The sequence below is a fragment of the Podarcis vaucheri genome, assembly GCF_965113315.1.
Source record: "Podarcis vaucheri genome assembly, chromosome: 2".
Classification (NCBI taxonomy): domain Eukaryota; kingdom Metazoa; phylum Chordata; class Lepidosauria; order Squamata; family Lacertidae; genus Podarcis; species Podarcis vaucheri.
This window is the reverse complement of record NC_138760.1, coordinates 36,217,763-36,289,851: the sequence shown is the minus strand read 5'-3', so window position 1 is coordinate 36,289,851 and position 72,089 is coordinate 36,217,763. Positions and strand designations below refer to the sequence as shown.

Here is a 72,089-nt window from a genome sequence, read left to right as displayed (position 1 = left end):
TTGCCTAAGGTCATCTGCAGCCAACCCTGCCTCGCCTTTACTTCTTGTTGCAACTGCACCGACTAAACGACCAATGGCTACTTTTAGAATATAATATTCCTCTTGGCGAGAGCTGCCCATGGAGAGAGAGAGAGAGCACGTGCACAATAAAAGGCCGGAAACAAGCGCATTACTGCCTTGTGAGACGTTTTCACAAGCTTCTCCACCCCCCACCCCTTTATTCCCCCAATTCTCCTTGCCTGCAATCTGAATATAAAACCTACACCTGCTGGAATATACACACAGTTTTTAAAAACAACAACAAATGCACGCCCTTTAGATCGCATATTAACATTTACAAGCAGCACTGTCCCTATGTATTTTTAAAAAGGCGTTATTTTCAACGTTGGTTAAAAACACACAAACGCATATGCAGGCTGTACTCTTGACACCTCTCTCTGGGTTGATCATAGCCATCAGATTGTAGCACTTGGCAAAGAAGTCGCATGTACTGATTCAGTCAAGTGGCTTCCCCTCAGTCCTCATTCACACAAGCGCATATTTACAAACCAACACACAAATACAGGGTAACCTTACCAACTGAAAATGGAGGAAAAGCAGGCTCCAGAAGTGTGCTTCTGCTCCCCAGCCTGTTGCCTAGAAACAAAAGACGGAACAAATGGGGGTGGGATGTAGCATTCACTTCAGGTTGACTCAGTTGTGAGTTGTTCCTGAGGGCGTGCTTGACATCCTGCCTCTCACTATACATTGGACCCGTAAATCACATGAAACAGCTCAGGCCTATTGCTTTCTCTTAACTCAAGTGCTCTCCCCATGTAGGTAGGAACAAAAGAAGTTGTGGCTTGAGTATGCAAAGTAGTTTGTTCACCCTCCTCTTTCTTGCCTTTGCAGTACTATATCAGGAAGTAAAAATATAATGCCCTGCTGCTGTTTTGCATCATTTGGGCCATTTTAATAAAATAAAGCAAATTCTTAATTACTATTCCTATCATAGCAGTATCACCCGTAACTTTAACCTACAGTGGCAATAAGATCCATAGCTAGATAACATGACTTCTTTAAAAGACAAGAATGAAGAGCACAGAGAAGACAACAAAGGAAGTGCTGTAATCCTTTTTCAAAAGAACTTATTGAAAATCTTTCCATATTTCACTTAGACTTGTCAACAGGTTTCACTTATATCCTAGGTGATTATCCATTTTTTGTTCAAGTTTTTGTTCATGCTTATTCTGTGGCAGAATCCCAACGGCCAATTTAATATCACAGACTGACCCTCTCTGTTCTTTGTTGATAAGAAGTTAAAGCCAATATTATACCATTAGCTTATAATATAAATATAATAATCTACACAAATCAATCACATTTGAAGTACAATTCTGGTCACCTCACTTGAAAAAGGATATTGTGGAGCTGGAAGATGTTCAGAAAAGGGCAAACAAAAAAATCATCACGGAGTTGGAGCAACTCCTCTATGAAGCTGTTTAGAGAAAACTATATATGAGGAGATATGATATCAGTGTGTAAATTATGCATGGTGTTCTGGTGTGCCATCTGGAGTGGGGCGAGGGTCCCCCCCCCATGAATTTTCAAGGAGGAGGCGTGCTTCCATCACATGGCCCCAGCTCCCTCAATTGCAGGGGCAAGGTGGCATGTCTGATGGTGCTGAAAACGTGGATAAGGAAAAGTTCTCATGGACCTCTCATAACTCTTAAACAGCAGTCAGCAAACTTTTCCAGCAGGGGGCCAGTCCACTGTCCCTCAGACCTTGTGGGGGGCCAGACTATATTTTGAAAAGGAAAAGGGGGGGGGAATGAACAAATTCCTATGCCCCACAAATAACCCAGAGATGCATTTTAAATAAAAGTACACATTCTACTCACGTAAAAAGACCAGGCAAGCCCCATAAATAACCCAGAGATGCATTTTAAATAAAAGGACACATTCTATTCATGTAAAAACACGCTGATTCCTAGACCGTCCGCAGGCCAGATTTAGAAGGCGATTGGGCCGGATCCGGCCCCGGGCCTTAGTTTGCCTACCCATGCCTCTTGAACACGTGGGTAGCCAATGGTGCTGAATATTGGAAGTTTCAAGATAGACCAAAAAGAAAGCCCTTCTTCACACAATGCACAGTTAAACTATGGAATTTGCTCACACAAGAGGCAGTGATGGTCGCCAACTTGGAAGGCTTTAACGATTAGACCAATTCAAAAAGCAGACAAACGAACCATGACGACTATGTTCCAGCTCCACAATCAGAGGCAGCATGCCTCCATATGCCAGTGGATGGGAAACTGCAGGTGGGGGTGGGGGTGGGGAGGGAGTGCTGTTCTGATCAGGTTCTGCTTGCAAGCTTTTCATGGGCATCTGCCTGAGCTGGCCACTGTGAGAACAGGATGCTGGGTTAGATAAGCCATTGGCCTGATCCAGCAGGCTCATTTTATGTCCTTAAGTATAGAGCTACTCAATAATAAAAACAGAAGAAACAACATTAAGGGAGAAGGCAAATATTAACTTATTTAGGGGCCACATCACTGAGGCTAGTGTAGACTTATTCCGATTGTTTTCTTTTTATAAGATCAGATATAATCTTCGACAAATGAGCATCGTGGGGATGGGCTTCCTAATCTGCTCCCCACTAGCCTTTTTGTTGTTAAAAAATCCTCTCAAATTGTTTTATGCCCTGCAGGGGGAATGATACAGGAGGCAAGTTTGGAAAGGTTCTAAGCAACAACAAAAAACCACAACCCTACTCAAATGGAAAAGGGTTATCAAGTACGGGTACTTGCCTCTACAACAACTTAAGAGGTTTGCTAAGGGCAAAATACTACGTGACACCATTCAGGAAGTCAGGCCGCTCTTTGTTTCATATATTAACTTTCAGAACCCAGACACGCCCACAATCACACTCACATATGTCCTTCTGGAGACACTCCCTAGCCTAAACTGCATATTTACCACATATAAAATAAAACATTAGTTTGTACATTGACGGTGACTCCCGCATGCAATGAAGTGCTAAAGAGTGGCTAACACAAAGTGACTATATGTAACACTGATGGTTATATGTTTGTGTGTTTCTTTAGGGTTGTTATATTGGGTGTTCTATTTGTGCTTAATAGGAAAAATCCAATTTGTTCAGGACTGCAGACTTAATTTCCCAAATGAGAAGTGGTCACTGCATGCTAAACTAAGGAAGAGAGTATTTATTTACCTTATTTTCAAAAGCTGGAGAATGCCAGAGGCGGGATATAGTTAATCTTCCAATGAAATAGCCCACGGCTTTCAGCTACAGCCCATCACCACTCAGTAGAGAATGGTGTCCCACTGCCAGTGTCAAAATACAATTCTGACTACCAGTCTAGTCAGCGTTTGTTCATGGAATGGAGGAAGATGCTATCTTGTCCTTAGTCTCAGGTAACAAAAGATGTGGCTTCCTTGCTGCTATACTTCTGCTATGAACCCAAGGTGGAGAACCTGTGGCCTTCTGGATGTGGTTGACTAAAACTCTCCTTGCTTACCTAGTGTGGGTTTTAGTAATATTTTGCAGATTTAAATTAATATTGCATGGCTTTATTGGGTTTTTAAAAATTCTTTTGTGAATTACTCCATGTGACACATTGTCTAGTGTTTTCTGAAACTTATGCTTTAAATGCAGTCTCTCTTTTTTAAGAATAAGTAAAAAAGAATCACCCCTAGCCAACATGACCAATAGTCAGGGATGAGGGGAGCTGCAGTTTGGCAACATATTGTGGGCCACAGGTGAGTTTCTCACTTCTGAGGTAGACGTTTCGTCACTTAACTTGGTTATTTTTTTGGGGGGGTCCTGTTGTCAGACTTTTATAGTATTCAAGGTGTCTGGAAATACATGTGTACCAATTTCCCCCCTTTTTTGTTGTTTATGGGATATCCCAGTTATGAGATAACTGTGCCCTGGGATTGAATAAAACCTGTGGAAGGGTGAATGGATACATAGTTTTCACCTTTTAGTGTACAAAATGCCTTGCAAGTCTTTTCTAATATTGGGTGACATCCAGTGATGTCTGCCGGCTTCTACAATGGAAATCTGCTTGCACAATGGGACTTCTGGTTTCTCTCTGCCAGCTTCCCCCAAAATCTGCTCTGTAGGGTCCCCCAACCCCAGATTATGCAGGTGCAGGGAGGAGGAGATAAAGGAGAAGCTCTGTTGCCCACTGTTGCTACGCTGGATTCACAAAAAGGACCATAGCATATGCTAGGATGAAACACAGTAACTCCTCCTCACCATGCTGAGGAGGAATTCAAACTGAGGGCTCACAGGTCCAAGCCCATTATAATAACACTGGTCTCTCCCCTATAACTTGATGCTATCTGCTACTCTGTCTGACATTCACTTGACCACAGCACTGCTAATTTGTGAGCTTCACTTCCTGATTAGCAAAGCCGACTTTCCACTACAGCGTTTCCACAATTAATTCTAATTCAAACTGAAATCTGTGTAGAGAGGGGGGGGGGAAGACATTTGGTCCATTTCCCACAGAGGCATTATTTGGCGGCTTTGTATTCTGAGGCCAGAGCCTAGTCCACCTCTGCAGAGACATCACTTCATAGATGTCAAAAGAAACCTTTGTCTCTGCCACTGGTGACCTTTGTTATTTACCAGAGGTTAATCCTCCCCTGCTCCACTTCCATCCTCTTTCAACATCCCCCTTCTCTTGAAGCAAACATGTGGTTCTTCTGCCATCCCCCGCCCAGCAATCTGCCCTTTTGGTGCTGTTTGATAACAGGTTCCATCAACCTACTCCTCAAATCTCCTCAGTTGCTTCCTTCTCTTTCACTTACTATCTACAGCATGTCCTCAGGCTTTTACTGAGTGATATTTACACACACCCACACCCACATATACGTATATGAAATTTTCTCCGAGCTGAAAAGCAATCCACACACAGAATCTCAATCATCTTTACAGCAGAAACAAAAAGGTTATATTTATAGGGGTGCTAAAAGGGAATGACTTAACAAAATGTCCCAGTGGCTTCCTGGCTTAGATAAGATTCATGCAAAAGAGGTATGGGTTTCATCAGCAGGTGGGTTAGGGAGGCAAACTGGGAACCCTGTGTACACTGCATTGTGCTCCAAGATGGAGGAAAGGTGGAGTGCAATGTACTAATCAATACAATGCAGAAATATTTTTGGTTAATTTAAATACTGATAATGGAGTATCCACAAGCAGAAAGAGAAGACAACCAAAGCACTGTGTGGGTAGAGATTGTGGGGGAAGGAATATGTGTAACCAGATCAATTCAGGTGTTTCAAGCAACATGTACAGTGTCACATGGTACCGAACCTCAGATGCTTCCGGAAGAGTAACCAATTACCAGGAGGGTGGGGGAATAGACAGAGATTCCTCCATATTTCAGCATGAATTAGTTGGAAGGCCAATTGGTAGACAATTCATTCCAGATCTAGACCTGCAGCACATGAAACTGGAGAGTCGTTCCCAGTGTCTGATTCTCCTCTGCCACCTCCCCAACTCCAAAATTCCTTCTCCTGGAAATTTGCCAAAGCCCAGCTGTAGGAATCATTCTAAGATTCCCCCGCCTTCTAAAAAATTACTTTGTGTGTGATTGAGTCACTGCAATTTAGAGGGGGAGTTGCAGTTACCAATAACATTTTTTTAAACCTGCCCCAAGCCCTTGGGATGAGGTGGGATGTACATGGAATAAACTGAATTATTAAATAATTAAGCAATTAATTATTAGTTCAGCTTCATCCCAAGGAGATCACTTCTGCAATTAAAAGGTGGGTTTGAAATGTCCCATGGGACCTTTTGTTTTATCACATTGGTATAGGTAAAGGTAAAGGGACCCCTGACCATCAGGTCCAGTCGCAGACGACTCTGGGGTTGTGGCGCTCATCTCGCTTTACTGGCCAAGAGAGCTGGTGTTTGACCGCAGACAGCTTCCGGGTCACATGGCCAGCATGATGAAGCCACTTCTGGCGAACCAGAGCAGCGCACAGAAGCGCCATTTACCTTCCCCCTGGAGTGGTACCTATTTATCTACTTGCACTTTGACGTGCTTTCAAACTGCTAGGTTGGCAGGAGCTGGGACTGAGCAACGGGAGCTCACCCCGTCGTGGGGATTCAGACCACCAACCCTAGGCTCTGTGGTTTAGACCACAGCGCCACCCACGTCCCATCACATTGGTATAGTATAGTGAAATAAATTAATGACATATATTTACAAATTGTATATCCTGATAGTGTCAACAAATGAAATAAATGCACATACACACATGTTCTGGACCACTAAACCTGCAATGTAAAGAATGGGGCTTGTGTGGCAAGGAAGGCAGCTAGGCTCCCTGCATTGATCATCATTGCCACCACCCCAACACCCATCAAGACTCCTCAGCTCTTCACTTGAGTATGAAATGCAAAGCCCCTTCATGACCACCCAGCCCCCCCAAAAAAGCAATTTAGCACTTAATTCAACTGCTCTCCTTTCTTTCATGAGAAAGAGGAAGAGTAACCAATCATTGCAATGACTAAAAAACATTCCAATTGTTCTTTTTTAAAAAAACACCCCTTGCCATCTGGTATGGGGTGTGTTTTATACTACATGCAGATGATGCTTAACTACCAGGATTGCATATCTCAAAATTCAGCCTGGAACTGGAAACCAGGCAGTGTCCTCCTTGCTGGCTTCATGCATAATTGCCGGCAGGCTTTTCTGCTCCGGTGGACACATTGGGGGTGGGGGGAGGCTGTTTCCTAGCAGTTGAGTGCACAGATCCATCAGATAGGCCAGAAAGCCATTATTCGCGTTACTAGCTTTGCACTTTTTTCATTTAAAGCATCCAAAAAAAGGAAGCTGCTGTTTGCTACTGTGCGGGAGTCATCGTGACTATATATCCAACGTACTAAAAACTCATGCCTTCAGCTCTAGAGAGTAATAATTCAGCCCCTTGTGCCCCAAACTGGCAATACAAAGGTCATTTGATACCTCCATTTAATTGCTCCCATCCTACGAATCTCCATGCCAGATGAGTAAAGGCCCACATGTCCGTGATCACTCTGAGCTTACCGGATTGTGCCACTTACGAAGCTCAAGTTACTCACGTGCACAAATGTTTGCATAGCATTGATCAGAGCTGAAGTCATGGGGAGAACCGAATACTCCCTGGGAGAAGATCTACTGATGGCGGTGTCATTTTACAGCCAGAGTAGAACTGCACTTTAGATGATGCCACAAGCTATGTAAGTCTACCTCTTGAGAATTTCTCCTCCAGAAAAAGCAGCCTGTGTTATATACTGTACGGGGAATGGAAGTTGGGGAACCACATTAACAGCCCCAAACCCAGCGGGTCCTAGCTACCTACTAGACCCTTCCTCATGCTGTCAAACCACTTTGGTGGTTTGGCAAACTGCTTAGAGAATGTTTTGAGTATTAAAGCAGTATAATAAATAAATGAAAAGCAAGAACACTGCAGTACCAGCTTCATAACTGATTCAGTGTAGCATAATGGTTAAAATGTTGGACTGGGACCTGGGAGACCAAGGTTCAAATCCCCGTTCAGCCATCTGGGTGACCTTGGGGCAGGGAAGGGGGGATATAAGTGTGATAAATAAATAATAAATCTACAGCTTCACATTTTTACTGTCATTTTATTTAGAGTTATTCTACTTTCTATTATTATTTATTGTTATAGTTGACAGGAAAGCTTAGTAAATTGTTGATCTATAGTGTTTGTAAAGGGCTCAGAAATACGTTAGTTAACCCAAACACCAAATTTGGCTTCCTACTGGGTCCTCAGATTGCTGTTCCACAACCCCATCATAGTAAATATACACACTTATTTTGAAATATAAATACCTTTCACTACAGTGGGCTTTCCAAATGAAGAATGGAGGATGTAGCCGCAGCACTACCTAATTACTGTCATAGGCAGCTAAAAAAATCCATCTGATGCCACCAGTACTTCAAATAGAAAAAGAAAAGAGTATAAACACAGATGTCAGACTTGATATTGCTTAATAGAGAAATGTCGCTGTTGCAATTCAAGACAAGAACCAGTCAAACAGCACAGGCAGATATAAGCAGCTTCGCCTTTATGTTCTTTACAATTTTGTATTTTTTTAAATTAACATACCAAAGCAAAAAAGCAGCAAAATAAGAAAGAAGTACAATCGTGCCCATATAATTTGTTTACAACATCTATGCCCAGGGAGGCGCAGTATTTCAATTCCAAGCAAATGCCCTAGATCCGTCAGAAAACATTGGATTAAATTAGATCAGTAACTGGGCACTGGCTGGAGAAGCCAATCAGGCCCAAGCTGACTACAGAGATGGGCTGAGATTGATTCCTACAGATAAATGAAGTTTAAGGGAATAATTTACCATAGCCGGGACTGTGTGTACAGAGAAAAAGCACCTTGGAATCTTATCCAAGGATCTGGCATGGATACAAGTGCAGGTGAACGGGGGACCATCTAAACACCAGAAGCACACACCAACCAGAACGTCATCTAGAACCAGAACTCCTTTTCAAATGGCACAGTTCAGGTTGGAAACAACAGCACAGAGCAGAGTACCTCTGAGGGACAAAAGCGTCCTCACACAGCCCACCTAGATCATCTGGGAGTGGGGAAATGGGTTTCAGGGTAAGCCTTCCAAGTCTCTTGCTGATTTGAGCCGGATAATCTCTGACCCTAGAGATTAAACGTTACCCATCTTCCCGTTGCCCAGCCTCTCCCCTGATAAACAGGCGCGCGCGAGGTTTGCTCCTTGTTTCCCAGCCCAGTTCCTTCCCTCCCTGTCTGTCATCCCTTCACGAGCGTTTAATTCCCTGTGACATTTAAGGAAACTGGATCTCGTTGGAGACCCAGCCTCCCCTCCTCATCTCACGAGGTGCGCCCAGAAATCGAGTGCTCCTGTGATCCAGCCGAGCATCGTCACCAACTAGAGATCTGTATCTAGGCCTTGTTTTGGGGTGTTTTCTGATGTTTAGAAAGGCGCAAACACCTCTTAGCACCCTCCTCGGGGGAAAAGCCAGACTCCTTGTGATGCCCCTGGCTCCGGTTCCGAGTCGGTCTCGCTGAAACAGGGAGGGAGGTGCGCTCAGGAAGAGAGAGGCGGATGGATTGATCGCCTGTTCTAAAAGGGCTGTCTAAAAGCCCCGATGAGACTGGCTTTCGCTTGGTCCCGACACAAGCATCTCTCCTGGGCAAATCTCCCTTGGCCACGGAGCTCCTTGGGTCAAGGATGCGCGGGAGAGAAATGAATGAACTTCTCCAGGAGGAGGAGAAGCCGGAGCCAGACCGCTCAGGGTGGCCAGGGCGCCTGGCGCTAGCAGAGGAGCCCTTGGGGATCATGAGGACCAGCCTCTTGGAGCCGCGGTCACCGCGACATGGGCTAGGAGGGGGCGCTGGGAAAGCGCGATCGTGGAGATGCCGTTGCTGGGGAAATAAGGGCAACTGGACAATGCCTGAGCCTTACGGAGGTCTGTCTATGGGATGCGCCCCCGCCGACGCGCAGACCTCCGGCTTTCACTTCCCCACCCTCCTGTTGCGCGCAGACAGCCTCCTACTTGGCCCCCTGCTCAGCTGGTCCAGCCGACGCCGGGCCAGGAGCATCTTGGGGAGGCAGCCGCGAGAGAAGGGGGCAGCGATGGGGCGCGGGGGACCAGCCCTGAGTCATGCACAGCTTCGTCAACGCCAAGCCCGCCAGGCGAGAGTCTCTCCGTCCGCTTGGCGCCTCCATCTCCCTCCGCAAGCGCTGGAGAGGAGACCCGGCGCCGCCGCTCCTTCCCAGCCTTAAGCCAGCCCTCGCCTCCGACCCGCCCAGATGCGAGCAGGTGCCGCCGAGCGGCAGACCCCGGCGGGCCAGGAGAGCGCGCGGCGCACCGAGGTGCCCCCCGAGCGCCACCTGCCAGAGCCCCTTCGGGCGACCCGGGCGGACGGTCCCCTAGCGCGCGCGCGCTCCGCAGAAGCATCTCCCCGCCGCGCACAGCTCGCTTACCTGGGTATCCCGGACCGCTGGGCGGCAGGTTCGGGCGTGGCTCCGTCCCCGGGCGCGGCGGGTTCGGTGGCGCGGCTCCCTGCCGTCCTGGGGCGATGTAGCGCCTGTAGCTCGAGAGCCGCGCAGCCAGCTCGGCGGGAGAGCGCGTCAGAGAGGCCGAGGGAGCCAAGCCGGGGCCAGGCCAGGCGGGTCCTAGCGCCTCCCACGGGCCGCGCTCTCCGAGGGGGCGGGGGCCGAGCGGCAGCGTGGTCGGTGGGAGCACGTGGGCCGCGACTCCTCCGCCGAGGCGAGACGGAAAGAGGAGCTGTGAGCAAGAAGACCTAGGGGCAACAGGGAGAAAAAAAACAGAACTGGGTCTGCCCCCTGGAGCAGGGTCGGAACTCAGGGAGCTGATAGGTGGGCAATGCGATCAGGATCAGGTGTGACCCTGAAATTCTGGATTCCGCCAAAGTTTTGTGCTGCGAATCCCGCATTTTGTGCAAAGGGCCAAAACCCTTTACAAGTACAGTGGTACCTCGGGTTAAGAACTTAATTCCATCTGGAGATCAGTTCTTAACCTGAAACTGTTCTTAGCCTGAAGCACCACTTTAGCTAATGGGGCCTCCTGCTGCCGCCGCCCCACCGGAGCACAATTTCTGTTCTCATCCTGAAGCAAAGTTCTTAACCCGAGGTACTATTTCTGGGTTAGCAGAGTCTGTAACCTGAAGCGTCTGTAACCCGAGGTACCACTGTAAAGGGCCAAAAATCCAACCTCATCCTGTTTGACTCCAAACCAGTGCCAAAGTGCTCTGCTAGTTTTGTGCCGTCGCAAACCTCGCTTTCTGTGCCCACCCCCCAAACTGAGTAATTGACGCTCAGTCAGTGCATATAGACACGGATATGGCGATACAGTAAGTGGAGAGGTGTATAAACACAGTGTATTACACCAGAACCAGAGGCACCATAGGTCAGGGGGCAGGACAGAACCATAGGCACCAGACTGGTTCAAAACCACAGCCAGAATGACCTTGACTTACAGAACTGGATTTGAAGATTTCGGGCACGGGTGTCAAACACAAGGCCCGCGGGCCGAATCCGGCCCGCCAGACCTCATCATGTGGCCCGTGTAGCCACTGCCGGCCGCCAGCCTTCACCTTTTATTCTCGCTTCTTTTTTTTTTTGGATACAAGAAAGCCGCCTCTTCAGCGCATGCGCGGCAGCCTAAAAGCCAGAGAACGTCTGCCCTCTAGCAGCGCCGGCTGTTCTACACAGGAAACCTCCACTTTACATGCATTCATGTAAAGTCCTACAGATACAACCGGCCTTTGAGGGTGACCAAACTGCTGATGCGGCCCCCGATAAATTTGAGTTTGACACCCCTGATTTAGGGTATAACATTTAGGAAACATCTGAAAGCAGCCCTGTAAAGGGAAGCTTTTTAAGGTTTGATGTTTTACTATGTTGTTATATATGCTGGAAGCCACCCAGATTGTCTGGGGCAGCCCAGTCAGATGGATGGGGTACAAATAAATTCCTACTACTACTACTACTACTACTACTATTAACTACAAGCCAGAAATGGAGCAGGCAAAGAAAAGAAGCAGAGAAATCTGGACCTTGGTCGGGCGCAGTGCTAAGGGAATTCATTGTAACAATGAGAATAGTAGGACTTTCTTGACCTAGGACCAGACACAGCTCAAGCACCGGGGCAGTTTCAGAACCAGAAGCTAAAGGGAGTCATGCCTAGCTATATCACCAGGTTGCCTAAGGTAAGACAGTCAAAGTTCTCAAGTCAGCTTTTGGTCAAGAACCGAGCGGATTTCAGGTTTATCCAGGATGCTACCCAATTAATGTGTGATGACCCAGAACTGTATGGAATTAGGATTATATACCCAGGATTCAGGGCAGAGAAATGAAAATACTTCTTCATACACCACATAGTTTAAACTATAGAATTTGCTCCCACAAGAGGCAGTGATGCTGGCCACTAACATGGATGGCTTTAAAAGAGGATTAGCTGAGTTAATGGAGGATAAGGCTGCCAATTACTACTAGCCGTAATCATAGCTATGCTCGCTCTCTATAGTTGGAGGGCAGTAATGCTTCTGAATACCAGTTGCTGGAAACTGCAGGAAGGGAGAGTGTTGTTGTGCTCAGGACTTGCTTGTGGGTTTCCCACAGACATCTGGTTGGCCACTGTGAGAAAAGGATACTGATCCGGCAGCTCTTCTTATGTTCTTAAGACTAAGCTTTCCCAGCAGTTTTAGACCAACAAATGTGATTTGCAGAGCCAACACATATACAACATAATTACATTATTTGGCCTATCCCTCCTACTCTGTAACTCCATAGTGGGCTCCTCTTTCCTTGAATTAATGAGTTTTTGAACACCACCCACACAGGGAAGGGATATTTCTCCTTACATTTAGCTTCCCTTCAGCTTCTTATTTGTCTGAAATCAAGTACCAATGAACTATCCCTATTCCATTTCACTTGCAAAAGCTTAAGGAGTGCAGAATTCACCAGCCTTTATCCAACAACAGCAACTGATCAATATAACTGTATATCAAACCAAACCAAACATACTGATTGAAAGGGAAATTTGGAAGATTTTAGGACAGGCATTTACATTTTCGCAGCTCTGGCATCGCTGAGCATATCTGCGGACCATCAAGTGCAGTCTCACTTGAAAGACTTGACATACTTTTTCACAGCAAGAGACAGGGACATGCAGGAGACATTCAAGAGGCTTCTTCCACTGACTGACTAGTGTAATGAGGCATTCTCCCTGGTGGAGAAATTGATAAATCAAGTGTCTGTCGCCAGAGGACCAAACTGAGACAGGCTAATTTTTTGAAACTTGGTACAGTTTTATTGGATTCATTAATGTTAGCATCTTGGATCAAAGAGCACCACAGACCGAAAGATATAGAGGAACTTGATTTGCCTGATCTTTAGTGTCTTCAGGGTGTGTGTGAGCAAGTGCAAGCATGCCCCAGTCTCTATGCAAGATCAGATACCTGCTTGTACAGTACAGTTCTCTTACTTGCCAGTCACATACATATTTGAATGATTTTAAGCTCATTTGTATGTTAATCAGAGTGTTTCATAGTTACATATAGATTTGCTGTTCATGGCTTGCTTTCCTTTTTCACCCTTATTGCATGCATGCATTTATCACATGCATATGCCACCCTGAATTTCACACCTTGAACTAAATTCCAGGCCAGGGCTCTGTCCATTCATCTCTCTACTAGGTTCCAGTACCATAGGTTCCTCTGCCAGCTTCCAGAACTGTGTCCCTTTGCCCTCTTGTGTCACCCAAGGCTATTTTGGATGGCAGTGCTTGCTTTCCTCTCCTGTCACTGCTTATCTCTTAATAGGGCACTTGTGCACAGCAGTCCAGGATGCCTTTCTCCTCCCTCAGAGCTTTGCTGACATTTCTCTTGGCCAGTCCAGCTAGTTCACATTCTCCCTCCGCTGCTTCTGGCACCCAGCGAACTCCCCTACTTTTAGACCTCACTTTAAAAATTGTGCACCAAAAAACCAAGGGCATCATCACATCTCAGTCAAAATCCCCCTCAACAGACCCCCACCCCCGGGGCTGCATTCACAATCTGCTTTTAAAAATGTCAATTCCATCAGAATTCAATACCGCAGCAGCAGCATCATACATTAAATGGTGAAAAGTGCGACCTGCTTCTGTAGCTCTGTTGAGATATCCGTTCTTAACCATTTCGAGCTTGAATAGGACAAATTAAAAAATTGGCTCCTTTGTTCCAAGAAACCTACTGAATGGCTTCCCAGCCCCGTGTTGGTGAAGGGTGTCAGAAGTGGCGCTGTGTGGGCCACTCTAAGGCCTGATAAGAACTTCCCTGGATCTTATGACACTTCTGTCTGAACTGTGATATATACATATATACATACATACAAGCTTTAGCTCATAGAATTGTAGAGTTGGAGGGGACCCTCAGGGTCATCTTGTCCAACCCCTTGCAATGCAGGAATGTGCACTTTTTCATTACTGTGTAATTATGTGCGCATTAATGACACATATGTAATTCTCTTTTATTAAGATGGGTACAAATAGGGATAGGGAGACCATTTCAGCCTAAGGGCCACTCTCTCCTGTGGCCAGATTTCTGGGTTCTGCACATCACTGGTGGGTAGGGCTAGAAGAAGAAGAAGAAGAAGAGGAGGAGGAGTTTGGATTTGATATCCCGCTTTTCACTCCCTTTAAGAGTCTCAAAGCGGCTAACAACCTCCTTTCCCTTCCTCCCCCACAACAAACACTCTGTGAGGTGAGTGGGGCTGAGAGACTTCAGAGAAGTGTGACTGGCCCAAAGTCACCCAGCAGCTGCATGTGGAGGAGCGGAGACGCGAACCCGGTTCCCCAGATTACGTAACTACCGCTCTTAACCACTACACCACACTGGCTCCCTGAGGGAAAGTGGGTGGAGTGGGGCACTTCTTGTGCACCCAGGGGCGGGGCTAGGCGCCTGTGGGGGCAGCGCCCGTGGCGAGCATCCCAGGGGGGCAACAGCAATGTCACCCCCCCTCAGGGATGACCCCCACTTCAGGCCGCACCCGCCACACCCCCTTCCTCTGCCAGTGGGTGGAGCAACAGATACAACTCTTAGATTTTTTTTACATAGTACATCACATACAATTTCCAGCTTTGTTAATGTAACAACAGTCTGGTTTCTCTTTTTTTGTTTTCCACCCATGCAGGAACTTCTGTGTTCTTGGACACAGATCTGGGTAACAACTGGATATAATACAGTGGTACCTCAGGTTACAGACGCTTCAGGTTACAGACTCCGCTAACCCAGAAATAGGGCTTCAGGTTAAGAACTTTGCTTCAGGATGAGAACAGAAATCGTGCTCTGGTGGCACGGCGGCAGCAGGAGGCCCCATTAGCTAAAGTGGTGCTTCAGGTTAAGAAGAGTTTCAGGTTAAGAACAGACCTCCAGAACAAATTAAGTACTTAACCTGAAGTACCACTGTATAAGGGATCAACCATTTGTACATTTTTTCATCCCAGCAGTCCTGGTCTCAGCCTGAAACCTGCATAGCGGCACCTAATGTTATGGTCCGTTCCCTCCTCCCATCTTCTTGATTAAATCCAGATTCCATGGCTTCCACATCCAAGAACCCTTTTTCTCGCTGTCCCTCCCCTTGCTTTCTTTACTATCTCCCCTGATGGAGAGTTTTAAAGAACTCAAAAGCTTGCACAGTATTACATGCCATTTTGGTTGTCTTAATAAAGGCACTGCTCTAATGTAGGCTTTGTAGTTTTTCTTACAGGCCAACGTGGCTACTTTTGCTTTCTAATAAAGTTCCCCACCCTTGGTGTAGATTCATCTAATATCAGAATCCTAAAATCATAGAATTGTAGAGTTGGAAGGGATCCCAAGAGTTATCTAGTCAACCCCCACTGATTAAAAATATATATACCACCCTCTTGCCCCAACCAGTTCCTTCTATCAGTCATACTACTTGCATGGAGAGGTGGTTCTGTATCACAGCTCCTACTCAATAGTTTCCATAAATTCATCCCTGCCCTAACAAAATTCCACCTTTACAAAATCCCCACCCCCACTAGAAACATGCACAGCAAAGCCATTTTGTGACCTCTTAAATGTTATTTTCTAAGTGAGTGCTACCCCAATTAACATTACAAGTCTGGCGCAGCTACCGTTTACTGAGGTTTCTCTGTAACTTCCGCTAGCAACTGTGGGTTCTTCTTTTCCTGTTCCGGAACGCATAGCTGTCTGCAATTTATTTTAAATGATGTGTAAGTCTGTTGCAGCAATACCAACAAAGAGTCTTAAATATGTACACATTTGTTATGGCATAATAAGCTTTCATGAAGCAGACTGCAGTTCATTAGATGCAGGGAGTGTTATCTTTAACTAACAAGTATATTTACATATCAGAATGGGGAGGGAGAGAGAAATGTAAACCATGGAGTAAACAGTGAGGTCAAACGCAATGAAATACACAAGGTCTGTGACAATTCAATTAACAGCTTTTTATTGAGTGATAATCCAGAGAATAAGATCATATATGGGTGGGAAAATTGACCCTCCAGATGTTGGCAGACTAACTCTCATCAACCCCAGCCAGCATACCCCATGGAAAGGAATTATGGGAGCTATCGTCCAGCAACGTATGTCGAGCCTGGGGAGTCTCCATCCTTCCTCTACACCAGGCATGTCCAAAATCTGTTTTGGGGGTCTAATCCGGCTCCTGTGGCAGTTTATTTCCAAAAAAAAGCTGAACAACTTCAATCTTAAAACAAACTGAACAACTTCAATCCAAAAAAAAGCCCAACAACTTTAATTCTAAAATAAAGCTCAACAAGTTTGGGGTAAAATCGTAAACGCATGTTCACTTCATCAAATCTGGCCCTCTTTGAAAAAAGTTTGGGCACCCCTGCTCTATACTAAGAGATAAGAGTCACCAAGAGAAATAAAATACCAATGAACACGGTTGATTCCTCTGCCTACACTTGCTACAGTTCTACACAGGGTGAAAGGGAAACCCCTAGCTAATAATATACATTTCCTTCATCTGAGGAAAAGTTTTATGGTGTATGATTTTAAAGTTCTGTGTTGCTTAAAGAAAAGTGAAGGGAATAGAGTTGTACTGTTAGACTGAAATCCTGTACATATTGACAGGAATAAGGTCCATTGAGCCTAATTAGTCTTAGTTCTGAGTAGACATGCTCAGGATCGCCCATCAAGATAAAAACAACTGGGGATTCCTGGTTTGAGAAAGTTCTTGATTAAAATTGTTTAGACTTTTCATAACCACTGCCACAATGAAGGAAGTTAACAGGACAATGGATAGGAAAGTACCTTTCCTTTCAGCCGTGGCTGCATGTTGCAAGTGAGAAGGATGTGTTTGACTCTGTCAGAGCGTAAATTACCTCATGCATGTGAGTCATCATTACTACCCTGCAAGTACTCCTTTTTTTTTTTTGCAGTAAATCTGCTTCGTGCTTATTTCACGCAGTTCTTAAATTGATGGATGGATGGATGATACATTCAGCTTCCTAGCAGACAATCAGACAAAATGCCTTTTGGTTCCTTCCTCCAGTTACACGATTATTTTCATACAAGCAAAGAAATTTCAAGACAACAAGGCTTGAGCTCTTGGAAGAAGAAAGGAATGCAGTGTTATTAATTAACAAAGGTTCTGCAGCAATAAGTCTTATTTAACTGCTATCTAAATAGCCTTCCACTCGTGTAGATATCTAATCCTTAATGAGATGAGAGATAATCACCACCCGCCTCATACCCATATCAGGCAACCTCATTTTGGCTCAAACCCATGGAACTGACTTCAATTCCCAGACTCCACACAGTTCAGCAGCCCAAGAGGTGCCAAGGGAGGCATGTCAGAGTCACCTCAGCCCTCGGCTAATTAGTGAGGCTGGCTTGCAGTTCCTAAGTGGATTGCAGTTATTGATCAAGCAGAACAGCATTAAGAGGTTGGTCTAGGGGGGAAGGAGAAAGCCTTCATCCTAATTTAATTATGCTCCTTAGCCTGTACCAATTTTACCAGTTGTGACATGTTTTAATGCCCAATAACCAGCCGGCTACCAGATCTATCTGTCTTCCTATCTGGTTATCTGGCTCAGCTGCTGTAGAGAAAGTCACATTTTTAAATCCTTGTTAGTTCTGGTTAAGATTTGTTGTGTTCCAAAGCTATACCCCATTCCTTTCCATTCCACATCACGACTCTGTTGGAATTTATAGTGCAATATTATCTTCTAAAAGGTTGTGCCATGCTATGTTATTGACAGAAACAGAAAGAATACGTGCTCTCAGGAAGGCAGATATGGTAGTACAGTGAGAGCACCAGAGATGCAGCCCTCCACAGTGCATGGCAAGATATTTTTGTTGACTCACTGTTTGAAAGTGACCTACTTAATCTGGTTCTGGCAGGTTGAGTTCAGTCAACTGGACACATGCAAATCAGCTAGAAAGAACTACAGGAAGTCTTCTTCAGTTCTAACATGGCTTGACTGTAACTCTTGTTTATTTCTCTCTTCACGGATTCTCAAACATACTCCTGATAAATGCATAAATGCATCTCTCTATACCTTTGCAATAAATGCCCGTTTACTGTATGATAGAGGCTGGCCTAGATTTACATTGGCTTCATTTTAGCACTGGTATTTATGGATCAGAGAAAAGAGAAATGATCGCATTGAAATAATTGTCTATAATAAATATAGAGACTGTATGCTGTTAAATACAATTTGGATTCACTTATGTTCTCATTGGTAGTTAATGCCATTATAACATTATTATTATTATTATTATTATTATTATTACCTTTAACATATGTTTTAAGGATGTTTGCAAACATACCATAAAACTGCTCAAAATAGTCTTTAAAACTACAAAAACAACAGAAGATAAGTTGAAGAACAATGCAAAATGAACACCAAAGGAGAGAACTTTTTGTCTCACTGGTAAAACTTGCTGAAACAAAAATGTCTTAAATTGTTTCTGGAAAGTACAGATACAGTGGGTGGGTGGGTACCTGTCTCTCCCATGACAGAAAAAGGGCAGGCCGCAGGAACTTTGACATGGCCGGGACCTCTAGTGCTGCTTGCTGCCATGGCGCCCCCCATGTTGCCTTGCCGGAAGTCCCCAGGCATAAATCCGGGAACATTAATTAAAATCTGGGGACATTCCGGGGACAGATTTTGTCCGGCAACAGATTGGTGAATCCGGGGACTGTCCCCGGGGACCGGGGACATCTGGTTCCCTTACTTCTTCCATTGGTTTTAATCTGGGTTCACTCCCTGAAAAATCTAACAAATCCCTATAAATTGCCCACTGTCTCTTCATATTTATTCTCTTAATTGTAATTAATTGTAATTGTATTTGCTTCTGTTGGCAATAACCATGGGGTGTTTTCCTTTTCAACAAGTTTTTATGTTTCTCTCAGACTCTATACAGATTTCTCATAATAACATGGTTCATGAAGCTCTTATATATTTTAGCTTTCCCATACCAAAGACATGCATGCCCACCAAACTTCATATTATGGCCTTCCAGATCTAAAATGTGTGCAGTTTGAATTCAGCTGAGTTAACAAATTGATCACCACATTTTGCGTTAGCTGTAGTTTCCAAACATGTTTTAAATTGTATTAATTTATTTCAGGTAACAGTAACAGGTAACAAAACAGGCATTTCATATTACAAGACCCTTTCCATAACTTGGGGTAGCCTTAGAAGAATGATTTTATTGCTTAGTCATCTTAGTCGTGTTCAACTCTCCGTGACCCCATGAACCAGAGCATGCCTAGGAAACTCTCACTTTCTTCTCAAAGCTTCTCCTTTGTTATGTTTTCTTGGCAAAATGCTGGGGTGGTTTGCCAGTTCCTTCTCCAGGTGTATCACATTTAGTCTAAACTCTCGGCTATGACCTGTCTGTCTTGGGTAGCCCTGCATGGCATAGCTCAGAGCTTCTTGGAGTTATTCAATCCCCTTCGCCACGACCACAACAAGGCTACGAAGGGGAGAAGAATGATACAACGGTAAAAATATGAATGGCAGTCTGCATAAAATGTAGCCCAGTACAGCTTGCCGTTCCAAGATCTACTTCACACTGGGATCTGAAACATATCGGCAAATATTATTTCTGTATATTTTTGCATAATATATTGTTCACACCATGCCTCACAGTGAGGCTGTGTACACATTACCATTTACTCTGGCTTCACTGAATTCCTCCTACCGCTGATTTTTGAAATCGCGTACCCAGGTTGTTAGCCACAATCCATATCTAGTTTCTTTAGAAATACTGCTGCTTGATATGTTTCCCTCAAACTAGCTTCTAACTGATTTGAAAACATAATCCACATTCACTTTGATGTCAAGCAGCAGTGTGTACTTTTCAGATAGCCCTTGTGCATGCGCAGATGCCAGCTTCATGAATAGGAGTTGCAGGCTCAGGGAAACCAAACAGGTAAGAGTGCATTGGATAAAGCCATGCCTGCCTTCTCTCCGGTATGTACAACAACGTGCAAATGTGAATTGAAATGCAGATCACTGTGTTTTAAGATGCTAATGTGTACATAGTCTGTGTTTTGGTTTTTTTTAGTTGTTCTGGAATTTGGTAACTGTGAGAGACAAGACCAAACATCACACTTCTATTACCCAAGAACTGTTCGATGTGTTCATAATGTTTTAAAATGTATATTTTCTGCAGCAGCTAAGCAAACAACATATCTGTGGGCATCTGGGAAATGTTAAATCAACCAGAGTTTATTGCAGATTCCAAAATTAGTCCTCAGTTTCTCCTGTCTCTTGGTTATGAGACAGAGAGACAGAGAGACTGATGTATAGTATAGCTGATTTGTAGCTCTGTGAGAGCTTTTGAAAAAATGCCCTTGAAAAAATTATTACAGCAATATAATAACCCAAAGGCTAAAAAAGCCAGTAAGAATAAAATATGCTAGTGGTATTGTGATTTAATGCTGCAGTTCTATGCATATTTCAGTAAGGCCCCCATATGCACTACACATTTAAAGCAGTATCATACCTCTTTAAACAGTAATGGCTTTCCCCAAAGAATCCCAATTCATAAGTCTATCACTGGCTGCTACCATGATGCTAGATTCAGGTAGGTAGCCGTGTTGGTCTGACGCAGTTGAAATAAAAGAAATAAATTCCAGTAGCACTTTAAGAGACTACACAAAAGCTTATACCCAGAACATACTTAGCTCGTCTCTAAGGTGCTACTGGACAATTTATTTATTTCGACTGCTACCATGATGGATATGCTCTGTCTCTACCATCACAAGCAGAGATGCATCTGAACACCAGTTGCTGGAAACCGCAAGAAGATAGAGAACTCCTATGTTCAGGTCCTGCTGGTGAGTTTCCCACAGGCCACTGTGAGAACAGGATGCTGGACTAGATGGGTCATTAGCTTGATCCAGCAGGCTCTTTTATGTTTTATTGTGATTTTATATTTGTTACTTGCCTTCCAAATCTGTATGATTTAGGGCAGGGCAGGATACAAAGACTTTGCAAAACAAATAAATTAGTGTTTCTGAAAACATGTTTCCTCTCCTCCCTGCCAAAGCTCCCCTAACTCTCTGCCCTTGTATTAAAATAATGAACGAGAACATATTTTTTCCCCAGCCCGTCAAACTCTGCACACTGTTTAAACATGTTAACATTTATTACGGGAAACTAGTCATGCTGTTCCAGTCAGGGAGGTCACTGGGGCTGACGAAAACGATGAGTGTTTAAATCCAACTTCCTGTGTTGCTCCAAGCTTCACGTAGACAAGAGGAGAGGGGGGGGGGGCGCATGAGAATCGTAGGGCAGAGTTTGTGTGTGGGGTGTGACTGCTTTACCCAAAACAAATGCATCCTCGTTTAGAACTGAACTGGCTTGACCTGGTTCCCTTAATATTTCTTCATTGTAATGTGTGTGTTTTTTGTTGTTTTTTTAGAGAAGGCAGAAATGTATATATAGCTCAATGAAAACACGACAGCAGTACTGTATGTGGAGGAAGTGTATAGGTAATGTTAAAGCCCCTGTAGGGGACACAAGCGAGGGTCCCGACCTGCATCAAGCCTTCAACGCCGCTATTTGCTTTTTAAAAGCCTTTCACGCAACTGCTAATTGCCTGAGCAGCGCCTTTTCGAGCCTGGTCCTCGGCAGAAAAGGAAATGCAGGCTGCGGTGGCCAAACTTGACCCTCCAGCTGTTTTGGGACTACAATTCCCACAACCCCTGACCACTGGTCCTGTTAGCTAGGGGTGATGGGAGTTGTAGTCCAAAAAGAGGTGGGGGGCCAAGTTTGGCCATGCCTGAGCGAAGAACTACGAAAGGCAGCGCCGCCAACATCCCTTGGGGATCATTATAGGAAGGGGACAGTGGGGATATCCCAACACTGGTGGAAGCTGGAAAGGGTAGGATAGGAAGCGTGGGCCCTCGGCTGTGTGTCTTGCGGGACTAGGGGAAGTTACTGTTGCTTCCGCGGAGAACGCAACAGGCTACGACCGGAGAGGAGCGAAGGCCGGTCCCAACGGCCCGAAGCGCCGGTTGCCGGAAGGAAGCATTTTCACGTCGCACCAGCCGCTGTGGTTTCTAAGGAAACGGGGGCTTCGCCGTTGCCGAGATTGAGCCGCTTCTTGGAACCTGCTGGGTTCGTGCAAGGAAAGGGGTGGTTGCAGTACGAGAAGGGTGGGCTGGGTGTTTTCATCGCCAGTCTAGTGAGGCATAAGATACAGGTTTGGAGAAGGGGGGGGGGGATTTTAGGCGGTTTGTGTGGTTTGCTAAAACCCATCATCCTAGGAAGCACAGACATAGGGGAAGGGGGCAGTTCCGAATTTACGTATAAGCTACACAAGCTATAGCCCCACTCTCTTGGGGGCCCCCAAAAAAGTAAAGGGGAAAAAACTGGATGTACATTACCAAAATATAAAATAACTAATATACTTCTTTTTAATTGTGTTTCAGTTCAACAATTGCTTTGATAAAAGACATATTTTGTTATGTGCAAATGGCTTTAGATATCTATCAGGTCCATAAATTACCATATAGGATATATTCAACACAAAAAACTGTGACAATATGTTGTTGACAAAGGGCAGCTGGACATATAAAGGGCCCCATTACCTTCAGTAGCTTAGGGCCTCATCAAACCTAAATCTGGCCCTGGAAGGGGGGGTATGCATGACAAAATGAGGCAAAGTCATGCGTGGGACATGGGTAGCATGAAGTGGGGGGTACAGTTATACTGTATGCTGCAGTCCCTGGCCATGCTCTTGTTAATGGCACAACTCTACACCAGCCCCAGACCTGATCAAAGACACTTCGCTCTCATTGACTTCATTAACAACAACAACAACAACAACAAAAGGTCACCCATCACTGGCAACTGTGCCTTCTTGACAGAGCATAGGGTATGGTAGAAACTAGCTCCCAATCTATTATTTAAGCCCCCACAGAAAGAGGCCATAACACAGATAGTAGGGTGTAGGGCATGGGTCTTTTATCTCTCCGGTCTCGCATGATGCATATTTAATGCTCACGACATTTTTGTGTCTGGACTTGAACTCTTTAATGGGTATTCTCTGCCTCAGGGCTCCAGACACAAGCATGCAACCCTTGCGCTCCATTCTGGCAACTGGAGGTAGCAGGGCAGAACAGGATACTTTGCTCATGGGGGAATTTGAAATAGGAAGGGCCTGGAGCATGTTTGTGCCTGTCTTGCAAATTGCACCATAGGCTTCCCTTGCATGTTGCTTCAGCGTGTTTGTGCGCCTTTCATTGAGGGTGGTGGTGGTGGGGAGAGAAACTGTTTTGCCAAACCAGCAGTCGCACGAGAGCATTAGTCGCTACTTTGACAAACAGTACCATAGGGCTCCACTGCCTATGTATATGGCCACTACCTAGTTCTATCCATTTCTAGTGTGAAGGGCGTATGGTGAAGTGACTGCTGTCATTGCTCAAACTTGGCCCGCGTGGGGCGGGTCCCTCTTTTTGACATGTGGCCATTGTCACTGGTGTGCTTCCTGGTTTGGTGGGCTGTGGTGGTGTTTCCAGGGACATGCAATGTACCTGCTGGTTTTTTTTGTGTTTTTTGTAGTTTCTGCTTTTGTTTTTCACCTTCTCCTTCCATGGTAAACACACATTGGATACACAACTGTTTCCACCAGCACAGTGGTGGTGCTTCTCTTCCCTCCCCAGCATAGTATGAGTATAGGAATGCTCTGCCCATTTCTTCCATTAAGACAAATGGGATTAATTTTGTATGGTCCTTGTGATCAGGACTGGTTGGAATATTTTAGCCTAATTGGGGCTACGTAGGCCAGTTTGCCCTTTTTCAGCTTTATAACAATGCCAGCTTCTTAAAATAGTAATAGATTAATGCTCTTAGAACTAGTTCCTTCTTTATATATTGTTTACAAGTTTAGCATACAAAAAAGATGCGATAGTAAATTTACTCTGAACACAAAGCTCTTTAAGAAGAAAAGAGCCTCAGCTAGCAAAGTATGATTTCTATTCCAGGAAGGGAAGGAGCAGTAGATGGTGTCAGTGTTGCCTTAATTTTTAGAATCACACCCCCCCCCCGGTGGAAATAAACTTTGTATAATTATCTCGTGGGAGCTGCTTTGTTCTGTGCGTTAACCCCCCCCCCCTTGAAGGAGACCTTCTCTTGGGTCTGGAAAGTCTTTCCCACACTGTGGGGTCCTCTTTTTTTCTACTCCTTTCTTTCTTCTGGAGGTGGGACTGGTGATTCTTTCAGAGGCTCTTTCCTATCTGCGTTTTCAATTGTCTCAATCTCAAATAAAACGTCGATTCCCCGAATCTAAGCATAAAAGAAACACAATTCCTCAGCTAGGTTTTTTTTTAGTAGCAAGATAGAATGCAAGTGAAACTGTCCCTATCGCTTTATTTCCATGCTGATGAAAGCTTCACTTGCTGCATTTTTTTTTTGCTTGTCATACATCTGTTAACAGCAGACACCTGTTAACCTTTAAGAAATAAGGTTGGTGACTTTATACGTTACTACTTTACTAGAATACAATTTATTTAATTTCTATACCGCTTTATATTTTTAAGAAAAATCTCAAATCGGTTTACAGCTTATTCACTCAATAAAACATAAATAAAACAATCTGAAGAAAGTCAAATATAGAGTATACAGTCAAAGCAACATAACAAAAAACTAAAACATTATCTTAAAGATTTCAAAATAAAACATTACAAAGGAGGTCAAGTACAGAATACATATTTAACCTGGTATGGCTGGGTGAGTCTGGGCCCTGCCGCCTAGGCCAGGTGGAAAGGGCCTTGCAAGAAATGGCCTTCACGCCTCACAGCTGGGCGAGGAGGAGCCTCTTCAGTAGAGCTGGTGAGTCTGGGCCCCACCACCTAGGCCAGCAATAAAATAATAAACCAACAATAAAAACTCTGTCCCACCTATTGATATATTTTCCCTTATGTATATGTAGCATAATATTTATCTACAATGGTTGTTTAGTTCAGTAAAAGGTAAAGGTACCCCTGCCTGTTCGGGCCAGTCTTGCCAGACTCTAGGGTTGTGCGCCCATCTCACTTAAGAGGCCGGGGGCCAGCGCTGTCCGCAGACACTTCCGGGTCACGTGGCCAGCATGACAAGCTGCATCTGGCGAGCCAGCGCAGCACACGGAAACGCCGTTTACCTTCCCGCTAGTAAGCGGTCCCTATTTATCTACTTGCACCCGGGGGTGCTTTCGAATTGCTAGGTTGGCATGCGCTGGGACCGAGCAACAGGAGCGCACCCCGCCGCGGGGATTCGAACTGCCAACCTGACGATCGGCAAGTCCAAGGTGCTGAGGTTTTACCCACAGCACCACCCACGTCCCCTCGTTTAGTTCAGTAACCCTTCCTAAATTATACTTAATAATCCTGCATAATTTTAAAGTTATTTTTATTATGTGAAATATTAACTCATTGTAACACGGAAAAGAGTAAACAGGAGTAATCCCACAATTTTTGGTACTACAGTATTTACTTCAGTTCAGTGAACTGCATCCTGTCCTCCACTGGTGGGAGAGTGAAATAGTACAAATATAGCATTAATCAGGCAGTGGTGGGATCTGTATTTAAAAAATATGCCTGCTGTACTGTACGCTCATTGGAGATGTTTTATTAGACTGTCTGATCTGAAAACCTTATTTTGCATTTGAAAAGATTAAAGAGCTACCATTGGATTTGTCTGATTCAATTGTTTCTGTTCTGCATGGCATTTGCAGATGGAATAATCTGTCAAAAATGACACAAAAAAATACCATGCTATGAGTAAAATGAGATGTGATAGCAACAGACTCAATTTGAGCTCTGGCTAATCTGTATAAAGATGTGGGTTATGATTGGAAGCAGGAAGCAGGAGCTGAACCCTTTCTCAATGCAGACCATTACACTCTTGAAACCACTACCACCCAGCTATTTCCTGCCAGGTGGGGATTATCATACTGGGTAAAAGCATTAGGGCAGGATAAAAATATTTGTATAAGTAAATAAACAACAAGAAGAATAGATTGATACAAAAATAAAAATAAAATGCCATCCTCTGCCCTAATGAATGGTTTTCTTTTTCAGGTTCAATGATGCCCCATACAGAGAAAGAGTTGAATGACCTTCTTATTTGTAAAGAAAAAGAACTGAAAGAGCTCCAAGCTCATCAAATCCATTTTCAGAAAACATCACTGCATGAAACCAGAAAGCAGCTTCAAGAAATGCATAGGAAATTCAACAGTTTAAAGGAAGATTTCACCTATAACCTTAGAGTCTTAGAGGAGAGAGATAGAGAGCTGGAACGCTATGAACGCTTGTTTATACAGTTGAAAATGGTTGAAAATGCTAAAGAGGCAGAGGTTAGTGATCTTAGAATACAAGTGAATAAGCTGCAGCAAACACTTGCCAAGGAAACAAAAAAGCAAGAGTCTCTGCAATACCAATACCATCAAAAGCTTAAAGAACACCAGTTAGAGTTGGAGCGGCTTCACAGGTAAGAGGGATCCAGTGCTGTGTCGCTATGACAGAAATTCAGCCTTCTAGATCGAAGCCTTGATTCTCTCTGTACCTCATTCTGGTAGTAATCCTGCTTAGAATAATGGAATTGTAGAGTTGGAAGGGACCATGCAGGTCATCTAGTCCACCCTCCAGCAATGCAGGAATTTTTTGGCCAAGGTGGGGCTAGAACCCACATCTCTGAGATTAAGAGTCTCATGCTCTACCGGCTGAGCTATCCTGCTGATTCTACTTTGTGTCTTTGCCATAAAGAAATTGGAAGATGGTTCCCCTTCCACATGGGGGGTGGAGCAGTCAGTAGCATGGACTCCTGATCTTATCCATTGCCTCTTTGTCCCCCTGTTTACCCACTTTTTTGTTTGTATATAAGGACTTTCCAACTGCTGTTAACACTTAGCATATCGTACAGAGTGTACACTGGTTCGTGAATGAATGCTTATGCCGCAAAAAATATGAATCTCTTTTTAGAGGGTATTGTAATCAAACCCTCTAAACAGAATGTCTGTACTACTCCATTTTCTTGAGGCAATTGTGCATTGGTTTTGTCTTGTATGCAGCTGCCTCAAACCATTACATACTGTAAAGGTAAAGGTAAAGGTACCCCTGCCCGAACGGGCCAGTCTTGACAGACTCTGGGGTTTGTGCGCCCATCTCACATTTATTGGCCGGGGGCCAGCGCTGTCCGGGGACACTTCCGGGTCACGTGGCCAGCGTGACATCGCTGCTCTGGCGAGCCAGAGCCGCACACGGAACGCCGTTTACCTTCCCGCTGGTAAGCGGTACCTATTTATCTACTTGCACCCGGGGGTGCTTTCGAACTGCTAGGTGGGCAGGCGCTGGGACCGAACAGCGGGAGCGCACCCCGCCGCGGGGATTCGAACCGCCGACCTTTCGATCGGCAAGCCCTAGGCGTTGAGGCTTTAGCCCACAGCGCCACCCGCGTCCCTATTACATACTGTAGATGTAGAGAATTTCACGTGCAATGTAGGCCATTGTGATCCTGGGTCTTCCTTGGCTATAATCTTTCTGCTTTTCAAGGTATGAGATATCTTATCAGATCTGTTGCTACCTGTTGGATTGTGGCAGGATTCCTGGGTGCATATATGAGACACTTTATTACATAATACTTGCTTATACTATTTAAATAGGTAAATAGCTTAGATCGGTGCTTGTGCCATACTCTTATTCTTTCAGGCAAATTAATGTGTACAGACACATTTGCAATTAGGGGGAGGCCATTTTGATTCAAGAGCATGTGAATAGAAATTAGTATTTGCTCAAGTGCACACTACATGTTGCCGTTGTTCTTCCAAAACACAATAACTTATTAAACTTAGTTTTAATTCAGTCCACAACTTCTTATTGAAGGGTGCTTATTTTTAAAACTATTATTTTTGTAGCCATACTTAATGTGATGTCACTGGATTTTTATTTTTAGTTCTAAGGACTCTGATATCAATCAGCATCTTCAGGAATATGGGGATATGAAGCAGCAACTGGAGAGAAAACTGCAGGAAGTAGAATGTGAGCTTGCTTTGCAAAGACAGGTACAGTATGTTTAATAAATGAGATAAATAGATTTTATTTTTTGTTGCCATTCCTACAGACAGATGAGAGTTCATTATACTCTACAGTTACTTAATTTTCCCCAGGCATCTAGTTCCCCCTGCCTAGTCTGACATTAAAAGTAATGTGCAATTAATGAGCAGTACTGAAATTGCTTTCCCATTCTAGGTATCAGGTGGCATTTATGTTTTTGGTTATCTTCTCGCATTGGCAGCCTCCCCTTGGGAAAATTGGTAAGATTGTGTCTAGTAAAATGAGATGGTGTAAAATTCTTTCCACAGGGGTAGAGCCAAAATGTTGTGCTAAATTTGCCAACCTTGAAATCTCAAGAAGGTCAGAACTATAAATCAAGAGCAGCTTTACTCAGTTGTGAAGGCTAAATAAACACCCTAGCCTCCGGCATCAGTCCCTACTTCTCTAATTTCAGGGTTATCTTCCTTCCAGATTTGTATGTAACAACCAACAGGGCTATCAATTGATTAACAGTGGTGCCCCGCAAGACGAATGCCTCGCAAGACGAAAAACTCTCTAGACGAAAGGGTTTTGCGGTTTTTGAGCTGCTTCGCAAGACGAATTTCCCTATGGGCTTGCTTCGCAAAACGAAAACGTCTTGCGTTTTTTGCAAGTTTGTTTCCTTTTTCTTAACACCGTTAATACAGTTGCGACTTGACTTCGAGGAGCAACTCATAGAACGCGGTGTGGTAGCCTTTTTTGAGGTTTTTGGTGATTTTTGAAGCTTTTCCAAAACTTTTCCGACACCGTGCTTCGCAAGACGAAAAATTCGCTAGACGAAAAAACTCGCGGAACGAATTAATTTTGTCTTGCGAGGCACCACTGTAATTGATTATTTAAATTGATTCTTTATTTTTTTAAAAAAGTTTATATATCCTATATCAGTTGATTTCAGGACACTTTAAGATTATAAATTACATTCTAGGTATAATCCAAATTTATCTATAGAAGTATTTTTGAGATACTGAAGAAGGTATAAAAAATAAAAATAAACAAAAGCTACCTCCTAGAGAAAAGGTGAACTTTTATTATTTTTTTATTGTTTCTTTTTTATTTTCATAATAGTAATAATAATAATAATAAAAGGAAGACTTAAAAACACACAACTGGAATTTAAAAAGCTGCAATAAATAAATGAGTTTTCATCTCACAGCCTCATCCATTAAAATTGCCCCTAATCTAAATTTTTAATTGATAATTTACAGATTAAATTATTGAATGCTTGCAGCCCTAATTTATACTAGTCTCTCTCTGTCTTGCTTATGTTTTGAATGTATGGCAAAAGGAACATTATTAGTTCCCTTAAGGAGTCCCAGAAAGTTTCGTCTTCTTCAGGTTTGTTTGTTGAATACTTATGTTCATAAAAAGTTAAAGATCCTTCTCATCATTGGCTTCTCTTATAACTCTTTTCAATTTTGTAAATTTAAACTTGCCACTGGGTATGTTGCCCAGACACCCTCATTGCAGATGCCTCCTTTGCCCTCCACTTACTCCTTTATCCACCTCCTCATCCACTGTTTCTCACCCCCAGAATTACTTCAGTCTTTGTTTCGTCAACTTCATTTCAGGAACTGCTAGCGGAATTTGATTCAGAAATGAAAAAAAGAGAGCATGAGTTTCGACGGAAAGTGGATGAAATGAGCAATTTAGTTCTATCTCATGAGCTTAAGGTAAATGTGCCCTCAAAATTTGAAATGTACACAGCAAAAATAAACAATCAATCAATCAATCAATCAATCAATGTACATTCTATTACTTCTATTTAGTGTGTTTTGTGATGTATAGACAATAAGTGATCAATGGAACCTATGGCCTGTTTTTCCATGGAACATTATGAGGTTAAATGCCATAACTACTGACTGTCAATTCAGACATCGTACAAAACCATAGTTAGCAAAACTGTATGTTATAAGCCCACTTTAAACCATGTTTTTTTATTAGGATGTGCCAGCTTTCATGAGCAGTTAACTATGTCTGTATGTTGGGGCTTCAAAGCTCAGTGCAGGGATGTTTGAAAGCCATTTTGCTAACAGCCCTGTACTGCTCTTTGAACTTCTGAAAACTGGAGGATTAAAGACTAGTGTGAAACTGTTTGCAAAAGGGCTTTCAAACAGCCCCACTTTGAGCTTTGGCTGCATGTATCTTTTCCAATTGAGCGAACAAGTGGGCGCAGCTGCACTTAGCAGGATTTATTCCCTGTTCATTAGCTGATGAACAAGGGTTAAATCCTTCTGCTTTGGCTGTGTGTGCCAGTTCCCAGTTAGGGTACAGAAACACAGAGCCAGTGCAGAACCAAAGCGTCCCTCCCCGCCAATAGCTGTCACCAGTGTGACATCAGCCAATTGGCAGGCGGGTGTTTGTTTTTTAAATGGTTGTGTGGGCTAAATTTGATACCGTGGTGAGCCAGGGTTGGCCTGCAGACTGGAGGTTCCCCAAATCTGACTAAGCCTTGGTTTGGCTTTGTGTGAGATGCAGACACAGCCCATGTGCCTTTTTGTTCTCCTTTGAAAGGTGAAGCTGTTGACCAAAGAACTGGAGGCTTTGAAAGAGGCTGGGACAGAAGTGTCAGAATCATTGAAAATGGCAGAAGCAAGAAACTTGGAGTTGGAGAAAGACGTCAAATGCAGGGATTGGGAAATAAAGGATCTTGCAGCTGTGAAAGATGCCCAGTAATGTACCATTCCATCGAGTATTGAGAAAAACTTCCTTTCAGTTCATCATTCCTTTCTGCCTCCCAGTATATTCTTAATCCATTTTTTTTCCATGTCTGTAAAAGGAATGTGTTTATTTTTGTTGTTGCTGCCCTTGAGGTTACATCTGGCACATCAGTGGCTCATGTCATACTTTCTTTACTGCTACAGTATAGCTTAAAGTTGCAGTGCTGGTTTCCAGTCTTGTCTGCTCCTTTAGTTTCTGTCAAATTAGATAATGAACCATGGGTTGTATGCAATGCAATGCAAGCAGCATTCCACTTATACACTGGAACTTCCTCTCCTCTCTCGACACCCCCCCAAAATCTGATCCAGAGTAGATTTTGTGGGGGCATGGGGGACTGCAGGGGAGAGGAACGGAAGAGGAAGTTCTGTTGTGCGAGGGGAAGTCCATTGCAGAACAGTAGCACTGGATACAACCACCTGTGTTCACATAACAATGGCTTACATAGGCGCCAGTTCTACAGGGACCTGGGTGCCAGGGCACTCACATTCCGTGTTCCTACAAAGCCTCGGAACATGATTTCCAGCAGAAACCAGAAGTTGCGTTGGAGGTCTTGTGAATCCTCGTATGTTTCCTCTGAGACCCCACAAAGCCTCGGAAGCGCCGCTGTGCTGCCGCCGCAACATGACATCATGTTATGTCGTGGACGCCATTGGGCACCCTTAACCTGGAGTCCAAGTCAGTGCCCCTGGTGGGTTATGTCAAAATACTGCCCCAGTAGGAGATTGGTTTTCATCCTCCAAGTCATTTTCTACTCAAATACTGTTCTGGTAACATGACTTATTTTGTAGCAGTTGTAGTATTTAAATCTTGAAGAGAAATGCATGACACATTTCCCTACGTTTCTGATATCTATATCTGTGCAAGGAATGACTCCCCATCCCCACCTAAAATCAAAATAATAACTTATGAGCCAGGTGGGAAATGGGCTGCCCTGCATATATGTTCACCTTTTCTGCTTTCCCTAGCTCAGTGGGGAAAGGTTGCAAAAGAATAGCAACATGGGGTACAGGAAATATGGGATGTAACAGCATTCAACTGAATGATATTTATTTTAATTGGAATCACAAAATCATAGAATTGTGGAGTTGGAAGGGCCCTGGAAGGTCATCTAGTTCAACTCCCTGCAATGCAGGCATCTCAACTAAATGTTCACATCCCTTCAAAAACATTCAGTTCAAGCACAGCTGACATTCCTTGCATGAATACAGTGGTGCCCTGCAAGACGAATGCCTCGCAAGATGGAAAACCTGCTAGAGGAAAGGGTTTTCCGTTTTTCAATGCGCTTCGCAGGACGAATTTCCCTATGGGCTTGCTTCGCAAGACGAAAATGTCTTGCGAGTCTTGAGATTTTTTTTCGCTCCCCCCCCCTTTCTAAGCCGCGAAGCCTTTAATAGCCTTTTAGCAGCTAAGCCGCTAAGCCTTTAATAACCGCTAATAGCGCTAAGCCGCTAAGCTGCTAATAGGGTTGCTTCGCAAGACGAAAAAACCGCTAGACGAAGATACTCGCGGAACGGATTAATTTCGTCTTGCGAGGCACCACTGTATAGATCCTGTAGGCCTGCCATAAGCTAAACTATTTAGTTATTCACATATTTATTTATTTAAGATGTTTCTAAACCACCCTTCATCAGAACAGATCTCAGGGCAGGGCACAATACTATTACAAATCCTCAAAACCCATCAATCGCATTAAAACAACCAGAAACAAAAATCTATGAACCACAAGAGCTGGTTAAAAAAAACAAACACCTTAATTAAAAACCTCAAGGCTTTAAAAACTACAAATCCTATATTTAACTACAGAAACTATATTCAGCGGGGCACCTAGCTATGCTAGATCCATCATTCTCTTTTTCTTAACACTTTATCTTCAATACAAATGAACTAATTTTAAAGCGTTATTTTATTGTCCTCCAATATTTGCCAATACAGGATACGGGATTTAGAAAGAAAAATCGATTCAGTACAGCTGAGCTGGAAAAAAGAAAAAGAAACATTTGAGAGAAAGTGAGTTCTTTGGGTAGATGACATTGTCTTCTTTGTGTACTTTTCTCATTAAGAGCAGTCATTTTTTTAAAAAGTAGTGGGCAACAAGCAATTGCTGCAGATAACTTTGGTGTTTGGTGGAACTGAAAGTTGTCCTTTCTGTCTTCAGATAGTGATGTAATCTTACTGCATGAATATATTGAAGTTTTAAGAAAGATGTGTTGTTTCGCATGTTAGCATTAAGAATGTAATATATAAAATAGTCCTTAAGTAGTGTGTGGATTAAGTATTTCTTTTTATCTGTGCTCCCTCTCCATTCATTACCCAGTAACATCTTGATTTGTTTAGGGCCTAAAAATAGGCAAATGGTTACTGTATTCTGAATTTATGGTCCTTTCTCCTGTAGTTCACTTTTAAACACATTGATATAATTAGGTGGGTTTTGGGTGTTCCTAAAGGGCATTGGAAATATTTAAAGAAACCACTTCTTAAACTTTAGCATTTCCAATGTGTTTTGTGATAAAAAGGGCCCCTTGTACCCCCAGCATAGTTAGAAACATAGGAAGCTGCTTATACCAAGTCAGACCACTGGTCCATCCAGCTCAGTTTTGTCCACACTGACCAGCTGCGGCTGTCCAGAGTTTCAGACAGGGGACATTCTGAGCCCTATTTGCAGATTTTGGGGATGCAAAGCAGGTACTGCTGTTTTATTCTTAATCGCCTTCAGATAGCAAATATTTGCCATAATGGAGTTGCGGAATGTCCATTTTTCACTGGGACATCTTCAGCCGCATAGTAGGATTATTCATGGGATTGCCTATCCCTACCTTTGATCATATTAGCATTGTTCAGTGACCCAGAACCTGACAACCTAAAGATCAAAATTATCATGTAGGGAAAAAACAAGTTAAACAGAAGGATTTTTACCAAGTCTGTAAAATAACTTCAGAAGCTTCTAAAAATGTACATTGTTTAAACCTTTGTACAGCATGATCATTTCTATTTTTAAAAAAGTTTTAATTCACTTTGGTAGATTGATTGTCTCAAAAAGTACAAATCCAAAAGAACAAATTGTCTTTTTAATTTAATTTTGTTCTTTCTAAAAGGCACGCAGCTATAGATCACTTTGCCAGGGAAAAAGATGCATTACTTGCTTCAGTAAAGGAGACCCATACTGAGCAGATACGGAAGTGGGAAAATCAAGTCCGAGACCTGCAAATAAATAAGGAAACTTTGGAAACAGAACTGCGTCAGGCAGAATGGAGGCATACAGATGAGTTGAGAGAGAAAGAGGCTGTCATTGAAAAGTAAGTTAGATTTTATTTGTACTGTTTAGGTATGTAGATGTGTGTTTCAGTGCAAACAAGTGGATTATATCCTCACATGGATGTAGGGGAGAAGGGGGCTTTCTTTCCCCCCGAATCCATGTGATGATGCAATGCATTTGTAGGTACCCTCTTTTGCAGGTAGGCATGATGTTGCTTCTCCTGTAATTAAATCTGAAGTTAAATGACAGGATCTCATTTTGATTTTTGGATGAAATGTACCTATTTAGAGCGTGGTGTTTCACTTGTTTTGTACATGATACATCCCAGGATGTAGTGCACACAGCTGGTATATTCCTCGCAGTACTCCTGATAAGGCATCTTATTTCCATGTTCCAGTGCTGAAAAGTTAACACTTTGTTTAAGGAGCTACTGACACTCCCACTTCTCTCAGGATGACTAAGCAAGTATTAAGAGGGACATTTCAAGCAGTTCATTGCAACACCCATCTGTGAATTGTGGCAAGTGGTGTGCTTTAGTGCTTACTCAAGGGCAGGTACATAACCTCGCCTTTGCTGGCTTTTCAAAATATATTAAGCCTAAATATATATAAAGAAGCAAAATTGCTTAGATCGGTATACAGTGGTACCTCAGGTTACAAACGCTTCAGGTTACAAATGCTTCAGGTTACAGACTCCACTAACCTGGAAGTAGTACCTCGGGTTAAGAACTTTGCTTCAGGATGAGAACAGAAATCGGGCAGCAGAGGGAGGCCCCATTAGCTAAAGTGGTACTTCAGGTTAAGAATGGTTTCAGGTTAAGAACGGACCTCTGGAACGAATTAAGTTCTTAACCAGAGGTACCACTGTATTCATAGTTATCCATTAATAATGGTTTACTGTGATATGTGAAGGAGGCCACTGTTAGGTACAACATCCTGTAGCAAACTGGTATACTAAAACTTCACATACAAACTAAAGAATCAAGGAAGACATTTAAGATGTTTCTTTTTGTGTGCATGCACTACATTTATACAGTGGTGCCTCGCAAGACGAAAATAATTTGTTCCGCGAGTCTTTTCGTCTTGCGATGTTTTTCGTCTTGCGAAGCACGGTCCGTCGCAACTGCGCCTCTTCGAGCGGCTTTAAGAAAAAAGCGCAAGACGTTTTCGTCTTGCGAAGCAAGCCCATAGGGAAATTCGTCTAGCGAAGCAACGCAAAACCGAAAAATCCTTTCGTCTAGCGAGTTTTTCGTCTTGCGAGGCATTCGTCTTGCGGGGCACCACTGTATTAGTGTTTTAGGATGCCTTCTTCAGCCAGCAGCCAGTTGGGATGGTGCACTATGGAACAGGCTTTGTGCCTTGTTCCTTTTGCAATCTGTAGCTATTGGTCACTTTCTCAATTAATGCAGTACTCCTGCTTTACTAAACCAGTTGTCCAATGTGGCCTTCCCTTCCACTCTTTCTGCTGTAGCTTGATGGAATGGCTGAATAGGAGTATCCCTGGGATTTGCTATATACAGCGTCAGTGCCAAATCATTTCCTTTTGACACTGATGCAGAATTTATTAATGGCATAGAAAATATCTCACAATAATGGACCATGGCTGAAACAGGGCTCCAAGTCCACATCTTTGATATGTCTTGGGATTTCAACTTAATGGTACTCATCAAGAAGTTCTTAGAATAGACTCAGAATGTGGCCTTTAACGGAGAGAGATTAACTGAAAATATTTACTTATTCATCGTTTAGTCAGTTGCAGTGCCTCTCTGGGACTCTTGGTTAATTTGTTCACATTTCAAGCCGCAGATTCTTTGACTCAGAATACAATTTCTGAAAGTATTGTATATTTATTATCAGGTGAGCACTATAATTTTACCAAGCAACAAATTGCTTATATTTAGGATTGTAAGAACATGTAACATTGTAGCAATTCATTACTGAGTGATAAGGAATTGTGACATCTTCTCTCCAGAGAACAGCATTTCTCGTATGCTGTTGAAACAAAGGTCAAATGTAAAATTAGATGTATTAGTCAGTATATATTTTTGCCTTTTGCTGTGAATATGTGTTGGGGTTATACTAGGGTAGAAGACTTGGGGCACTGTCCATATCCCACTAATTATAACAGATTATACAGTTGTCCTGTACGTACATCATTATATACTAGTTTGGTTGATGCTCCACCAGGTATGCAACACTGAGAAGTGCTGCTTGTCCTAAAGACACTTGCCAGAGGGCCACGTTCTGCATATACACTCAAGCATACAGGCGCACAGGAGACTCCTTTCATTTAAGGAGAGGTCAATCTGCAAGTGATAAAAGATTTGTATGCAGATCAGGTCCCTCCACTGAATAGGAAATCTGTTATGGATGGAGAAACTCTCTGTACACAGTGTAATTCCCTGTCTAGAACAGACTTCTAGATTAAAACAATTGTGTAATTGTATTAAATTTGTCTTAATTTGTGGCGAATTTGGTAAAATTCTGAAAATCAATAAAAATGATTTGGCAAAAAATAAAAACACTTGTGTTGCATTTCAGATCCACCAAATGTGGTAACTGAAAATTTTAAAAATCAAAATCAACCAACGTATCAGAAGATAGCAAAGATATTATACACACCACAGATTTCTTTTAAAATGGAAAAGGTTCCACAAAGAAACTACAGCTTAAGAGCAGGCATGGCCAAACTTGGCCCGCCAGCTGTTTTGGGACTACAACTCCCAACATCCCTAGCTAACAGGGCCAGTGGTCAGGGATGATGGGAATTGTAGTCCCAAAACAGCTCGATGGCCCAGTTTAGCCATGCCTAGCTTAAAGGGTAGCAAATCTAATTAGGGGAGGGTGGTCCAAAGTGCTACACTTGAATATTTTCTCATTCTTAGGAGAAGTTTCAACTGCCATCTTACTTATTAATTACATTTTCTATCTCACCTTTCATTGATTTTGTGGTGTCAGATCAGGTAATAGCATAAAATTATTATAAAACAGTGGCCAGTAAAATCAACTCAAGCAATTAAAACTTATCAAGTACAAGACAATGAAACCTTCTAGCAGGAACCCACCATTTGCTCCCCTAGAAAAGCCTGTTTGGAGGCCACGGTTTCCTCTGGAGTGTCACCCCATGAGGTTCTCAGCTCTAGTGCTGGGTATAAATACATATCAACCCCTCTCCGATGCATACACAAAAGTGCCTTGCTCTCATGCACAGGAGAAACTGGAGCCTGCTTTTAGTACTTGGCACTGAAAAGCTGCGAGCTTTACACAGGCTCCTTAAATCCCATTGAAGGAAAGAGAATTTAACAGTCTAATTGTGTCCAGGAGAGCTGCCAAAAGATACAGTGAAGAGTTGGTAACAAATGAATAATATTTATATAGCATCTAAATACAGTGGGTAGGTACTTAAAAGTGAAGAATGTGTATGCAAGCAAACTTGTGTGATAGGAAAAGCTTGGTATCGTGTTTTCCCCCTTTTAAAAAATAAAAACTACATTTAACCAATACTCTTGAATTATTTAAGGATATTACCCGGTATATGGAACCATGAGAAAAGCACTATAATCTTTTTTCCCCTTCTTTTTTTTACTCTGTTGTAACTCTGCATTAGCTGGGAGGTGTTTAGGGAATGTCAAGTCATTGTGGGTTTTTCACTGAGACATTAGCTTTATGTGTGCAACTGTGATAATAATGCTAAACAGAAAGCTCAGAACTAATAGGAAAATAGAAATATTATGAACTCTTGCAATAGTGTTAGATAAATTAAATGTGTGTGCATTTACTGTATATATATTAGCCCTGTCAAAATCTGGCATACATCTATTTAAAAAGCAGTACAGAACTAGAAAAAGTACAGAGGAGGCAAGGCATATAAAAAGCACTAGGAATGCACAGTGGCTTTCAAATGAGGGGACACTTGGCCAAAATGAGGTTAAAATGATATTAAAAGACAATACAACTGGTGCAATTAAAGATAACTAGTGCAATTGGTTAAGAAGTCTTTCCTTGAAGTGTGAGCCAGTCATTTTATGAAATAATGATTGCACAATTGTATTTCCCCCCTCATTAAATTAAGTGTTTTAGGATGCTGTGTAATCTGAAATCATAAGAACTTTTTTTTTAAAAAAAAGGTAGTATATAGTAGAAGATTGATCCATCAATGGCTAATTGAAGCAACTTTGTGGTGCAGACCCACACAAGCTATTATTTCAAGCAATTTTTTCACTGTAAATGAGGATGAGTAGCCTATTTCCTAGGATAAGCACAATACAGAATGCAAACCTCTGCAAATTAAAAATGGTATATAAATACTAAATAAAATAGTCGTTGCTGGCCTTTAATTATTCATTTCATGTTCCATCTGAAACTACTGGTATTGGTCTCTGTTGGAGACATAATTCGCTTATGCCTGAGAGATGACTTCAGTTGGGGAACAGGAGATCAGGAGTGTTCTGGACTGTATGTTCTAACAAAGCAGGAGTGCATTCCTGTTTATGAATAGTATAGGGATTTAACCTGGATCACTCACTAAACTAGTAGCAGAACTAGGCCTCCTGTGTCTATTCTCTACATAGGCCAATACTTTTTGAAAGCACGGTGCCCTATGTGGTCGTGCTAATTATAGTTCTGAGAGAAACCAAATCCTGTTCCCTGCAACAGAACATTCTGAATGTTCTGAAGAGGCAGCACTCACCAGTTAGATGGAAGGTATTAGCTGACTGGTAAGGAGAATATGTGGTTTGTATAAATGGTTACTTCAAAGCCTGTAAATCAACCTAACATTTGAAAATTCAATTCACTTATTACATTGTGTATGTGCAGAAGAGGTAGTGATACCTACTGTCTCTTACTATTAATCTGTGATGCAGTGGAATAAAGTAGCTTTTTAAATCAAACAGTTATGCATCTATCAATGCTATTGATAGATGTATAACTGTCTGATTTTTTTAAATAATAACCCATTGAACAGCGTGCATATTGAGACAGTGAATTCCATAGATTATCTTTTTATTATGTAAGGACACATTTTATTTTGTTCATCTTAAGCTCATTGTTTATTATTTTAATAGGATGAATAAAATATCTGTATTATGAGAATGAATGTTTGTATTTACTGTTTCAATAACACTTTTGATTTTTTAAAAAAACCTCTTTCACTTTTCTATTATCTAAACTTTTTATTAAGAACAACATAAGAACTTAAGAAGAGCCCTACTGGATCATTTTATAGACCTGTCTTCTCCAGCATTCTTTTTCTGCACAGGCCAACCAAATGCCTATTGGGAACTCTACAGACTGGAAATGTGGGCAGCATTCCTCATAGTGCCTCTGAATCTGTAGTATATAGCCATCATGACAAGTAGCCAGTGATTACTTTACCCTCCATGAATTTGCCTGACTCTAGGCAACCTAGGGGATGCAGGTGGCACTGTGGGTTAAACCACAGAGCCTTGGACTTGCCGATCAGAAGGTCGGTGGTTCGAATCCCCGTGACAGGGTGAGCTCCCATTGCTCGGTCCCTGCTCCTGACAACCTAGCAGTTCGAAAGCACATCAAAGTGCAAGTAAATAAATAGGTACCACTCCGGCGGGAAGGTAAATGGCGTTTCTGTGTGCTGCTCCGGTTCACCAGAAGCGGCTTAGTCTTGCTGGCCCCATGACCCGGAAGCTGTACGCCAGCTCCCTTGGTCAATAAAGCAAGATGAGCGCCGCAACCCTAGAGTTGGCCACGACTGGACCAGTCAGGGGACCCTTTACCTTTACCTTTAGGCAACCTAGTCCTAATATATTAAAGCTTTTGTTCTTAAAGAATATGAAAAAAAATCAGGATTGGAGTCTTACTTTGATTGGTTTGGATCTTTTGCCATTGGGAACCCATACACACAGGCTGCTTATTGTATCTCCTTGAATGAAACACATTATATTCCAAGAAGCAATACTTATCTGAATACATACTGAAGATTGTATGAGTAGAAGGAAGAACTGTGTTTTCCTACTGTCTCAGGGATTTGCTCTCTTCTTCCTTGTCTAACGTGTCTGATGAAAAACAACTTAACATGATGAAACATCTGTAATTGCAGATTCATTTAAACCAGAAGAAATAAGGAACCAATTAGTTGGTTACATTTTGTGCGTGGGAACCAATTCCTGATTATAAAAGACACTAGTAGAACATATAACAGCCTTTGCCTGAAAAATACACTTTGACGGCAAGTGCTTCCTCCTCCTGTTTGCATATGTAATACATTGGAACCCATTACCTTGGTTATCTTAAATTTATATGTATCCACACCAATCCTGCATTATTTATCTTTTCCTATATTACTGTAATGCTATATCAATTTCACTTTACTGAGACGTCTGTTATCCTTTGGTGTTTGGAATGTCCCTTAGGCTACTTGCATAAATGAGGCTGAACTATTGTTTGCCAGTCCCCCCCCCCTTTTTGCTTGTTGTTTTGCTTAAAATGGAAAACCACATTAATGTAATCAAACTTGTGTTCTCTATATATTTTCACAGACTTCAACAAGAGCTGGAGGCACTGAAAACAAGCTGGGATTCTCAAGTCGCTCAGATATCCAGGGAGACAGTTTCAAAAGACCTTCAGATTCAAGCACTGCAACAAGAAGAGGTGAAGCTAAGAGCACAACTGTCTAGCATACTGCAAGATATTGAAAGGTGAGTGACTTTGTGAGCTGGTTAAACCAGTGTTTTCTCAGGATCTTTCTTCGTGATCGATCTTGGCCTACAACCAGCCACAATTTGGCCCGCAGGCCAGAGATTCTCCATTCCTGCTTTAGAGAATTTGATCCTTATGGAGAGTGCAACACTCTCCAGAACAGGCTGAACACCAGTCATTTGGACAGATCAACTGCCTACTAACAGTACCTCTCTTGCTGAGCTTCAGTTTGTTAACCCATGTCCAGTCCATTACGTCAACTAGTCACTGATCTAATGCATCCACAACCTCACCTGGTTTTGATGAAAAAGGATACAAGAGTTGCATGTCATCTGTATGTTGATTATAATACACTTGAAATCCCTGAATGACCTCATTTAGCCATTTCATGTAGATGTTAAACAGAATGAGGGGAAGCGTGAGACTTTGTGGGATCCTGAAATGTGACTGCCACAGGGCCCAGCAGAACTCCCCCAGCAATGTTTTCTGGAAATGACCATCTAGGCAGGAACAGATGCAGTACTGCCCATGTCCAATACAGATGGAAGTTCCAGAATGATCATGGTTGAAGGTATTGATAACCCCTGAGAGCCCCTGTTAGATCCAGGTGAATTTACTGGGTAGTCATACTCCCCCATCTCTCTCCTGATAGAGGTCATTCCACAAGCAACCAAGGCAATGTCAGCACCAAAACCAGACCTAAATCTCAGTTGAAATGGATCTAGAAAATCAGTATCAACCAAAGGCAACCACAATTCATTTGAGTACTTGGTCCAGGAAAAAGATGTTTACCACTCCCCTACAGTTGTTAATTCCTCCTAGGTCTGAGAAAGGTCTTGTCAGGAAGGGTTGCACTACCACTTGCTTTAAAGGGATACTGTTTATTTTGGAGCAAAACCTGCTTTTAACACTAGATGGTCCAGCCTCAACTGAGAGAGACCTTGTGGTCTGAAGACAGATAAAGGTCCTGGGGCAGGCATGTGTCAATAGTGCTGTGGATGATTTGCACATCAATAAGATGGATGGTCTTGCTTCTGATTCTCTGCTGTCACTTTGCCATGGGAGGAGATCATATAGGTTCATCCTTGTATTTGCCCTTCACTCACAGAAGGAAAACCCAGGGCAAACTAAACTCCATATGAGGCTGTGCGAATGGTACTGACCGTCTATCTTAAGGTCTGCTGACCTTTCAAGGCAGAAGGGAAAAAGAGAGGCAGGTGCACTGTCTGACATAATATTGGTGACTTCTGGCTCTCTGCCCACAGACAACTCAGGGGAGAGGGGGGGGCTGACTCATGGCATGTCTTGCAGTGCTTTTAGCTCCCTGACATTTTTCTGCCTTAGAGAGCCAGTCGGCTTTAAAACAGAAGAAAGCAAGAGCTGAGCATGCAGGTTGACATGAAGGCAAGCATGCTCACTGATGTGCTATGGCTGTGGGCGATCAGCAATTGGTCTGCTAACCACCCTGATATTAAAATGGGTGGTCACATGAGTATTAAGACCACCCAGTGATTAAGTTATCCAGAAAACCAGTGTGATATAGAGGTCAGGGTGTAAGTCTAGTACTGGGGGAAATTAGGTTCAAATTCATACTCAGCCATTTACTACTAGTAGTATTGGTACAGCGTTGGTATTAGTACAGTATTAGTATTATTTATTCTTTTATTTATTAGATTTATTCATCGCTTTACACCATAGTTTTAAAGAGACTTAAACAGTTCAGTAACAGTGACCTGGTTTGCAAATCATGCTAAGCCAGCTATGACTTAGTGTAAACATGTAAGCATGTTTGGCTTAGCATGGTGTCTAAACCTCTCCAGACCAGCCACATCCCCTCCAGGAGATCACATCTTCTCACTAAGCAACAATTTGGCTTAGGGTGCTATACATACCAGGCCAGTAGAATAAATATAAAAAATATAAAACATTAGATTTTATTCAGCTGGACAACTACAAGTTAACGCACAATAATCAAACCCACCACCCCCAACAATGTAAGTGTAGTCACCAGTAAAAATTAATTAGCCCCAAAAATTCCATAACAGCAGAACTAGAAATGTTAACAACTAAAGACCTGAAAGAAAAATAAAGGTTTTTGGTGCCAAAAATATGTTTATGTATGGTAAATGCCAGGCAACCCTCTTTAGGGAGAGCATTCCATAGACAGTGGCGCTACCACAGAGAAGGTTCTGTGGCTCATAGACACCCACTGAACTTCTGTCTAGTGGTGATCTCACACTTTGCTGTATCTGGCTGCTGATGGACTGGGGTTCTTGCCTTATATGCTGCACACCTCAGTTGTAAAGGGTTAAAATTGTTGAATATTTTGTGACATTAAAATAGAAATGTTAAATTCATCCCCCCCATTATTATTATTTTTTTAAATTTTTCTCTTCATTTCTCCCTGTCTTAGGTATAAACAGCAGCTCTCATTAGCAGTTGAGAGAGAAGAGATTCTGGAAAGGGCTAAAGTGCAAATAGTCCTGGACTGGCAGCGGCGTTACGAGAATGCTGAAAGGAATCAATATCAGAAATCAGAGGCTCTAATACAGAGCCTGTCAACAGCTAGGGACCAGGTCAGAACTGCGTCACATTCGCTTAGCAGCTTAGCACAGAGCATTAGCAGAGGCATATTTCATGAGGGGAGATTTTATACCTTTGGACTTGTCATTCTTTTGTGCTTCTAGCAAATATTTGAGGGGTTCCACCATACCCAAGGAGTTGGCACTCTCTTCCTGTAACATATTCAGTCTGTGCTGACCCAGATAATGCACGAAAGTGGTTCAGTTTTTAAAACTTAGATAAATAGCACCAAGCTGATCTCAGTGTAGTACTAGCTGGCTCTTTGCATGAGGAGTATTTCTGCTTGCAGGTGAGAGTGGAGGTAGGTGAGGAGGAAAGAAGGAGCAACATAAGATACAACACAGGATGGAAAAACTAAGCTACAACTTTTTTGGATGCAGTTTGTAGGTGGCAAGGCAAACCTATGTGGGGCTGCCCTTGGGCCCAGTTCAGAGGCTCCAGCTGGTGCAAAGTGCTGGACTGTTGATGTGGACAGTCAGCTGCTAGCACATAACTGCAGTGCTCAAAAGCTTGCACTGGCTGCCCATACCTTGCTGGACCGGGTTCAGAGTTCTAACATTAATTTACAAGGCTCTTAACAACTTGGATCCTGGATAGCTGAAGGGCTGCCTGGTTTGTTATATCCCTGCCTGATCACTAAGGCCCACACCTGACTGTTAGGATTCTTTTCCTGTGCTTGCAGTCATGGGATTGTTTTTATCACATGACGGTGTATGTTTTCATTCCACATAGTGGGAAGTGACGGAGACAGGATGTTTGTATTACTGTGTTCCATGATGTAGGACGTTTGTTCCTTTGTTCTTTCTCTTTGCTGACTGATGCTGAAGAGAAAGAAGCGGAGTTGCAATGCTCCAAGTGTATATATGTAAATAAACGTAGTCTAGCCAAAATGCTGCGCTACTGAGTCTGTCACGCAAACTGCCAACACTCTGCTAGTCCTAAAGTGTGCTGGTGCCTCTTGGTATAAGTCTCTGTGATGTTCAGGCTAGAGAAAGCTTTTGAGTCTCCCAAACGACAGACCAGGAGGGAGAGAACATGCCAGCTGGGCATGTGTCTCTGCCAGGTTCCTACTCACGTGTAGGACGCTCCTGACACTGACATCATATATGATTGGCAAGTGCTTGGAATGTGAATGTGGCTTGTGGGCCTGTGGACCAGAGATTCCTCACTGCCTCTATAAGGAATACGTCTTGATGAATAGCCCATTGCCAAATTTTATCTTGGATAAATGGAAGGGAATTGTTTACTGATTTAACAAGGGCATGTTCTTTCATTTTTGGAAAGCTCTTCCACAATACTTTCCATTCACAATGTAGATGGTCACTCTGGACTGAGTTTAATTCAAAGGGTAAGGGAGATTAAACAGTATGTTGTCTGATGGCAATAAAATAATATTGAAAGTACTAGAAGCTAGGGGAGTGTTCTTTTCTAAGAACGTCTTCTCAAGTTGCCATCATTTTGTTTTGCAGGTTACTGCTGAATTACAGGAGAAGGAACAGAAATTGCATGAAATGGAAATGGTCCTTTCTGCTGTAACACTTGAGAGGGACCAAGCTGTTCAGGAACTTCGAAAGCATGGTCACACGCCAAAAGGAGTGAAACAGGTTAAAATTTCTTAATTGCTGTTCCTTAAACTGAACTAATCCTAAAACAACTCACTTTATGGTCAGGGCTAGTTCTGTGAGAGAAGCCATTTTTTTTATTTAGGCTTTTTATTTAGGTTTTATTTAGGTTTTGTGATCAAGGGCACACAGTTTTTTCCGGGCCCTTTGGATATGAGAACAACCTCAACAGTGACAAAATACAGTGAAATCATTTCCACATGGGGTTGGCATGCAGCTTTCATGTCACACGCAGAGGTGGCTGGTGCCAGTTGGGACTCATAGAGCAGAAGGCAGGGAGAGCAGCAATGGCCAGTGACAGGAGGAGCCAGCTATTTCTAGTTTTCTCTTCATCCTCCTCGCTGCTGAGTTCTACAAGGGCAAAACTTGGATTAAGGGGGAAGAAGCTAAGAGACAGTGCTACCCCCTGGACAGTTGTAAGTAGGAAATCAAGCAGGTAGGGGCTGGTGGATAGCGGATATAGTGGTGGGTCAGTGCTTAATTTGTCCTAACGGAGCACTGGCCATATGTTATATATCCACATATTTGCATTTCACTGCATCTGCAGACATTGGAAAGTCATGACGAGACATGGCTTTCCAATGTACATGCACTATGTGTACATGCAATAAAGCACACACTCTCCACAGCTGCTAACTTAAAAGAATGATTGTGCACTGTTTCCTGTGCAGGAGTATTTCCAATGTGGGAATTGTGCAGCAATAGATGCAGCCTTGAGAGAATTTTTATAAGACAATGCAAAGTGGACAGGAAGTCCTGGTGGCCTTACGGTCTAAGCAAAGCATTAAAAGGGGGAGGTTTTGTAGCCTCTTGTTCTGAATAAGGATGAATTCAAGATGGATTTTTTCCCCTAGTAGATTTATTATTTTGCATGGTTAGAGAAGCAATTGCAGCTTAAAGTTAATTTAAGCAATTGTTCAGCAATTTCTGAAAATGTGATTGCAGAGCTAGATTATTGCTGATTTTTGGCATCTCCTGCTTTTAATCTTCCATGTATTTGGTGTTGTGGTTGCTTTTGAAAGGCTTTGCATTTCCTGACATAAGCTGAAGGAGAGTAGCTTTTTTATTATTTGCAGCGTCATTCTTGCTACCCTCTGCCCTTGAAGATTGTAGTGTGTGAGTAACTGGCTCTAGTGCCGTTTATGTACAACCAAAATAGAAAGTGGCCTGAAATCTCTCTGCAGAGCTTCCTCCTTAAATAATGTAGTGGATAGTGCTACAGTCAGTTATCAGGGGATGCTTTCTATTTTGGAGTGGTATGTAGGAAACATGTTGAGGAGTCTACGCCAGCAGATCCAAAAGATTATGAACTTTCTTTTTCTTTTCTTTTTTATATTTAATAAGTTTCCATTTTATCACATTTAAACAAATCCTTATTATACTCATTACATATTTGCTCAATTGAGCTTCGACTTCCCTCCCTTCCGTCTCATGGTTTCCATAATTCATTATTACTTCATAGCATTTATACATTTTCCCATTTACGTTTCACTCCTTCTGTTAATCACAATTTTTAAAATAAATATAAAAAGGTACAAATCCTTAACCTTGCAAGTTTTCTTACAACAAGCCTGCTACTGTTGTTAATTGTTTACAATTGTCCTTCAGATATTGTACAAATTTACTCCAGTCTTTTTGGAAAGCTTCATCTCGCTGGTTTTGGATTTTCTCGGTTAGCCTTGCCAATTCTGCATAGTGCATCATCTTCATCTGCCAGTCTTCTAGCAATAGAATTTCCTGTTGCTTCCATTTTGGGGCTAAAAGAGTTCTTGCTGCTGTTGTCGCATACATAAACAGTTTTATATCTCCTTTGGGATCTCATTCCCTACTATACCTAACAGAAATGCCTTTGGTTTTTCACAAATGGACTTTTAAACATTTTTAACTCATTATATATAATTTCCCAGGAAGCTTTTAGCGTACTACAAGTCCACCACATGTGATAAAAATCCCCCCCCTTTTCTTTACATTTCCAACATTCCTTATTTTTCAATCAAGTTTTATTGAAAGTTTTCAACATAAAATACAATAAAAGCCAAACTAATCTATAGAAAACAGATAAAAAAGAGTAAAGAGAGAGAATAGAAAAGAAGGAAGGAAAGGGAGAGAAAATAATGGATACAACACCCTCTATCACAATTATATATTAAGCCTTATTCCACACACAGAAGGATGAACGCTCCCATCTCTCACCTGGCAGCTTCCCCCTCTTTCCCCAGCCTCCCACCCTGGGAGATCCTCTCTGCTCTGCCCTCACAAAGGACCCTTCATCTTCCATTCATCACCTTCCTGGGTGTATCTTCCTTAATCCAAAATAAACTTTATAATTTTTTTGAGGAATTGCCTAGAAAAGAAAGTATACTTACACTGCTGTATGAAAGAGTACACAATGGCCACATTCACATGTTATACTAACTCAGTCTATATAAGTTGTTTTTTTTAAAAAAATAATCACAATGTGGATGAGCAGTTGAGTGGGGGACGAAGCCACAGAACAGCTGGATTAGGGTTACATCTGAACCAGCACTGATGGTTTGTTTCTCTCCAAACAAACTCTGATTTGAAGAGGGAAAAGTATTCCTCCACCCCTTGACTTCCTGATCATAAACAAACCATAGGCTTTGTTTTGAATGTAACCCTAAAACAGTCACCCCATGGTTTGTTTTCCCATTCAGCTAAGGTAGGAGCAAAGCAGGAAAGCTTGGCTGCACATACACATTATAGTAAAAAATACCCCAGCCCTCCAATCTGCTGTGCTTGGTGTTAACTACTGAATTAGCATTATTTTTTATCTGGCCAGTGTCTGGATAGCATAATACATCTATTTTAGAAGGGCTAGAGGGATTATTTCATGGTCCAGAATGAGCAGATGAAATATAAAAGTATAATATGAAAACATTCTTGGGGAAATGACTTCTGGCCAAATAAGAAAGCAATGCAGTGTTAACATTTATTTATTTTGGGGGAGGAGGGGTAACAGTTCCATGACCGCTTACTATGTTGGTAGGAAGACAAGTGTAAGCAGTCATGAATTGCCCTAGCAGTATGACGTAAGTAGACAATGGTATGTTATACTAACTACAACAAAAGAACACCAGAAAATAATGTGAATGCATTTGCTGGTTGAACATAGAATGTAGCCTAAATTCCCCCATGCATAGTGTCTCTGGCAACAAAATTTTCAAGCATGAGTTCCATGTTAAAAAACACACGAAATATAGAAATTCATAGGTAGTTTTATGCCTACAGTTTTCTAGTGCTGTACAAAGATTAAAAAACAAAAATGTTTCCTGTCCACAGACTTACAATGTAATAGACATAGAATCATAGAATTGTAGAGTTGGAAGGGACCTTGAGGATCATCTAGTCCAGCCCCTGATACAAAAGGATAAAGGAAAGGAAAAGGAAAACAAGCAAGTGTTGTAGGTCAAAACTGGTAGAAGAACAAATGCATTTCCATGAGTAATACAGATTCCTCATTGTCGTGTGCAGAGGTCTAATGAATGCCTAAAAGCTATATTATTTTTTCTTCTTGGTGGTTTGACAGCTTGCCAACCTATTTTTGTAGCATATTTGACTCCGACATGATTCTGTAATAAAGGGCTAGTCATTTGTATCTATATCAAATAACTCTGTAATTCACTTTGGTTCAGCAGGACACCTTGAGAACACCCATTTAAAGGCCCTTATACACTTAGTGAATACCAGACACATATTTACTGAATAAAAATTATGGTCACCTGAATTTATACAGTCATCAAAATATATGCACATTCATCTATGAAATATGAGCAGTGATTTAGCATTATTGTGATATGCCCCTGTGTGAATTGTACTCATGTGTGATTGGATCCTGATAACAAAAAGTACTCTTTCTCTTATCCATCTGATCCTAAGGGGCAGGATGGAAGTTCTATACAAGTGTATGAGATTGGAACGGGCTGGATGTGACTGAACAAGCTGAAACTAAATCCAGTGGCTGGGGCTCCCTTTTGATCCCAATTAAGCTGTTGTTATTAGCCATTAAAGCCCTAAACCTTCTGAGACTAGACTATGTGACAAATTGCCTCCAGCCACATGAGCCCGTTTATGCACTGAAATCACCATCATTCTGAAGCTATGCTCAGTGTTTCCCTGCCAACTGAAGTATGGTGGCTGAGCACTGAAGACAGGGCCTTTCCAGTCACAACACCCAAAACCGTCATGCCCTCCTGAAGGAGGCCTGCTTGGGCCCCTCATTTCTTGCCTTTCAGTAAGTAGCAAATACTTATTTCTTGCAGCAGCTGTTTGACTTCAAGTTGCTGTCAGCTTTGATGTTCATCTTGGAGGTTTGCTCATTTCCCAGTTCTTGCTCATGCTAAGTACAGCAGTGCCAGTGAGCTAGAGCTAGTGACCAAAGCCTGTTTAAATCCTCAGTGCTGTGCTCTGTTGTTACCACGATTGCCATCTGTAATATCAATCCCTACACCAGTTTTAAATCTGTCTTGGCATATGAATGACTGAGAAATGTCATACTATTTCCAGGTGGATAGGCTCTGATCTTTCAGTGATCATATGGCTTTCACTGATAATGACCTTTTTCACACACAGTAGCTAAGTGGTACTGTATTGTGAAAGACTATTTTGAATGTTGAATGATGATAGAGATGTATTTGCTGCACTCTAGTGGTTGGTACCTGTTCAAAATACAAATATCCATCCTGTAAATCTGGAGAGTGTTTGAAAAGGTAGTCAGATTGAATGATTTCATAATACAGGAACTTCTTCCCTATTCGGATCCAGCTGTCTTCCACACAATTTTGTTCAGGCATCACCTTAAAACGTTTTTTTTCTTTGCAGGCACAGTAAGGGTGGCTCTGTTTGATATAATTATATCACCGATGGTTTTACACTTTAATAATTGTATATCAGATTCTTGTTTGATTCTTTAATTGTTTGGTTACCATGCAGGATACTGTAGGAACCACTGAACTAGGTTTTCCTTCTGCTGATATGAAGAGGTTACAAGAGCAAAACAGTACCTTGCGATCTGTTATTGCAGAAATGAGGAGAGAAATGGAGACCCTTAATATTCAGGCACTTTCATCTGACCAAAGCAAAATGGAAGCACAAGATGCTGGTAAGGCTGATGCTACTGTAGTTTCTTGTACTGCTGGTAATCTTGATTGGGTTAAATATTAACTGCAGAGTGTATATGCCCATTTCTGTACTTTTCTTTTAACAAGCGCTTCCCTTCTCCTAGCACTCATCATCTTCTTAACATAAATGTTTATATTCATATTTCAGTTGCCTCATACATTTACGCTAATGAAAGAGACAATGCATTCTTAAAGATCTTCAATCCATAGCAAAAAGTTACCATGATCATATGATAGATAAAAATCAAAGCTACATGTGAACAAATGGAGATCATTGCAGTTACATTTTGAGGGCTGGATCAGCACAGGCAAAACTGTTCTACTGAGACAGTATAGTTACAGCAAAACATTCCTATGAGAATAAATCCTATAGTTACAAAAAAAAAATGTGGGGAAAGTGAAAATCATTTGATAAAATGGCTTTCAGTTCTTGCACAAACATTTGCAACTGCGTAAACTGAAAGAGACAGCAAGATTGATCTTGCTTTGCTGTAATCCCACATCAGACACTTCCAGTTTTATTTAAAGGCCACCTAAATATTTAAAACAATATCAAACTTAAATTACACTAGCTTAATCATGACCACCAAAAGCCAGGCCAACATTGGTTCACATAGCTTCAAGACTTTTAATGGGTGGGAAGCCGTATACATGTACCAAGTTGGTGAACTGATAGAATAATTAAGAGGGATCGCCTGCTGATATAGTGCAGGCTTTCTTTGGCGTATGGCCTGTCCTTCCCCTTGGAATGATGCAGCTGCTATATACTAGCCAGGGCTAGGCATTCTTTGGGGGAAGTAATTCTTATTTGCACACACAATGAGCCTTTGAATACTTTATTCACGCCTGCAAAGTACCTGGCTGAGATAGTTGTCTTTATTTTTTGCAGACTATGTTCAATCCTTGGAAGAGGAGATCAGAGTATTGAAGAAAAAATGTGAAGACATGGACAAACAATATGAAGATGCACCTGAAGTTCATGGAAAGTTATCTGTAGCTTCTCTGAAATCATCCAGTTGTGATAAAAATACTCAGACTTCCTACCACATTACCATTGGACAAGACAGTAAGAGAAACATGTTGACAGATCTGCTTAAAATATGATAAATTTCCTAAAAGAGAGTTTTACTTCTGTCGAAGAAAAATCATGAAAACAGTGTTTGGGTCATCGTTTTGTATACATGTGAATCACAGTGTTCATGCTTTTTTCCTTCATGGAAGAACTTTCCATGTGAGAAAGACACCTTTTGTAGCCCTGGAAGGTCAATACAATTTCCTTCTAAAAACAGTATGCTGATTTGTTTTATACACGGGTCCTGAAATATCAGGGATATGTGTGTGAAATTATTGATATTTTCTAAACCCAGTTTTCCTTGCAGCCATTTTATTTCCCTGTAAAGAAACCGTATGATTATTCTGATAGGTAAATTTCCTTGATATTTTACAGAATAATCAAACAGCTTTTCACAATAATGGACCTGTTTTTCTTGACCCTAATATTGTATATATATGGCATGTGAACAGGAAAGACATGTTTGTGGTAATATTTAGCATTCTGCACCAACTCAGCTTGCTGTCTGTTTTATCTGCTCTTTGTTTTTCAGGTAAATTGCATCCAGATGAAGTTGCTACCAAGAATGCTTTGGAAAAGCAAAGCATAAAGAAAAATCCTCAGGTGGATTCAGTGAGAACACAAGAAACAGAAGTGGTAGGAAAATGCTGGATCTTTGTGCTCTTACGATTATAAAATAATGTTTTCAAGGGAACAAAGTTATAATAGCCAATGAATGGTTGGGAATATGGGCTTCTTTTATTCGTAATAAAGCTAGTACTTAGTTTTTTATATATTTGCTGTAAGAAGCATCATATTCTCTGGTCACAGCACTCTAATACAGTGGTACCTCAGGTTACAAACTTAATTTGTTCCGGAGGTCCGTTCTTAACCTGAAACTGTTCTTAACCTGAGGCGCGCTTTCGCTAATGGGGCCTCCCGCTGCTGCCGCACCACCAGCACACAATTTCCGTTCTCATCCTGGGGCAAAGTTCTCAACCTGAGGTAACTCTTCTAGGTTAGCGGAGTTTGTAACCCGGTGTTTGTAATCCAAAGTGTTTGTAACCTGAGGTACCACTGTATTTTAATCTAAAAGTTAGAATCTGTACTTATCCATCAACTTCCACTAGGAGGCATTGTAACTCCATGTATCACAGTTATTCCAGTCTACTAGGATACATGAACGACTATCATAAGAGGGCTGGTCTAATTTAACTGATACTGGTTGCAAAGGAGAATGGCTTGTATTATTCCATCATACTGTGGGGGATGAATCATTTGGCTAAAATTGCAGCTATTCAATCTGAAAGGGATAAGATTTATCTTACTTTACTATATTCGCAAGTATTTTTTCCACATCAGACACCTCCAGTTTTACATAATGTCAACCACAGTATCAAACTTGAATTATACCAGCCTAACCATGGCCACCAAAAGTCGGGCCAAAAAGGACTCACGTAGCTTTGAGATTTTCCATGGAAGAGAAGTCACCAGTAGTGCTGGTCTGCACATCCTTCATGAACCAAGTTGGTGAACAGGTGGAATAATTAAGAGGGGTCCCCTGCTCTCAGGGGAGATAAGAGATCACAATGAGGTATAGATTTACAGGCCTCAAGCTATTTGGAATATTTAGCCTAGAGGCAGCACGGTGCATTTTGTGGGCAGAAGGCTCAGGAACCAGCATTGGAGATGAAATCCTGATACAGTGCAGGTTTGCTCAGGAGTGTGTCTTTATTGGGATGATGTTTCCGCTGTATACTAATCAGGACCGGCTCTACCATTAGGCAGAGTAAGGAGGCTGCCTCTGGTGGCAGATGCTGGGTGGGGTGGGAAGCAGCAGCAAAGTGCTGGGGGGCAGAGAAGAAGAAGAAGAAGAAGAAGAAGAAGAAGAAGAAGAAGAAGAGGAGGAGGAGTTGTTGTTTGGATTTGATATCCCGCTTTATCACTACCCGAAGGAGTCTCAAAGCGGCTAACATTCTCCTTTCCCTTCCTCCCCCACAACAAACACTCTGTGAGTTGAGTGGGGCTGAGAGACTTCAGAGAAGTGTGACTGGCCCAAGGTCACCCAGCAGCTGCATGTGGAGGAGCGGAGACGCGAACCCGGTTCCCCAGATTATGAGTCTACCGCTCTTAACCATTACACCACACTGGCTCACATAACTTACCTATTGTTTGCCCTCTAAGCTAGCCTTAGTAATATTCAGGTGCCTGTCTAGTCACTCTCTATACATGGAATAGGAAGAGGTGCCATTTTGTCCTTCACTTCAGGCAGCAAAATGTCTTGGGCCAACTCTGACCCTGGCAGATTAAGGAGTGATCAGTGCTGCATGGGGTCTCCCCATTTCAGAGGCCTATAGAGTAGAAGTAGCCTCCAAAGTGGTGGCTTCATTTCTCAATACACTCTTCAGCACTTCTCATGGCACACAGTTTGAGATTAGTATAGGAATTTCATTTTTGTTTTGGTTCATACAACACACTATTCAAGACTGCAATCTTTTTATGGTAGCTGTCATTTGGGCATAGTTTTTTTTCATTATAATGGAATATATATCCTGCCAAAAAATCACTTCATTTATTTTGATCCTTGTCGTTTATTCTTCTAGAATTCAGTGACCAGGAAGCTTCAGGAAGATTCTGTACAGCTCAGGCAACAGTTATTTGGCATGGAGGCTGGTGATGGACCCCATCAACTTATAGGAAATCATGCACAAGTGAGACAAGGTAGATTGAAGGAAGCTGTGAGAAAGATCTGCAGTTTGAGCAAAGAGAAGCATCAGCTACTAGAGATGGTAAACAGACTAAGAGCAGAACTTGGAGCAGCTTCAAAGGAAGGTAATCTCATTAAGGTAGAAGGATCTTGGTTCTTTTATGAGAAATTTAGCTTCCTGAGATTGAGAACACTAGGAAACTGAAGTGTTGTCTGTAGGCTCTTTGCTGAGATTAAGAAATCCCAGTTATCACTTGAGAATGAAGTACTAGTAATTAAGTTGCGCCAAGTATTGAATATGGTAGAAAAGCATGAACAGAGTATTTGTTTCTTACTCTTGGCTTTGGAAACCTTCGGTACTGGCACTGAAAGGTTAAGGTAGCAGCTGCATGTTGCATAACAGCAAAGAACTATGTTATGTACTTATCATGTATTTTTGAATATTCCTGAAATAAGCACTTGTATGTTTGATTTTCTTTCCTGGAAATAAACAATGCAGAATGAGATTATTGTTTAACAAAATTGAGGCCTAAATGGAAGCCTTGTATGAGAATTTCATTTCAAAGTTTGTGTTCCGTGGCCCAGCTTCTTTGAATGAAGTGAAGAGGTGAAGGTCATAGCTTGGAAAAGATTTTCCCAGGCTAGTTTCTATACATCTCTTTAAACTTACACACTGATACACTGCCACAACAGTGTAATTCATTTACAGCTGTGAGCAGCAGTTTCTTGTAGGCAAGATCTTTTCTATTTTAAAATGCCATGTTAAATGCAATGTGGAAAACTCCTACCTATTTATTTTCTTAGGATTTCTAGGCTCTCAGGACTTCAAGATTTCAAAGCATCCTCAGGGTCACACTTCATCTTGTGCCCTACATCCTAAAGAACTTGTCAGGGAGACGAAGCACCGTCTTCTGGCTTTAGAGCACCTCCAGTACCAGCTTACGACACAGGTAGTGTAGGCTTCTCCTTTAGGCAACATGTCAGTACTTGCTGGATGTGCAGAACCTCTGGAGTATTGCCATAAGGCCTGGTTCGGAGGGAAGCCTGTCCTGAGAATGCCAAGCCCTCTCCCAGTCACAGCGATGACTTTGTGCAAACTGTGGACTGGAGAGTGACATGCAGTATGCTTTCACTATGCATGTTTTACAGGTAGACTGGCTGTATCCCCTCCCTCCCTCCCTCAAGCAAAATTTTTATACCCCACCCCAGATCTCACTGATTTTGAGAAATAAAGTAGACACAGCACAGGGGTTGGCAGAAAGGTTTAAGTATCTCCACCCAGTCCAGTGCTCTGATGGGGGTACAAATCATCCCTTCCTAGTCTTCAGATTGTTAATTTCATGAGCAGAGAGGGGGAAATAACCTGCTTGTGACCACACTGCAGAACTGGCATCCAGCCCCTGGAAGATTGACCAAGGTGAATGCAGCCCTTGCACCAAAGAAGATTAACTATCTCTGTGTATAGCAATCACTTCCATGGCATGCTGGAACACAGTTGACTGCAACTCTGACTTTTCTATCATGATCAGAGACAGCTCAAAGTATTGGAGGAATGTGATATTACAAAGTTTGAGATGAAGATGTCAGCAGATCTATTTGGTGATCATTTTTATGCACTAAGAAGGACCCTGGGATTACTGTGATTCCCATGAGTCCTTGGAGTCAATGACCTACATGAAGCAAGCCTAGGGAGACAGTCATACTGTAGAGCAGCCAACTGGCTCATGATGTAAAATTAAACCAACAGAATTGGCTGCTCTGTCCAGTGCCTCTCTTCAGTTTGCAAAGGTAGTGAAGTCCATAGCTAGTCACCTCTTTCAGTTATGGGAAGAGATAAAGAACAGGGAAGCTTAAATTCCATTTTAGAATTTCTGTGAAATGAAGCACCATTGAACTCGATGGAGCTTACTTCTGGGTAGACGTGTATAGGAATGTAATATTAGGATGGGGGGGTGGACTGAGGAGAGGAATTGATTGGTTGCTTTTGCTCATTTTAATAAAAATATATGCTATTCAGCCGTTTGAAGCCTAATTGATTAAAAGAGAACAACAAATAGATTAAGACTGTTATACACACACACACACACACACACACACACACACACACACACACACAGTGGTACCTCGGGTTAAGAACTTAATTCATTCTGGAGGTCCGTTCTTAACCCGAAACTGTTCTTAACCTGAGGTACCACTTTAGCTAACGGGGCCTCCCGCTGTTGCCACTGCTGCCGCCGCATGATTTCTGTTCTCATCCTGAAGCAAAGTTCTTAACCCGAGGTAATATTTCTGGGTTAGCGAAGTCTGTAACCTGAAGCATATGTAACCTGAAGCGTCTGTAACCCGAGGTACCACTGTATATATATGGAGAGAGTAATATAATTACAAACAAAAGACACCATCAAATTAGTAGCTAACTTTTAGAAAATGTAGGCAAACTGAAGTGCTTTAGTGATAAAAAGGGCTTTTATGAGAAGACAAGGCTTTTGGGAGCACCAGCCCAGCCTTAGTAAAAAACAACAACAACAACAAAAACAACAAAATCTTACAGTGATCCCTTATTAAAATATTTATAAGCAATATAGAATTGTTTTAGTTTTGTAACTGAAGAGAATTAATTGATGGTGCACTGAATTGCATGTGTTATAAATGCTCCAGTTTGTTAATGGGGTTTGACATGCATAACCGGATCATGGCTGCAGTCTTCCAGGTCTGTGCAATAACCAGAGTTTGGGATTGTATGTAGAAAATCAGTTTGGACCACCACTGTTAGTGGAAGTACGTTAGGGAATGAGAGCTTTATCTGTTCTTTTTCTGAGAATATTAGTGCTTAACCTGTCCCATTTTATTAAAACATATTTCTAGAGAATTGAGAAAGAAGCTTGTAATAAATCAAAGCTACTAATTTAGACTGTTTCTTTTCATGGCAGGAGTTACAGTATGCGCAGAGAAAGCATGCCCCAGGAAAGTGTCCTTATTTTGTTGAGAACTTAAATACCGAAAATCTCCCGAGAAGCAGCAGCTGTAGTGAAGAAGCAGAAATCCCTATGAAACAGGTATAGTCCAACGTATTATATTCAAATACCCACCCCCAAGCTGCTTCCTTCCAATCAGTGTTTAAAATATTTGTTTATTATTTGTATTTATAGGTGTTTAACCTTCTATTGCTTTGCTTCCCCGTAGCTCTGTTTGTTTGTTACATTTGTATACCACCCTTCATCTGAAGACCTCAGGGTAGTCCACAGCATAAAATACAAAATAAAAACACAAAATACACGTGAAAAACAAGAACAAAACAAGCCAATAACCCCCTCCTCCCACATTAAAAGACATAGAATGTCTGGTTGAAAAAGAACATTGTGGTTCGAGAACCCGATCCCCGCAAAGTGGAATGAATACACAAGGACACATGTTATAAGGTTAATGGGCAAGAAAAGGCCACAACTTTATTGATTACAGCAAGTGAAAAGGTATTGGCTTAGGCATTGGATTATGTCAGCTGACTCCACCCCCTCAGAGAGGGGTGAGTCTAAAACAAGGGGGGTTTATTCACCAGTAGGTGGAGCCTGTTGATGCAGGTGAGTGGGAGGCAGGGGGCAACGCCCCCGCTAGAGGTGGAGCTCGGCTCCCGCCCACAACCACTCCCCTCTCTTCCAGGAGGAGAGTCTTTATTGCTTGGGGCCTAAAGATGTATATTGAAGGCGCCAGGTGAGGGTGAGCCTCCCTGGGGAGAGGATTTCACAAATGGAGCCATTGCAGAAAGGCCTATTCTTGTGTTGCCACATCATGTGGAGGAGGCACATGATGAAAGGCCTCAAGATGATGATTGCATTCATATGGGGAGAGGTGGTCCTTGAGGTATTGTGGTCCTGCGCATGTAAGGCTTTATAGGTCAACACCAGCACTTTGAATTGGGTCCAGAAACTAATTGGCAGCCAGTGCAGTCAGGCCAGGATCAGTGTAATATGCTCAGACTGTCTTGCCTCGGTGAGCAACCTGGCCACCAAATTCTGCATCAGCTCAAGTTTCCAAATCATCTTCAGAGGCAGCCCCACATATGTCCAAACACTTCTCTATCTGTGATCTTAAATCATCCAGCTTCTTCACCTCTTGGCACCCAAATGTCTTGTGTTCCCTGAAACAACTCTGCCTTATTCCCCTTTTCCCTGTTATGGATGGAACTATCTCCCTGAACTGAATTTCCATGTGACCATCTCCTTAACTTACTTCAAATCCCTCACCAAAATTCCCTTTTTTAATGAAGCCTTTTGAACAACCTCCTAGAGACCCAATGCTCTACTTTAACTAAGCTGAAGTATAGTTAACTGGAATCATTGTATATTTTCCACCTGTTTACCCCTGCCTACATTTCTCTCACCTTCTTCTGTTTTTCTCTTGTGTCTATTTTTGCATTGTAAACCCTTTGGGATAGGAACACGTCCTCTTGTTCTTTGTAAATAAAGCACGCTGTATGTAGATGGAGCTATAATCAAGCTAATAAAATAATGCTGAACCCCATTGGACAGAAAACCATGTGGAGATGCAATTTGGAACAGAATCCCCACAAACAGGAAAAGAACTAAGCACTTCCCACTGTTTCTTCACTCCATATTTAACTCCCCAAGCTGCTTTTACATAGTAAGCCCCATAGCATTGGAGTTCTATGTGACATGTAGTTAGCCCCTTTGTATGCTATTAGTAGTGTTATGTCAAGCTTTGTCTTTATATTGGATGTGAATTTCCAGGTCATTCAGTTATGAAATATCAGTCCCAACCCATCTTAAACCCATCTTGACTGGTGAGTTTGACATCAATACTAGGAAAGGCCCTTGAACAGAAAAGTAAACAGACTGTGAGTACTTAGGAAAAGTTGCTGTGATTACTAAGACCCAGCTTGGGTTTCTCAAAAACAAGTCATGCCAGACAAATGTCATTTTTTTCTTCTTCTTTTTTATAGAATTACAAGCTTAGTAGATCAGGGGAAGGTTGTGAACATAGTGTATCTTGATTTTAGTAAGGCTTTTGACAAAGTCCCCCATGATATACTTGTGGAAAAACTGGTAAAATGTGGCTGGACAAGGTAACCATTAGGTGAATTTGTAACTGGTTGACTGACCAAACCCAAAGAGTGCTCATTAATGGTTTCTTGTCATCCTGGGGAAAAAGTGACAAATGGGGTGCCACAGAATTCTGTCCTAGGCCTGTTGTTGTTCAGTGTCTTTATAAATGACTTGGACAAAGGAATTGAGAGGATGCTCATCAAATTTGCAGATGACACCATTCTTTGCTAATGCCACAGAAGACAAAGTTGGGATGACCTTAACAGATTGGAGAACTGGGTCCAAACTAACTGAATGAAATTCAATAGGGACAAATGTCAGGTTCTACATTTAGGCAGGAATAACCAGCTGCACATTTAGGCAGGAATAACAAGCTTCACAAACACAAAGATTGGGTGGGGGGGCACCTGGCTTACCAGAAGAACATGTGAAAAGGATCTAGGGGTCTTAGTAGACCATAAACTTAACCTGAGGAAGGAAACATTGTTAGCCATACAAGCCTACCCTTGGCTTTTGATGTTTTCAGCTCATTTCCAGATGTCATTGATCCCTGATCATTACTGAGGGCATACTGTCATTTCCACAGGTTCAGTCAGAATCAATTGTTGGAAATCGTGTTGCAGATTCCCCAAGGCATGAAACCTTAGTTCCACACCAGTCTCAACTACTTACAAAAGAAAGTCCCAGCCAACTCCAGCAAGGCTTGTTGTCATCATCTGGTACTGCTGGCTCCTTGGAGGAAATCTGGCAGATTCTAGAGATGGGATCAAGCCCTTCTATTCTCAGCCCCCAAAGCAACAAAGAGCAAGGTAAGCATGGTATAGAATGAAGTGGCTATTTAATTTTGTATTCGAGTCAGGTACTGTACAGCAGTTTCTTGACGCATTATACCAGTAGACGTTGGAATGCCTCTGCCCTACTTATGGTGCAATCCACAGTGTTCTTGCTCTTTGTTTGCCAATTTTGAAATGAGTGGAGAATACATGCACGCATGCCCTATTAATAGATGTCTATAGTTTCAACTCCACTACTTACTCTAGTACAGTAGTTTTCAAACTGTGCTCTGCAGAACTTTCCCAAAAGACATATTGTCCTTCCCTACTGACTTTCTACTGCAATGTTAGGAGGGAGTGCAATCCCTTCTCTTGGATCCCAATAAGCCTGCATGTACCCCAGATGAACTAATGTTGTGCCCAGAGCTTATTCCAATAGCCTCGGTATTGGATAGAGATCCAAGATTGGTGCTCAGGGATTCTTTGACAGACAAGGCAACTTCCTACTCCTTGAGATTAGAAAATTAGAAAATTATTCTTTCTAGTACTGGGAACCAGCCATCCACCCTTTACTCTAGTTTTATATATAACTTTGACACTGCTGCAGAAAGGCCATTTTGAGATTATCAGGTAAGCTTGTTAGAGACACACTATCACTGTTCTCAGTTAGTTATATAATTCAGCACATTATTCCACTTTTGATAAAAATCTCCCAAGGAAGAAATGTAAATATTCATTGCCTATCCTCATGACATGAGCTTTGTTTGGAGCAGATATAAAAGCACAGCTTTAATATATTCTGATGCTGACTTTATAAAAGGTGAAGTTATTATGAATTAGTTCTTTGTATTAGAGTAAAAAATCTCAGAAATAAATTTCGCCGTGCATAGTGAAATGTACATATTAGAACTGTGATTGTAAGCCTTGACTGCATTTGCACATTCACAGTATTGCAAACCATAATAAATGGTTTACCATGAATGTGCAAGTGGCTCCTGCTTTGTTCCTTCCCTAATGTGGGTGGAATCTGAACAGTCATAATATGATGCCAAGGTTTGTTTTGGAATCCACAATTATGAGGATCAACACTAAGCCAGGGAATGTGGTTTGCTGCTTCCACCCACACTTGAGGAGGAATGAAGTCAGAGCAACTTACATGTTCACTGTAAGCTGTTAACTATGGTTTACTGTGATGTGCAAACATGGCCATTGCTTAAGTCTTCAGTTCTTAACATATTAAAATTACACTGAATTCAGCTGAACTTAATGCAATCATGCATATTTAGGATTGAACTGCTAATGTCTGGCCAAGAGCTTTCTATATATTTAGGAAGGAAACCAAGGCACAAAATGAACACTCAAGCCCTTCAAGATCCTATTACATGGGATTGCTTCCAAACAACGCTTAAGGACCATCTGCTTTTGGAGTTTCCTGACAACATTGAGGAACACTGGACCAAGCTTAAAACATCCACTATTGCAGCCTTTGAACAAACTATTGGATATCGAACCAATAAACACCAGGACTGGTTTGATGAGAATGACCATGAGATTGAATGCATTTTTGAGAAGAAAAGGAAGACCTTTCTGATCTGGCAAAGAGATAGAAACTGCACCACTAAGAAAAAAACCTATGTTGCCGCTAAGGCTGAGGTTCAAAGAAGAATCAGAGAACTAAATAACACCTGGTGGATAAAAAAAGCTCAAGAGGTCCAGCACTTAGCCGACACTCATGATGCACAGAGTTTCTTTAAAGCCCTAAGACCATCTATGGGCCAATAAATCATGGCAATAAATCATGCCTCCTATGCTCAACAGACGGTACCAAACTTCTGAAATATAAAGAAGCTCTTGCAGTGTGCTGGAAAGAACATTACCAGCATCTCCTTAACCACAACTCCCCCACAGCTGCTGAGGTCCTCTCACAAATTCCACAAAAACAAATTAGAGATGAGCTTGCAGCATCTCCAAATCTGGGAGAGTTATGTACAGCTATTAACAACAAAGCCAGAGGACCTGATGGGATACCTGCCGAAGTCTTCAAAGTAGGTGGAATTGAACTTACACAACAACTTCACAAGCTCATCGAAAAAATATGGGAGAAAGAGGTGGCCCCATCAGACTTTAGGGATGCCGAAATTATCAATCTCTTTTAAGAAGGTGACAGAACAGATTGCAGAAACTATCGAGGCATCTTTTCATTAGCTGCGACTGGATCTTAGCAAACCATCTCCTAAAAATATCTGAGGCTACCCTTCCTGAATCCTAACATGGTTTTCAACCTTCGAGGAGGACAGTGGACATGATTTTCCCTGCTTGACAGCTTCAAGAAAAATGCAGAGAGCAAAACCAGCCCCTGTATATGGCATTCATTGACCTGACTAAGGCCTTTGATGCTGTAAATCGTAATGCCCTGTGGACTGTCCTTCTGAAAATCGGCTGCCCAGATAAATTTGTGAACATCCTTCAGCTCCTCTGTGACCATATGACAGCAACAATCGCAGATAACAGTGGCTCTCAAAGTGAACCATTCACAGTGAGATCAGGTGTTAAACTGGGTTGTGTTATTGCCCCAACTCTATTATTTTCATCGCCATGATCCTATACTTTGTTGAAGGGAAACTCCCCACCAGAGTAGAAATCATATATCAAACAGATGGAAAGCTCTTTAATCTGAGTAGGCTGAAAGCAAAGAGTAAGGTTACCATAACATCCGTCATAGAGCTTCAGTATGCTAATGACAATGTAGTATGTGCACACTCAGAGGATTACCTCCATACCATCCTAAATGCCTTCGCAGAAGCTTACAAAAATCTTGGCCTATCATTCAATGCCCAAAAGACCAAAGTGCTGCACCAACAAGCACAAAACAACCCCTCTGCAGCACCACAAATCCAACTCAATGGTGTAACGTTGGAAAGTGTCTATCATTTCTCCTTATACAAGGTCCAAAATCCAGCATCACTACAAGTGATCGCCAAAGAAGAAGATATATTTATGTATACAGAAAATGTGGGGTAGCCCCAAATAAGGAAAGGATTTTAGGTATACTAAAAAAAGCAGGCACTCTGGGTGGCTCCCAACAGAATGTTAAAAACACACTAAATCTAAATGTGATGGGAGAAATCATGACTCTTCCCCCCCCCCTCCCTAACAATCCCTTCCATATCTGGTTCAACTTTTATTCTCAAATTTGGTTCAACATCAAGCCGATTTCTATGCCAGTTCTTCATATATGAAAAAAATGTTGAAAATGTTTGTTTTGTAGAACAAAAGAGAACTGCAGTGGTACCTCGGGTTACAAACACCTCGGGTTACAAATGCTTCTGGTTACAAACTCCGCTAAGCTGGAAGTAGTACCTTGGGTTAAGAACTTTACCTCAGGATGAGAACAGAAATCACACGATGGCGGCAGCGGGAGGCCCCATTAGCTAAAGTGGTACCTCAGGTTAAGAATGGTTTCAGGTTAAGAACGTACCTCCGGAACGAATTAAGTTTGTAACCTGAGGTACTACTGTAGATGTTTCAAAGCTTTTCACCTAACTTCCTACAATCAGCAAAAACTTTCACCCAGAATTGGTCCAGCTTACATACTTTGAAAAATGATTTCAATGAACCATCACAAGCCACGTCAACAAGTGCATCTTTCTTTTCCGCAGATAAAGTTGTTAGTTGTACACCACCATATTCAAAAGGATTCCTTATCCATGAGTTTTCAGAATTTGGTGCAGGGAAGTAATCTCTGAAGCTAGTTGCTAAATCACACAGGTGTTCATTTATGTAATGTTTTACTTCTGGTATCAGTTCTTCATCAGTGGCCTCCAGAAATGTCTCCAGTGTTGGGATGTTAGTAAGGCTACCACCTTCTACTCGGCTTGTCCATAGCCATAACTTTTTAATCACTGCCTCAATCTTATCTTCAGTGTAAAAAATATTCACATCACTACCTTGAAGGTTTGTGTTGAAAGTGTTCCAAGTATGTGAAAACATCTGCTAAGTAGGCTACCATACACAACCATGCAAAGTTGTTCAACTGATCAGAGGGAAATTTTGAACCTGTCAGAAAAAGTCATACTTCACTTAACTCAAAGAATCACTTCACTATGCTTCCCCTTGACAGCCAACAAGGGGCTGTATGTTGGCTTCCCATTTCATCACACTGTTGTTGTTGTTGTTGTTGTTGTTGTTGTTTCCTTCTGTGCCCAAGTTTCATCCCTGGCTTAAATAGAGTAATTAGTTAAATACAATACTTATTTGGAGTAAGGTTTTTATTCTTGCTGATTACCCAATAGGAACAAGCAACTTTTTAATTCATTAGGATTCTGCCATGTACCTGCTTCCTCCCACCCCCAAATGTAGCCACATAGCTTCCCACAGAAAACAAGAAAACAAAATCCACACAGGCTGCCATTTGCACAAAACTAAATCATCAGAGGATTAGCTGTTGTGCTAATCATAGTGGCAAATTGCTTAGCTATTTCTCCATTTAGATTTCCAAGATGAGATATGAACCCCAAATTCACTGAAAACCCCATGTACAAGCAGTGGGAGAATCCTCTAAACTTGAAAGTTGTTGAAAGCAATTAGAAATTATTTTCAATTAAAAAGTAGAGAGCAAAGGGAAGGGATCCCTTACATTTTTTTAAAAAATGTGAACTAACAAGCTGTTTGTGCACTCTATCTCTCCTCGCCCCCTCCAATAGCAAGAGCCCCAAGAAACTGTGTCAGAGGTTTTTGCCCAATCCCAGCTCACTTGTCATCCAGCAACTCTTTCACAAGTTTTGGCCCTGCCAACAAGCAGGCACTCTGGTCGAGAGCAGAGGCTAGATGATCTGTGAAAGGATTTCACTGTGCAATTAACAAGATAAGTGAGTCCTCTGGCAGGGGATGGTTTTGCGGATGCCCAGGGGTCCCCGGACCCCTAATTGGGAACCACTGTTCTAATCAACTAACATAATAAATAACAAGATGAAAGATGAAAAAATCTTTTTTAATAATTCCAGTGGCACATTTAAAGGTAAAGGTAAAGGGAACCCTGACCGTTAAGTCCAGTCGCAGACAACTCTGGGGTTGCGGCGCTCATCTCGCTCTACTGGCCGAGGGAGCCGGCGTAGAGCTTCTGGGTCATGTGGCCAGCATGACTAAGCTGCTTCTGGCGAACCAGAGCAGTGCCTGAGCGGTACCTATTTATCTACTTGCACTGCGTGCTTTTGAACTGCTAGGTTGGCAGGAGCAGGGACCGAGCAACAGGAACTCACCCAGTCACGGGGATTCGAACTGCCGACCTTCTGATCGGCAAGCCCTAGGCTCTGTGGTTTAATCCACAGCGCCGCCCACGTCAACTGAGTATCTAACAAAGTGTATTACACACAAAAGCTTATACCTTGAAAGCTTATATTTAGTTGATCTTAAAGGTGCCACTGGAATTATTACAAAATATTTTTTCATCTTGTTATTTATGATGACTATGACAGATCAGCATGGCTATCCACCTGAATCTCTAATCAACTCATCATTTCCTCTTTAAAGAAAGACTGCTCCACAGCTCTGAAAGGAATGTGAGGAGATGGGAAGTGGAGCTTCTGACGTCCCCTCCTAAACATCTTTAACTCTTGATGGTGCGCACCCCCGCTCTCTGTTTCACATGCTTGTGATATAGGTGTGATTTTGCTGCTCTGTCAAAATGAAGTTGTTTTCTATCATTTACTTTCTCATAGAAAATGCTGCTGAAATTCTTCATTCTCTTACCTGGGCTTGATTATTGCAATCCCGTTTGTGTAGGTCTCCCTTTATCTCATCTAAAACAGCTGGCCTATTTTCTTAACTCTCAGTCTTTTTGAGTCAAAATGGATGTTGTACAGGTAGAAAAGGTTCAGAAAAGGGCAAGCAAAATGATCAAGGGGATGGAGCCCTTTCAAGAAAGGTCACTGCATTTGGGACTTTTTAGTTAAGATTAAAGCTGAGTTAGAGATAACATGATAGAAGTTTATAAAATTATGTACAGCATAGAGACAGAGGATAGGAAAAGTTTTCTCCCTCGTAATATTCGAACTCGTGGACATCCAATGAAGCTGAATGTTGGAAGATTCAGGACAGACCAAAGAAAGTACTTCTTCACATAGAACATAAACTATGGAACTGACTCCCAGCAATGGCAGTGAGCAGCGGCCACCAACGTGGATGGCATTAAAGGAGGATTAGACAAATTCATGGAGGATAAGGCTATCAATGGCTACAAGCCATTGTGACTATGCTCTGTCTCAATAGTTGGAAGCAGCAATGCTTCTGAATATCAGTTGCTGGAAACCACAAGAGTGGAGAGTGCTCTCATGCTCAAATCCTGCTTGCAGGTTTCCCACAGTCATTTGGTTGGTCATTGTGAGAACAGGATGCTGGACTAGATGGGCCATTGGCCATTGGCCTCATCCAGCGGGTTCCTCTTGTATTCATAGAATCATAGAATCATAGAATCATAGACTCATAGAGTTGGAAGAGACCACAAGGGCCATCGAGTCCAACCCCCTGCCAAGCAGGAAACACCATCAGAGCACTCCTGACATATGGTTGTCAAGCCTCTGCTTAAAGACCTCCAAAGTAGGAGACTCCACCACACTCCTTGGCAGCAAATTCCACTGTCGAACAGCTCTTACTGTCAGGAAGTTCTTCCTAATGTTTAGATGGAATCTTCTTTCTTGTAGTTTGGATCCATTGCTCCGTGTCCGCTTCTCTGGAGCAGCAGAAAACAACCTTTCTCCCTCCTCTATGTGACATCCTTTTATATATTGGAACATGGCTATCATATCACCCCTTAACCTCCTCTTCTCCAGGCTAAACATGCCCAGCTCCCTTAGCCGTTCCTCATAAGGCATCGTTTCCAGGCCTTTGACCATTTTGGTTGCCCTCCTCTGGACACGTTCCACTTTGTCAGTGTCCTTCTTGAACTGTGGTGCCCAGAACTGGACACAGTACTCCAGGTGAGGTCTGACCAGAGCAGAATACAGTGGCACTATTACTTCCCTTGATCTAGATGCTATACTCCTATTGATAAGGCCCAGAATTGCATTGGCTTTTTTAGCTGCCGCGTCACACTGTTGGCTCATGTCAAGTTTGTGGTCAACCAAGACTCCTAGATCCTTTTCACATGTACTGCTCTCAAGCCAGGTGTCACCCATCTTGTATTTGTGCCTCTCATTTTTTTTGCCCAAGTGCAATACTTTACATTTCTCCCGGTTAAAATTCATCTTGTTTGTTTTTGCCCAGTTCTCTAATCTGTCAAGGTCGTTTTGAAGTGTGATCCTGTCCTCTGGGGTGTTAGCCACCCCTCCCAGTTTGGTGTCATCTGCAAATTTGATCAGGATGCCCTTGAGTCCATCATCCAAGTCGTTGAATCATTGTCTTAGCTCATCTACCTTTTTTGCCTCTACAGTATTAGACCGTCTCTTTTGCTTTTAATCTTTTCCCTACTGGCATGCTTGTTTGTTTAAATGAATCCACCAGACAGTTTCACAAATTGAACAATCCTCTCCCGAGTAGCTTCAGGATTTTGATTAATTGGTTAACGTTTACCAAGGGCTTTGAAAATGCAACGTGTGTAACACACTTGCAGATTATTTTTATGTCCTGGTATAGCAGCATTTCTATAGGCTGTGGCAGCGAGCAGGGGTGACAGTATGGGATGGCATGTGTGCTTTTGGCAATGACCCACGTGCTATGGTAAAATTATTTGGTACACCGAGACATTGAAGATAATTGAAGATACTGCAGGTCAATAACCTGTTGCTAAAGCAAAAACAGTGTTTGCACATGCAGATGTCACAGTAACTTGCCTAATGTTTCATGCTGTCAGCAGGTGAAACTCAATTGGCAGTTTGCAAGGACACCAATTACCTAATCTAGTATTGGAAACCTGAATGCAAAAAAGAAATTCTGGCTCTCAAAATGCAGATGCAAGTGATGTGTATATCGCAAGACTTTAAAATGCCACCCTCCATCACCTCACAGGTGAAAATAAGGACTGTTTTGTGTCCTTGTTGAATCTCTGCTTTAATAAAAAAGTTTGAGTCGATTTATACATTGCTAAACGATCTTTGCTGCATTTTTTCAGGAACACTGTAGAGGGCACAGAATTGATGCAATGTAGATTTTACAATCTACCCATGTTATTCAGAGAAAGAAGCCTGTTCCCTTCCTACCACTTTACTGGCAGGACCAATAGCTTGATTTATTTATTTGTTTTTTGTTTGCTTGTTTATTACCCACCCTTTACCCTGAGGGCCCAGAGCAGGTTACAACATTGATACAAGATTAAAAGTGGTTTAAAATAATAATAATAATAATAATAATAATAATAATAATAATAATAATAATAATTTATTATTTATACCCCGCCCATCTGGCTGGGTTTCCCCAGCCACTCTGGGCGGCTTCCAAAAGAATATTAAAATACTATGATACATCAAACATTAAAAGCTTCCCTAAACAGGGCTGCCTTCAGATGTCTTCTAAAAGTCTGGTAGTTGTTGTTCTCTTTGACATCTGGTGGGAGGGCGTTCCACAGGGCGGGTGCCACTACCGAGAAGGCCCTCTGCCTGGTTCCCTGTAACTTGGCTTCTCGCAGTGAGGGAACCGCCAGAAGGCCCTCGGTGCTGGACCTCAAGTGTCCGGGCCGAGCGATGGAGGTGGAGACGCTCCTTCAACTTTTTATAATCATAAAAAGAATGTGGGTCCTATCAATATACACCTCAAGTGTCAAAAGCCAGGGTAAAGAGGTGTGTCAGCATAGTAAAACCTAACCCAGTATAAAATTCTCACAAACCGCCAGAATGAAATCTAAAAGCAAACTGTCTATGTGTAAAAATGCAGTCTTTTCTCTCCTCCCAACACCCTAATTCTTGCTTGCTAATTGGGTCCTTCTCCACACCCCCTTCCCTACTTTGCTTATAACTGAAATCTAGTTCTGCATTGGTAAATGGCAGGTATTGAGGGAAAAGTTTATCATATCACTTTACTCTCCTTACATGATCCCAGGGTCTTATCAGGATGTACAGTGGGCCCAAGCTGCTGAAAGTATCCAACTTTGTACCTTCTTCATACTATGGCCATTGTGGCACAGCTTGGCCAAGGCCTAGTCACCATAGCAACTAGTTATCACTCTTTCTCCTCATTTCAGAATGTGGAGGTCCAGGCTGGGAAAATATCTCTGCCCTCCCTTGCAAGAGGAAACAGACAGACTGTTGTTGAGCCACAGTTCTGAACTAAATATTTCTTTTGCTCTGCAGCTGTTGTCTAGTACCCAAGATCCCCCCTCCCCAATAGAAAGAGAGCTACAGTTTGCTGAAGAAAACATTGGTATAACACCCTATTCCCCAGAACAGTCATATAACTTGGAGAGATGTCTTCCCTGTGTTCTAACACATTCTTGTTTGGGCCAACTTTCAACAGCTGGCGTTTAGCAGTGTAAAAGGGATTTTAGTTAGTGTGATTATAGATGTGAACAAAGAGCGTTTACCTAGAAAAGATTATTTGCATGCACTTCTCACGAACAGCAGCACTGAGTTGACACGGATTTTGATCATCTCCTGAGTTTTTAAAAGTAGCTCAAAGAGCTGCTGTTAGAAGAAGAAAGGCTGAAAAGTGACTACAAACCAAATGTTTTCCAGCTCCTTCTCTTGCCTTATTTGTTAGACTATGATTTACCTTATCCATTGAGAAAATTACCGCATTCTTGACAGAATTAAGTTGATAACATCAACATATATGCTGAGTAGTGGGGAGAGAGAAAAATTAGGTTTCTATGGTTTGTGGTCAGAGCTCCAGTCCTTGGGGAATTATAGCTTCATAAAAAAAGCTGCCAAAGGGTAGAGAAATGGGAAACAGTTAGAACTGCAATAGATGTTGTGCTGCAATATTTGAACTTGGATGACGAAAACTGAAGAACCACTTTTATTATAGCTCATTATGATTGGTCCAGTTGTCTTGGCTGAAATTTGGCTCTTATTGGGTCATATGTTACCTTTCACTCTTGCTTATGGGACAAAATTTCAACACTTTTTCCATCATGTGGGTAAAGCACCAGACAATGAGAGGTCTGAGTAGAATATTAACCAACAGATTTGAACTCCTTTCTGGCTCTACAAATGCAATTTTACTTTGCTGTTATGCAAGACTTTTCATCGTTCAAGTGCTTTACAAATATTAACTTATTCTGATGTGATTTTCTATACTTGACAATTCCTAGTATCAGAATCTGAGCTTGTAAGTATGAGAGTGAATTTTCGTATGGAAATAATCATAACAGAGCTGGACTGGGCAAATTCATCACACAAATGTTGTGTTTTTGGGAAATGCAGTGCACAAATGCAAAATATCCATCCATTCAGTTATGTTTGAATAGTTGCATTTCTGCCTAGCCAAAGGCAAAATTGGAAGTTAAAAAAAAATGTAAGATGAAGAAGAGCTGATATTTCCAGAAAGACTGTTCTCCTTCACCTTAAAACAGTATTTACATGGAAGCCTTCAAGCTGATAATGTAAACATCTTTCTGACCTAGGAATATCAGGCAAAAGAAAATTCAAATGCTTGTTTGATATCTACCATTCACTTTCTGCTACATCTTAAAACAGTGAGTTTGTGGTAAAGATGAGATTTGAAGTGGGATTTGCCATAGGTGTTCTGGTCACTTCAGTACAGGATGTTTAAGAATGGAGTGGTCTCTTTCATACAAAGAAGTAACAAATTGGCCCACAAATAAATGTAAAATGTAGTTGGTTGGTGACCTTAATAAGAAGTTTGTTGATCAGTGAATTTCAGTAACAGATAGAGTCATACCTCATGTTACGTTTGCTTCAGGTTGTGCGTTTTCAGGTTGCGTCCCACAGCAACCCGGAAGTACCGGAAGGGGTTACTTCCGGTTTCGCCGTTCGTGCATGTGCAGAAGCTGCGCAGACGCGGGTTGCGTTCTTTTCAGGTTGCGAACGGGCCTCCAGAATGGATCCCATTCGCAACAAGAGGTACCACTGTATGTCTATACAGTAACAGATGTATCTATACAGTGGTACCTCGGGTTACATACGCTTCAGGTTACATACACTTCAAGTTACAGACTCCGCTAACCCAGAAATAGTGCTTCAGGTTAAGTAAGAACTTTGCTTCAGGATGAGAATAGAAATCGTGCTCCAGTGGCACGGCAGTAGCAGGAGGCCCCATTAGCTAAAGTGGTGCTTCAGGTTAAGAACAGTTTCAGGTTAAGAACAGACCTCCAGAACGAATTAAGTACTTAACCCGAGGTACCACTGTACTTCACTACACCATTAAGACTATAGTGGGGAAAGGCTCTGTGCCTCTGATTACAGCACTTTCCCATCAGATGAAAAACCTTCAGGAGAAGAAAACATTAAAACAATTCAAATAAATAAAAATTGCAAAGCCAAACCTATGACTCTTTTATAGGCAATAAATCACAAGGATTTAAAAGTTATCTTATCCCCCACCAATATGTCAACCTTCTTAACTGCAAGTGAAAATTATTTATTTTACAGTGTTTGTATATTTTTCAACCCTAATGGTTCTCAAAGCAGTTCACAATAATAAAGTCAGATACATAGACAGATGGTAGTGTCCCCACAATAACAGGTGCTGTTGATAGTATGAAATAATGGTATCATATGACTTCTGGCTCTGCTCCCCTGAATGGTGGCAATAGCAAATGGGGGTACTGGGGTGGGCAGATATTTTTCAAAGTGTTCTGCCCACTCCCCTAGACGTTCCTGTCTCCACTACTTAATATATGTTTATGCTGCTCTGAGCAATTGGCATCAAACTAAAATAATATCCATTTTCTCTTCCTTTCGATTTGCAGAGAAATCCCAGGTTATCCATGAACCAAAAAGACTTGAAGACTCTCAGGAAGAAGCCCACACATACTACACAGAAAGAGTACCAGCAGCTGCCTTGACTGTCAGAGGGACTAAGTTTGAAGTTCAGACAAAGCAAAACCCAAACAAGTCATCTTACAACCGAACCAGAAAGCCCCAGACCCCTCAGCGAATGGCCAAAATCCGAAACTACAACATAAAGGATTAAATTTTCAATGAAGTAGAAATTTTTATATCTGAATTATGCACAGTATTTTGTTATTAAGTTGTGATACCAAGTTTAAGTCCTATTCTGACCATGTTTGGTATTGTAATTAATGTTACTAGTCAAGTTCCTTCTTACTTCCAATTTTGCTAATCAAACTTCATTGATAAATGTTTTTGACTGTAGAAAGTATTTAAACCACCTTCCTCTACATCTTGAGCTGGTAAATAAATATAAATTAGAATCCTCCTAAGCAAGGAGAAGGGATTCTTATAGAATACAGCAACTCCTCCTTCCTAGCCTTCAAG

At 42.1% G+C, this 72,089-nt stretch overlaps 2 protein-coding genes across 13 annotated transcripts in view; one reads left to right on the top strand and one right to left on the bottom strand.

The window, feature by feature from the left end:
* Positions 1-10,179, bottom strand: part of SLC16A3 (solute carrier family 16 member 3) — a 26,633-nt gene extending 16,454 nt beyond the window's left edge. For 2 of the 5 annotated variants that reach the window (XM_082211116.1, XM_082211115.1), the window contains exon 1: positions 10,002-10,179. The gene's annotated coding sequence lies outside the window, so the exon portion shown is untranslated. Of the gene's footprint in view, positions 148-405; positions 528-576; positions 760-10,001 lie in introns of those variants that run through there. The other 3 variants (XM_082211114.1, XM_082211117.1, XM_082211113.1) reach the window with 3 other exon arrangements.
* An 11,866-nt stretch (positions 10,180-22,045) lies between these two features.
* Positions 22,046-71,808, top strand: CCDC57 (coiled-coil domain containing 57). 8 transcript variants are annotated; one of them, XR_014216470.1, is made up of 19 exons: positions 24,707-24,885; positions 26,115-26,523; positions 27,985-28,093; positions 29,693-29,794; positions 30,636-30,793; positions 32,775-32,849; positions 33,935-34,135; positions 40,610-40,768; positions 43,183-43,345; positions 44,822-44,956; positions 49,925-50,093; positions 51,002-51,178; positions 51,717-51,820; positions 53,767-53,995; positions 54,675-54,820; positions 56,801-56,926; positions 59,517-59,739; positions 65,178-65,321; positions 71,561-71,808. XR_014216470.1 is itself a non-coding variant. In XM_082211030.1 (18 exons), the coding sequence occupies exons 2-18, from the start codon at positions 26,120-26,122 to the stop codon at positions 71,782-71,784; spliced, it is 2,904 nt and encodes a 967-aa protein (XP_082067156.1). In that variant the 5' UTR covers positions 22,046-22,170; positions 26,115-26,119; the 3' UTR covers positions 71,785-71,808. The 8 variants fall into 8 exon arrangements, 6 of the variants coding, with proteins under 6 accessions (XP_082067156.1, XP_082067157.1, XP_082067160.1 ...); XM_082211030.1 differs by lacking the exons at positions 24,707-24,885; positions 65,178-65,321 and adding an exon at positions 22,046-22,170; XM_082211031.1 differs by lacking the exons at positions 24,707-24,885; positions 65,178-65,321 and adding an exon at positions 22,171-22,255.
* Positions 71,809-72,089: the final 281 nt, after the last annotated feature.

Coding starts and splice junctions, on each gene's coding strand:
- CCDC57 (XM_082211034.1), top strand. CDS start 24,834: ATGGCCTTCACGCCTCACAGCTGGGCGAGGAGGAGCCTCTTCAGTAGA. Junction 30,794..32,774: donor GCAGCTGTGAAAGATGCCCA/GTAATGTACCAT, acceptor TTGCCAATACAG/GATACGGGATTTAGAAAGAA. Junction 59,740..71,560: donor CCAAAGCAACAAAGAGCAAG/GTAAGCATGGTA, acceptor TTCGATTTGCAG/AGAAATCCCAGGTTATCCAT.